This window comes from Streptopelia decaocto (assembly GCF_964273445.1).
Source record: "Streptopelia decaocto genome assembly, contig: HAP1_SCAFFOLD_353, whole genome shotgun sequence".
Classification (NCBI taxonomy): domain Eukaryota; kingdom Metazoa; phylum Chordata; class Aves; order Columbiformes; family Columbidae; genus Streptopelia; species Streptopelia decaocto.
In genome coordinates, this window is record NW_028114986.1 from 1 (window position 1) to 70,124 (window position 70,124).

Below are 70,124 nucleotides of genomic sequence, written 5' to 3' on the forward strand. Positions count from 1 at the left end.
TCTCCGGCCGGGCAGCTTCCTGGAGCTGCCGCCGCTACAACCGCTGCCGACAGCCCGGTGGCCCCGCTGTGCCAGCCCACCCTTACATGGGGCTTTTTCTTGTGCGTGGAGTGTCCGGTGGAGACTTTTCAGTGCTGTGTGTCACAGCTGGTTTATGTGCTGATTTTTCTCCCACCCTATTTTCTCATTAACTCACAAGAAGGTTGTTGCAAGAAGGATTTCTGGAAACGCTTCAACACCCATAGAAGTGGCTTGGAGCCAAAAAAGCACTGTCTCCTCAAACACGGTTTGCATTCTTAACACTACAGCACTCTTTAGAAAATCGGTATTTCCACTTCTACAGCCATTGCACATTCTGTGGCGGGTCAGAGTCCAGAAGCACCGAGCCTTCCTAAGCTCTGTCCTCTGCCTCGGAGGGTGACGCTCCCTCCAGAAACGCCCCCACCTCTCAGAGGAGGGACAGCTGCTGCTGTCCCGGGGCTGCAGGCTGGACTCTCAAACGAGCCGAGTTCCCAGGGCACTCCCAACAACTCGGCTCTCGGCTCCTGGAGTGAAATGCAACCTTTGCAACCACCTGATGCCGCTGCCCTGCTGGGCTGGGCACAGGAGCCCTTCGCCGTGACCAGGGCAGGGACATGCAACGCTGGGCTTGACTCGCTGCGGAGCTGCAGGGCTGGTGTGTCATCCTGCAGCAGGGGGGGATGAAGTGCCAGCGGGGGCAGTGACAGTGACTGTGCCAGTCAGCGCGCGCAGGCGACAGGAACAACCACGAAGCCACTAATGAAAGAAATGCAAAGAGTACAGCACGGGAAAGAGCACTGGATCAGCAGCCGGTGGATTGTCCCTTTGTTTTTTGTTGACTATCAGTGTTCTTTATGGAATTATTGATTTCTTTTTACTGATGTATGGCTGGTCATTTTAATACGTTTGGGGATATTTTGGATATTAGTTTTCCTTTCTTTTACAAGGGGAAAATGGTGTGGGACAAATTTTTATTCAGACATGGTATAGGACTAACACTGTTTTTGCCAGTGCCTAACCAGACTCTATTGAATGGAGCTTGGGACTTCGTAACAGGGCTGTAGGAAGAAGTACTGGAAGTAAGGCTGGACTGGCAACAAATCCACACTGTGTTTTGGCAAAAAAGGGACACGGTTAGGCTGATTACTCCCCTGTCTTGTAGACGACAGGGACTGATTTGGGGCCAGCACCCCAAAGGCTTCCTCCCAAGGGTGCTGGGCGGAGTTGGGGTGGGCGGGGCTGCACACGCCTGGCTCTGTCACCCCCGTGTCACAATGCCAGCACCCGGCAACGCAGCACTCACAATGCCCGGAGCAGGATCAAAAGGAGCAGCCGGGTCCCGTGTCCACTGCCAGAGCCGGCCCGGGGGCAGCCCCAACACATCCCACAGGAAGCACTTGAGGAGCTGGTGGAATCACAGGGCAGGGGCTGAGGGAGGAAGAGCTTGCATGAGGCTGCTGGAGGTTCTCGACTGCAAGGTGATCTGCTGGCAGGGCCACCTTCCAAGCTCAGCTCATGGATGGAAATCCTTTTGAGCTGGATAGCAGTGGAGAGACCAAGGGAATTTCTTCTGTGCTTGGAACACCCACTGGTGTCCCACCAGGCACAGGAAGGAGTCTTGCCCCCAAGGTCCGTCAGCTCAGAGGCATTTGGGCACTCTCGGAAGTCCAGGAGATGGCTCCAGCTCAAGGGAGGACAGGATAGGACAGGATAGGGCTTGGGCAGGTCCTGGGAGGCGTGAGCAGCCTGTGGGACAAGGAGCCAGGTCTGGCTCACATGCTCAGGGAACAGCCGATCGCCAGCACTGGGGTCAGGAAGGAATTTTTTCCCCCGGGGCAGATTGGCCCTGGTCCCCGGGGGTTTTTTGCCTTCCTCTGCAGCATTGAGCATGACCACTTTGCAGAGCTCCTCTGGGCCCTTTTGGCTCGGTTCCTGCCTGCTGCTCAAGCACCAGGAAGATGGCCTCTCGTGCCCTGCAGCTGGGGGGAGGAAGGCTTTTTTTCCCCCAGGTGGGACAGCAAGCGTCTCCAGGGGTTTTTTTGCCTTCCTCTGCAGCGCTGAGCACGGCCCCTTGCCACGGCTTCTTTGGGCCATTTGGGCTGGGTGCCTGCTGCTCCACGAGGTGGCCCTAAACTTAGTTAGAACAGCCTACCCAAACCAGCATAGAACAACTCACCGAAAACAACCTTAAAGAACCTAAACCAATCTGCCTTAAAATACTTCAATCAGCCACCAACAACCTAAGCAGAACCTTAAACAATCTACAACAAATTACCTAAACCAACCTACACCAAACAAAAGAAACCATCCTAAACCCCCTAAAACAAACCTACCCAAACCAAATGATCTAAAAAATCCTACCTAAAACAATCTAAAACTACAGAAACCGGCATTTCTCAGCCAACCTTAAGCAACCTGTAACCAAACAAGCTAAACACACCGAAACCAACCAATCTTAACCTAAAACAACCATTAAACAATCTCACACAACTTCAAAACAATCTGATCAAGGATAAAACTACCTAAAACAACCCACCTAAACCAACCTCAAAAATATGAAACCAAATGACATAACCTGACCAAAATGACCTAAAGCAAACAACCCAAAGCTAAACAGAACCACTGAAACCAGCCTACAATCACCAAGCTAAAAGCCATGCCGTGTCTCACTTGGATGTGTCTGCAGTCTTGGAAGCTTGACTACCCCAGGTTCTCCTGCTAATGGACCCTGAGCTTGTTTGCAGGTTCTCAAGCACAGCGCAGCTACCGTATCCCCTTGACCTAGCAGTGGTTCGCCTCTAGCGGGGAAGGTCGTCCTCTTGGAGCAAGGCAGGGAAACACGGGGAGCAGGGAAGGAGGAAGGGGACATCTGCTGAGACAGCAGAAACAGCCCAATCGAGCCTGGTGATTAGTTGCGGGACACAGGTCCCAGCGAGATTGCAGTCACATCCAAATCACCCAGACACAACCTAAAACCAACAAAACACAATGTCAATCTAACCAAACCACCTAAAGCACCCTCAACAACCAATCTAAACCACCCCAACCTGAAGGAACCCATCTTCAAAACATGCAACGGAAATAACACTGCCTAAAACAACCTACCAAAAAGTAACTAAAGCAACCTAAACCAAACCACCTGAACCAACCTCAACAGAAACCCTTCGAGCAACCTAAACTATGCAAACCAAACCTGCCTAAACCAACCTACCTGAAAACACAGACACCCACCAACCCACCTAAACTGCCTACTGAAAAGAAACAACCTAAAATAACCAACCAACCAACCAACCAACCAACTTCAAATCATCTAAACAAACCTAAACCAAAGTACTGAAAACGGCCTCAACGAAAACAGCTTCACATACGCCACCTACAACAACCAACGGAAGACACTTTCAACCAAAAATCACCTACATCAAGCAACCTGAACCCACCAGCCTCCAGCAAACAGCCTCTCACAACCACCCTCAAAGAACCTGCCTCCAACCAACCTCAAACGACCGCAACAAACTGAACCAAGCTACTAAAACCAGAAACCTAAACCAAACTAACACAACCAGTGCTAAAGAATCGGCAGAAAACAGCACCAACCAAAGAACCCAACAAAACCAAGAAAAATAAACCTCCGAGGCCAAACAACATAGATCAGCGGTAAGAAAATCACATCACACAACCTAAACCAACCCACCTGAACTAACCAACCCAAACCAAGCTAAACCATCAAACCTGAAACAAGCAATCTAAGACCGCCAACCTAAACCAAGCTTCACAAACCTTAACCTAAAACAACCAGCCTGCAGTGACCTATGAACACACAACCTACCAACAACGTCATACGCTGTCAAACAACCAGTCTCAAAAAGCCTACCAAAACCAACTCATAGAAACTGACCTAAACCAACCAAATGAAACCAACTTAAAAGAAACCAACAAAACCAAAACAACAACAACAATAGAAACAACATCAACAACAAAAACAGAACACCAAAGAAGGTAGAAAGAAACAGGCAAAACCCAAACAAGTCACAGACAAAGAAAGTAGATGTAGGAAACAGCATGCAGAGATGTTGCATGGGGACCCGGTGCTTTGGAGCAGCCACTGGTGTCCTGCCAGGAACAGGAAGGATTCGCAGCTGCCACTCGGCACCTCTCCCTGCGGGCAACACCAGCGCCTGGCAGGGACCAGAGCGCTTCTCGTGCACCCTGCCCAAGAAGCACAGCAGCCAAACAAGGTGCGCAAGGCAAAACATCTGCTTGTCATCGCTACATGTGATGCTTTGCAAAAGACCCCACAGTACCACATACCTCTTCTTTTGTGCACCGTCAGTCCCGCGCCTCATTCTCAAGGTTCTCCCTCTTCAGGAACCAGGGAAAGCTTGGCCTCTATTCCTGCTGCTGCTCTCTGCAGCTCTGGGACTTGCCTTTGCCAGCCTGCAAGGGCTGTTGTTTCAAGCTAAACTGAAGAATGCATCAGCCTGCTCCTGGCTACACATGGGCTTGTGTTAAGGATTGTGAGCGTTGGCTCTGAAAAAGAGTTAGAAACAGAAATGACATGAAATAACAACACATGAAAAAACATAAAATGAAGTATATTAAAAAAATAATAAAATAAAATAAAATAAAATAAAATAAAATAAAATAAAATAAAATAAAATAAAATAAAATAGAAACACTTGTACCCATTGCGTTTTGTGTCCTGGAAAGTGGTTTTTAGGGAAGAGTGAAGGAAGGGGGAGGGAAGGGGGAACGGCAGGGGGGAAGGGAAGAGAAGGCAGAAGAGAAAAGAAAGCCCTGACAGAGCCCTGAGGGCTCCATACCTGAAATTCTGCGGGTTTCACTGAAAGTGAACTCATTTTCTTCATGGAGTTAGAAACCTTTCTTTTTCACGGATCGCACAGTCATTATTTGGAATTAGTTTGAGAACACAAGATAACACCCCAGCACAGAGCTAATGTTTTTCATTGCTCTGGTCTGAGAGCCAAGGACATTCTGACTGCTCTGCCCACAGATGTGACGTATCGAGGAAGGGGGGCAGAGATGGGACAGAGCTGGACTGACATCCAGGCTGATGGATAAGAGTATTTCATCCCATTAGCGTCACGGTAATTACTGAAGGAGGGAGGGGATCTTTCTCACTCTCTCAGGCGTGCAGTGCAATCTCGATAAACTGGCCACATGCGTCAAGAAAGCTACCTGGCAACCAAACAGATCCATTGCACTCTTGTGCTCAGCACATCAAGATTTGCCCTCTAAGTCTCGGCAATTTCTTGAATATCACCAATAATCAACACAGGTTTCAAACAGCAACATGGCATGACAAAATAATACATACTTCTCTTTAAGTCCACTCCTTTTTTTCATCTTTGCCTAGACCTTCGGGAAATGTCAAACCAAACTAACTACTGAGCAGTTCAACACACAACCCACGCAAAATAAAGGCTACCGATTAGGAACCCGATGACAAGTATCAGTCGTGCAACTGCTACTCTATGGCACGGCTGCCCTGAACCCATCACCCCCTAGAGATGAAGTCCAAGGGAGACCCCACTCAGCTGGCAAATATTCCAAAAACGCAAACACGTTTTGCTCACAGATCTTACAGCAAGTTTTCCCTCAGCAAACAAAAGATTAAACAGCAACAACAAGCAGAAATAATACTCACAAGTCTGGAACTCACAAGAGGGTTGTTGCAAGAAGGATTTCTGGAAACGCTTCAACACCCATAGAAGTGGCTTGGAGCCAAAAAAGCACTGTCTCTTCAAACACGTTTTGCATTCCTAACACCACGGCACTAAAGAAATATCAGAATCCCTTAGCAGAGTAGAATTCTGCAATCCAACTCTCAGGTTTGTCGTGCTGGTAAAGCATATTGTCCAAAGATCTGCAGCTGTTGCTCTTTCCTTAAGACAAAAGGCCAAGGAGTCCGTTCCGCCAGAGGCAAACCAAATCCAAGCACTGACAGGACTGCAGAGCAAAATGGCCCCGCAATGGGGCCTCGTGGCCCTGGGGCCGCCATGCCGGCCACCGCAGCGTCCGTTGGGGCCGCCACGAGCCCCTGTGATGGCAGTTGGAGCCCAGCTGTGCCAGCCGCGACGTGGCTCCGAGTGAAGAGGCCGCAGACAACAGCGCCGGAGAGACCAGAAGAAGGAAGAGGAGGCTCAGGGACCCCCCGGGATGGCTCCGCCGCCCAAACAACGGCGGCTGCCTGTCCGGAGCAGCAACACCGCCCACAGGCAGGAGGAGCCAATGGAGGTTGACCCACCCCGGGAAGAGGCGGAGCCCATGGAGGTGGATCCGCCTCGGCAGGAGGAGGAGGAGGCGATGGAGGTGGATCCGCCTCAGGCGGGGCTGCAGGGGCCCTCCAGCAGCACGGCCGGACTGCCTGCGGCGCCGTGGTGCCCGAAGCGCCGCAGGACGGCCGGGGGCTCTCCCAGAGCCCCCAAACAGGCGCCTGGCCGCAAGCGGCGCCGCCCCCGCAGCCGCCGCTAGCCACCTCCGGGGATGGGCCGGACCAGCAGCCGCTCTGGAGCCACAGGTGAGCCCGGCTTCCCAGCCCGCACCCCCGGCCCTCATGCCGGGGCATCTCCTCTGCCCTGGGGCCTGGGGAAGAGGCGAGGAGACTCGCTGCCATCTTCTGCTCGGCAGCCCCAGAACACCGGGAGTCCTCGGGAGCCACCAGACAGCGGGGGACAGCGCCGCAGACCCGAGGACAGCGCTGGAGGCGTTTGGGCACTCTCCCGAGGCCGGGAGAGGGCTCCAGTTCAAGGTAGGCTAGGCTAGGCTAGGATAGGGTAGGGTAGGATAGGGGAGGGCTTGGGCAGGTCCTGGGAGGCGTGAGCAGCCTGTGGGACAAGGAGCCAGGTCTGGCTCACATGCTCAGGGAACAGCCGATCGCCAGCACTGGGGTCAGGAAGGAATTTTCCCCCGGGGCAGATTGGCCCTGGTCCCCGGGGGTTTTTTGCCTTCCTCTGCAGCATGGAGCATGACCACTTTGCAGAGCTCCTCTGGGCCCTTTTGGCTCGGTTCCTGCCTGCTGCTCAAGCACCAGGAAGATGGGCTCTCGTGCCCTGCAGCTGGGGGGAGGAAGGCTTTTTTTCCCCCAGGTGGGACAGCAAGCGTCTCCGGGGGTTTTTTGCCTTCCTCTGCAGCGCTGAGCACGGCCCCTTGCCACGGCTTCTTTGGGCCATTTGGGCTGGGTGCCTGCTGCTCCACGAGGCGGCCCTACACTTAGCTAGAACAGCGTAGAACTAAGCTAAGGAAGGCTAAAGAAGTGCAACCAACTAACCAGCCTTCAAGAAGAGAAAATAAAATTAAAATAAACACTTGTATCCCTTGTGTTTTGTGTCCTTGAAAGTGTTTTGGAGACGGGAGGGGGGGAGAAGGGGAGAGGCGGGAGGGGGGGAGAAGGGGAGAGGCGGGAGGGGGGGAGAAGGGGAGAGGCGGGAGGGGGGGAGAAGGGGAGAGGCGGCAGGGGGGGAGAAGGGGAGAGGCGGCAGGGGGGGAGAAGGGGAGAGGCGGCAGGGGGGGAGAAGGGGAGAGGCGGCAGGGGGGGAGAAGGGGAGAGGCGGCAGGGGGGGAGAAGGGGAGAGGCGGCAGGGGGGGAGAAGGGGAGAGGCGGCAGGGGGGGAGAAGGGGAGAGGCGGCAGGGGGGGAGAAGGGGAGAGGCGGCAGGGGGGGAGAAGGGGAGAGGCGGCAGGGGGGGAGAAGGGGAGAGGCGGCAGGGGGGGAGAAGGGGAGAGGCGGCAGGGGGGGAGAAGGGGAGAGGCGGCAGGGGGGGAGAAGGGGAGAGGCGGCAGGGGGGGAGAAGGGGAGAGGCGGCAGGGGGGGAGAAGGGGAGAGGCGGCAGGGGGGGAGAAGGGGAGAGGCGGCAGGGGGGGAGAAGGGGAGAGGCGGCAGGGGGGGAGAAGGGCAGAGGCGGGAGGGGGGGAGAAGGGCAGAGGCGGGAGGGGGGGAGAAGGGCAGAGGCGGGAGGGGGGGAGAAGGGGAGAGGCGGGAGGGGGGGAGAAGGGCACGGCTGCCCTGAACCCATCACCCCCTAGAGATGAAGTCCAAGGGAGACACCACTCAGCTGGCAAATATTCCAAAACCACGTTTTGCTCACAGATCTTACAGCAAGTTTTGCCCCAGCAAACAAAAGATTAAACATCAACAACAAGCAGAAATAATACTCACAAGTCTGAAACATCTTCTACGGGATTTTCCCGTACCGGCCGACACCGCCGGACCCGGCGGGCACACCCGCTGCCCCCGCTCCAGCTGCCCGCCAAGCGGCGGCGCCGGCCGCGCCACCCACGCGTGCCCACGAGCGGCCTCGCCGTCCCCGCCCGCCCGCCGGGCACAAGACGGACCCCAGCGCAGCCCCGCCCGGGCACCGGGACAGCGCGGAAGCGTCGCGGCGCCGGTTACCGAGCGGCGGCGGCAGCAGCAGCAGCAGCAGCTGAGAGGGGCTGCTGCTCGCCTTGGCCGCCATGCTGGACACAGACCCGACCAATCGCTACCGCCTCCCGCAAAGACCGGCCCAGCAGCCCCGACGAGCGGATGGCAGAGCCGTCGCTCCTCGGCCCCGCCCCGTGTTCCGGCAAAGGCGGGAACGAGCGGGAGTCCCGCGGTTTGGCTGCTCCCGAGAGAGACTTGGAGGGAAAACTCTTCCCGCCCCCTGTCCCTTCTTCTCCGGCCGGGCAGCTTCCTGGAGCTGCCGCCGCTACAACCGCTGCCGACAGCCCGGTGGCCCCGCTGTGCCAGCCCACCCTTACGTGGGGCTTTTTCTTGTGCGTGGAGTGTCCGGTGGAGACTTTTCAGTGCTGTGTGTCACAGCTGGTTTATGTGCTGATTTTTCTCCCACCCTATTTTCTCATTAACTCACAAGAAGGTTGTTGCAAGAAGGATTTCTGGAAACGCTTCAACACCCATAGAAGTGGCTTGGAGCCAAAAAAGCACTGTCTCCTCAAACACGGTTTGCATTCTTAACACTACAGCACTCTTTAGAAAATCGGTATTTCCACTTCTACAGCCATTGCACATTCTGTGGCGGGTCAGAGTCCAGAAGCACCGAGCCTTCCTAAGCTCTGTCCTCTGCCTCGGAGGGTGACGCTCCCTCCAGAAACGCCCCCACCTCTCAGAGGAGGGACAGCTGCTGCTGTCCCGGGGCTGCAGGCTGGACTCTCAAACGAGCCGAGTTCCCAGGGCACTCCCAACAACTCGGCTCTCGGCTCCTGGAGTGAAATGCAACCTTTGCAACCACCTGATGCCGCTGCCCTGCTGGGCTGGGCACAGGAGCCCTTCGCCGTGAGCAGGGCAGGGACATGCAACGCTGGGCTTGACTCGCTGCGGAGCTGCAGGGCTGGTGTGTCATCCTGCAGCAGGGGGGGATGAAGTGCCAGCGGGGGCAGTGACAGTGACTGTGCCAGTCAGCGCGCGCAGGCGACAGGAACAACCACGAAGCCACTAATGAAAGAAATGCAAAGAGTACAGCACGGGAAAGAGCACTGGATCAGCACCCGGTGGATTGTCCCTTTGTTTTTTGTTGACTATCAGTGTTCTTTATGGAATTATTGATTTCTTTTTACTGATGTATGGCTGGTCATTTTAATACGTTTGGGGATATTTTGGATATTAGTTTTCCTTTCTTTTACAAGGGGAAAATGGTGTGGGACAAATTTTTATTCAGACATGGTATAGGACTAACACTGTTTTTGCCAGTGCCTAACCAGACTCTATTGAATGGAGCTTGGGACTTCGTAACAGGGCTGTAGGAAGAAGTACTGGAAGTAAGGCTGGACTGGCAACAAATCCACACTGTGTTTTGGCAAAAAAGGGACACGGTTAGGCTGATTACTCCCCTGTCTTGTAGACGACAGGGACTGATTTGGGGCCAGCACCCCAAAGGCTTCCTCCCAAGGGTGCTGGGCGGAGTTGGGGTGGGCGGGGCTGCACACGCCTGGCTCTGTCACCCCCGTGTCACAATGCCAGCACCCGGCAACGCAGCACTCACAATGCCCGGAGCAGGATCAAAAGGAGCAGCCGGGTCCCGTGTCCACTGCCAGAGCCGGCCCGGGGGCAGCCCCAACACATCCCACAGGAAGCACTTGAGGAGCTGGTGGAATCACAGGGCAGGGGCTGAGGGAGGAAGAGCTTGCATGAGGCTGCTGGAGGTTCTCGACTGCAAGGTGATCTGCTGGCAGGGCCACCTTCCAAGCTCAGCTCATGGATGGAAATCCTTTTGAGCTGGATAGCAGTGGAGAGACCAAGGGAATTTCTTCTGTGCTTGGAACACCCACTGGTGTCCCACCAGGCACAGGAAGGAGTCTTGCCCCCAAGGTCCGTCAGCTCAGAGGCATTTGGGCACTCTCGGAAGTCCAGGAGATGGCTCCAGCTCAAGGGAGGACAGGATAGGGCTTGGGCAGGTCCTGGGAGGCGTGAGCAGCCTGTGGGACAAGGAGCCAGGTCTGGCTCACATGCTCAGGGAACAGCCGATCGCCAGCACTGGGGTCAGGAAGGAATTTTTTCCCCCGGGGCAGATTGGCCCTGGTCCCCGGGGGTTTTTTGCCTTCCTCTGCAGCATGGAGCATGACCACTTTGCAGAGCTCCTCTGGGCCCTTTTGGCTCGGTTCCTGCCTGCTGCTCAAGCACCAGGAAGATGGCCTCTCGTGCCCTGCAGCTGGGGGGAGGAAGGCTTTTTTTTCTCCCCGCCAGGTGGGACAGCAAGCGTCTCCAGGGGTTTTTTTGCCTTCCTCTGCAGCGCTGAGCACGGCCCCTTGCCACGGCTTCTTTGGGCCATTTGGGCTGGGTGCCTGCTGCTCCACGAGATGGCCCTAAACTTAGTGAGAACAGCCTACCCAAACCAGCATAGAACAACTCACCGAAAACAACCTTAAAGAACCTAAACCAATCTGCCTTAAAATACTTCAATCAGCCACCAACAACCTAAGCAGAACCTTAAACAATCTACAACAAATTACCTAAACCAACCTACACCAAACAAAAGAAACCATCCTAAACCCCCTAAAACAAACCTACCCAAACCAAATGATCTAAAAAATCCTACCTAAAACAATCTAAAACTACAGAAACCGGCATTTCTCAGCCAACCTTAAGCAACCTGTAACCAAACAAGCTAAACACACCGAAACCAACCAATCTTAACCTAAAACAACCATTAAACAATCTCACACAACTTCAAAACAATCTGATCAAGGATAAAACTACCTAAAACAACCCACCTAAACCAACCTCAAAAATATGAAACCAAATGACATAACCTGACCAAAATGACCTAAAGCAAACAACCCAAAGCTAAACAGAACCACTGAAACCAGCCTACAATCACCAAGCTAAAAGCCATGCCGTGTCTCACTTGGATGTGTCTGCAGTCTTGGAAGCTTGACTACCCCAGGTTCTCCTGCTAATGGACCCTGAGCTTGTTTGCAGGTTCTCAAGCACAGCGCAGCTACCGTATCCCCTTGACCTAGCAGTGGTTCGCCTCTAGCGGGGAAGGTCGTCCTCTTGGAGCAAGGCAGGGAAACACGGGGAGCAGGGAAGGAGGAAGGGGACATCTGCTGAGACAGCAGAAACAGCCCAATCGAGCCTGGTGATTAGTTGCGGGACACAGGTCCCAGCGAGATTGCAGTCACATCCAAATCACCCAGACACAACCTAAAACCAACAAAACACAATGTCAATCTAACGAAACCACCTAAAGCACCCTCAGCAACCAATCTAAACCACCCCAACCTGAAGGAACCCATCTTCAAAACATGCAACGGAAATAACACTGCCTAAAACAACCTACCAAAAAGTAACTAAAGCAACCTAAACCAAACCACCTGAACCAACCTCAACAGAAACCCTTCAAGCAACCTAAACTATGCAAACCAAACCTGCCTAAACCAACCTACCTGAAAACACAGACACCCACCAACCCACCTAAACTGCCTACTGAAAAGAAACAACCTAAAATAACCAACCAACCAACCAACTTCAAATCATCTAAACAAACCTAAACCAAAGTACTGAAAACGGCCTCAACGAAAACAGCTTCACATACGCCACCTACAACAACCAACGGAAGACACTTTCAACCAAAAATCACCTACATCAAGCAACCTGAACCCACCAGCCTCCAGCAAACAGCCTCTCACAACCACCCTCAAAGAACCTGCCTCCAACCAACCTCAAACGACCGCAACAAACTGAACCAAGCTACTAAAACCAGAAACCTAAACCAAACTAACACAACCAGTGCTAAAGAATCGGCAGAAAACAGCACCAACCAAAGAACCCAACAAAACCAAGAAAAATAAACCTCCGAAGCCAAACAACATAGATCAGCGGTAAGAAAATCACATCACACAACCTAAACCAACCCACCTGAACTAACCAACCCAAACCAAGCTAAACCATCAAACCTGAAACAAGCAATCTAAGACCGCCAACCTAAACCAAGCTTCACAAACCTTAACCTAAAACAACCAGCCTGCAGTGACCTATGAACACACAACCTACCAACAACGTCATACGCTGTCAAACAACCAGTCTCAAAAAGCCTACCAAAACCAACTCATAGAAACTGACCTAAACCAACCAAATGAAACCAACTTAAAAGAAACCAACAAAACCAAAACAACAACAACAATAGAAACAACATCAACAACAAAAACAGAACACCAAAGAAGGTAGAAAGAAACAGGCAAAACCCAAACAAGTTCCAGACAAAGAAAGTAGATGTAGGAAACAGCATGCAGAGATGTTGCATGGGGACCCGGTGCTTTGGAGCAGCCACTGGTGTCCTGCCAGGAACAGGAAGGATTCGCAGCTGCCACTCGGCACCTCTCCCTGCGGGCAACACCAGCGCCTGGCAGGGACCAGAGCGCTTCTCGTGCACCCTGCCCAAGAAGCACAGCAGCCAAACAAGGTGCGCAAGGCAAAACATCTGCTTGTCATCGCTACATGTGATGCTTTGCAAAAGACCCCACAGTACCACATACCTCTTCTTCTTCTTTTGTGCACCGTCAGTCCCGCGCCTCATTCTCAAGGTTCTCCCTCTTCAGGAACCAGGGAAAGCTTGGCCTCTATTCCTGCTGCTGCTCTCTGCAGCTCTGGGACTTGCCTTTGCCAGCCTGCAAGGGCTGTTGTTTCAAGCTAAACTGAAGAATGCATCAGCCTGCTCCTGGCTACACATGGGCTTGTGTTAAGGATTGTGAGCGTTGGCTCTGAAAAAGAGTGAGAAACAGAAATGACATGAAATAACAACACATGAAAAAACATAAAATGAAGTATATTAAAAAAAAAAAAAAAAAAAAAAAATTAAAATAAAATAAAATAAAATAAAATAAAATAAAATAAAATAAAATAAAATAAAATAAAATAGAAACACTTGTACCCATTGCGTTTTGTGTCCTGGAAAGTGGTTTTGAGGGAAGAGTGAGGGAAGAGTGAAGGAAGGGGGAGGGAAGGGGGAACGGCAGGGGGGAAGGGAAGAGAAGGCAGAAGAGAAAAGAAAGCCCTGACAGAGCCCTGAGGGCTCCATACCTGAAATTGTGCGGGTTTCACTGAAAGTGAACTCATTTTCTTCATGGAGTTAGAAACCTTTCTTTTTCACGGATCGCACAGTCATTATTTGGAATTAGTTTGAGAACACAAGATAACACCCCAGCACAGAGCTAATGTTTTTCATTGCTCTGGTCTGAGAGCCAAGGACATTCTGACTGCTCTGCCCACAGATGTGACGTATCGAGGAAGGGGGGCAGAGATGGGACAGAGCTGGACTGACATCCAGGCTGATGGATAAGAGTATTTCATCCCATTAGCGTCACGGTAATTACTGAAGGAGGGAGGGGATCTTTCTCACTCTCTCAGGCGTGCAGTGCAATCTCGATAAACTGGCCACATGCGTCAAGAAAGCTACCTGGCAACCAAACAGATCCATTGCACTCTTGTGCTCAGCACATCAAGATTTGCCCTCTAAGTCTCGGCAATTTCTTGAATATCACCAATAATCAACACAGGTTTCAAACAGCAACATGGCATGACAAAATAATACATACTTCTCTTTAAGTCCACTCCTTTTTTTCATCTTTGCCTAGACCTTCGGGAAATGTCAAACCAAACTAACTACTGAGCAGTTCAACACACAACCCACGCAAAATAAAGGCTACCGATTAGGAACCCGATGACAAGTATCAGTCGTGCAACTGCTACTCTATGGCACGGCTGCCCTGAACCCATCACCCCCTAGAGATGAAGTCCAAGGGAGACCCCACTCAGCTGGCAAATATTCCAAAAACGCAAACACGTTTTGCTCACAGATCTTACAGCAAGTTTTCCCTCAGCAAACAAAAGATTAAACAGCAACAACAAGCAGAAATAATACTCACAAGTCTGGAACTCACAAGAGGGTTGTTGCAAGAAGGATTTCTGGAAACGCTTCAACACCCATAGAAGTGGCTTGGAGCCAAAAAAGCACTGTCTCTTCAAACACGTTTTGCATTCCTAACACCACGGCACTAAAGAAATATCAGAATCCCTTAGCAGAGTAGAATTCTGCAATCCAACTCTCAGGTTTGTCGTGCTGGTAAAGCATATTGTCCAAAGATCTGCAGCTGTTGCTCTTTCCTTAAGACAAAAGGCCAAGGAGTCCGTTCCGCCAGAGGCAAACCAAATCCAAGCACTGACAGGACTGCAGAGCAAAATGGCCCCGCAATGGGGCCTCGTGGCCCTGGGGCCGCCATGCCGGCCACCGCAGCGGCCGTTGGGGCCGCCACGAGCCCCTGTGATGGCAGTTGGAGCCCAGCTGTGCCAGCCGCGACGTGGCTCCGAGTGAAGAGGCCGCAGACAACAGCGCCGGAGAGACCAGAAGAAGGAAGAGGAGGCTCAGGGACCCCCCGGGATGGCTCCGCCGCCCAAACAACGGCGGCTGCCTGTCCGGAGCAGCAACACCGCCCACAGGCAGGAGGAGCCAATGGAGGTTGACCCACCCCGGGAAGAGGCGGAGCCCATGGAGGTGGATCCGCCTCGGCAGGAGGAGGAGGAGGCGATGGAGGTGGATCCGCCTCAGGCGGGGCTGCAGGGGCCCTCCAGCAGCACGGCCGGACTGCCTGCGGCGCCGTGGTGCCCGAAGCGCCGCAGGACGGCCGGGGGCTCTCCCAGAGCCCCCAAACAGGCGCCTGGCCGCAAGCGGCGCCGCCCCCGCAGCCGCCGCTAGCCACCTCCGGGGATGGGCCGGACCAGCAGCCGCTCTGGAGCCACAGGTGAGCCCGGCTTCCCAGCCCGCACCCCCGGCCCTCATGCCGGGGCATCTCCTCTGCCCTGGGGCCTGGGGAAGAGGCGAGGAGACTCGCTGCCATCTTCTGCTCGGCAGCCCCAGAACACCGGGAGTCCTCGGGAGCCACCAGACAGCGGGGGACAGCGCCGCAGACCCGAGGACAGCGCTGGAGGCGTTTGGGCACTCTCCCGAGGCCGGGAGAGGGCTCCAGTTCAAGGTAGGCTAGGCTAGGCTAGGATAGGGTAGGGTAGGATAGGGGAGGGCTTGGGCAGGTCCTGGGAGGCGTGAGCAGCCTGTGGGACAAGGAGCCAGGTCTGGCTCACATGCTCAGGGAACAGCCGATCGCCAGCACTGGGGTCAGGAAGGAATTTTCCCCCGGGGCAGATTGGCCCTGGTCCCCGGGGGTTTTTTGCCTTCCTCTGCAGCATGGAGCATGACCACTTTGCAGAGCTCCTCTGGGCCCTTTTGGCTCGGTTCCTGCCTGCTGCTCAAGCACCAGGAAGATGGGCTCTCGTGCCCTGCAGCTGGGGGGAGGAAGGCTTTTTTTCCCCCAGGTGGGACAGCAAGCGTCTCCGGGGGTTTTTTGCCTTCCTCTGCAGCGCTGAGCACGGCCCCTTGCCACGGCTTCTTTGGGCCATTTGGGCTGGGTGCCTGCTGCTCCACGAGGCGGCCCTACACTTAGCTAGAACAGCGTAGAACTAAGCTAAGGAAGGCTAAAGAAGTGCAACCAACTAACCAGCCTTCAAGAAGAGAAAATAAAATTAAAATAAACACTTGTATCCCTTGTGTTTTGTGTCCTTGAAAGTGTTTTGGAGACGGCAGGGGGGGAGAAGGGGAGAGGCGGCAGGGGGGGAGAAGGGGAGAGGCGGCAGGGGGGGAGAAGGGGAGAGGCGGCAGGGGGGGAGAAGGGGAGAGGCGGCAGGGGGGGAGAAGGGGAGAGGCGGCAGGGGGGGAGAAGGGGAGAGGCGGCAGGGGGGGAGAAGGGGAGAGGCGGCAGGGGGGGAGAAGGGGAGAGGCGGCAGGGGGGGAGAAGGGGAGAGGCGGCAGGGGGGGAGAAGGGGAGAGGCGGCAGGGGGGGAGAAGGGGAGAGGCGGCAGGGGGGGAGAAGGGGAGAGGCGGCAGGGGGGGAGAAGGGGAGAGGCGGCAGGGGGGGAGAAGGGGAGAGGCGGCAGGGGGGGAGAAGGGGAGAGGCGGCAGGGGGGGAGAAGGGGAGAGGCGGCAGGGGGGGAGAAGGGGAGAGGCGGCAGGGGGGGAGAAGGGGAGAGGCGGCAGGGGGGGAGAAGGGGAGAGGCGGCAGGGGGGGAGAAGGGGAGAGGCGGCAGGGGGGGAGAAGGGGAGAGGCGGCAGGGGGGGAGAAGGGGAGAGGCGGCAGGGGGGGAGAAGGGGAGAGGCGGCAGGGGGGGAGAAGGGGAGAGGCGGCAGGGGGGGAGAAGGGGAGAGGCGGCAGGGGGGGAGAAGGGGAGAGGCGGCAGGGGGGGAGAAGGGGAGAGGCGGCAGGGGGGGAGAAGGGGAGAGGCGGCAGGGGGGGAGAAGGGGAGAGGCGGCAGGGGGGGAGAAGGGGAGAGGCGGCAGGGGGGGAGAAGGGGAGAGGCGGCAGGGGGGGAGAAGGGGAGAGGCGGCAGGGGGGGAGAAGGGGAGAGGCGGCAGGGGGGGAGAAGGGGAGAGGCGGCAGGGGGGGAGAAGGGGAGAGGCGGCAGGGGGGGAGAAGGGCAGAGGCGGGAGGGGGGGAGAAGGGCAGAGGCGGGAGGGGGGGAGAAGGGCACGGCTGCCCTGAACCCATCACCCCCTAGAGATGAAGTCCAAGGGAGACACCACTCAGCTGGCAAATATTCCAAAACCACGTTTTGCTCACAGATCTTACAGCAAGTTTTGCCCCAGCAAACAAAAGATTAAACATCAACAACAAGCAGAAATAATACTCACAAGTCTGAAACATCTTCTACGGGATTTTCCCGTACCGGCCGACACCGCCGGACCCGGCGGGCACACCCGCTGCCCCCGCTCCAGCTGCCCGCCAAGCGGCGGCGCCGGCCGCGCCACCCACGCGTGCCCACGAGCGGCCTCGCCCTCCCCGCCCGCCCGCCGGGCACAAGACGGACCCCAGCGCAGCCCCGCCCGGGCACCGGGACAGCGCGGAAGCGTCGCGGCGCCGGTTACCGAGCGGCAGCAGCAGCAGCTGAGAGGGGCTGCTGCTCGCCTTGGCCGCCATGCTGGACACAGACCCGACCAATCGCTACCGCCTCCCGCAAAGACCGGCCCAGCAGCCCCGACGAGCGGATGGCAGAGCCGTCGCTCCTCGGCCCCGCCCCGTGTTCCGGCAAAGGCGGGAACGAGCGGGAGTCCCGCGGTTTGGCTGCTCCCGAGAGAGACTTGGAGGGAAAACTCTTCCCGCCCCCTGTCCCTTCTTCTCCGGCCGGGCAGCTTCCTGGAGCTGCCGCCGCTACAACCGCTGCCGACAGCCCGGTGGCCCCGCTGTGCCAGCCCACCCTTACATGGGGCTTTTTCTTGTGCGTGGAGTGTCCGGTGGAGACTTTTCAGTGCTGTGTGTCACAGCTGCTTTATGTGCTGATTTTTCTCCCACCCTATTTTCTCATTAACTCACAAGAAGGTTGTTGCAAGAAGGATTTCTGGAAACGCTTCAACACCCATAGAAGTGGCTTGGAGCCAAAAAAGCACTGTCTCCTCAAACACGGTTTGCATTCTTAACACTACAGCACTCTTTAGAAAATCGGTATTTCCACTTCTACAGCCATTGCACATTCTGTGGCGGGTCAGAGTCCAGAAGCACCGAGCCTTCCTAAGCTCTGTCCTCTGCCTCGGAGGGTGACGCTCCCTCCAGAAACGCCCCCACCTCTCAGAGGAGGGACAGCTGCTGCTGTCCCGGGGCTGCAGGCTGGACTCTCAAACGAGCCGAGTTCCCAGGGCACTCCCAACAACTCGGCTCTCGGCTCCTGGAGTGAAATGCAACCTTTGCAACCACCTGATGCCGCTGCCCTGCTGGGCTGGGCACAGGAGCCCTTCGCCGTGAGCAGGGCAGGGACATGCAACGCTGGGCTTGACTCGCTGCGGAGCTGCAGGGCTGGTGTGTCATCCTGCAGCAGGGGGGGATGAAGTGCCAGCGGGGGCAGTGACAGTGACTGTGCCAGTCAGCGCGCGCAGGCGACAGGAACAACCACGAAGCCACTAATGAAAGAAATGCAAAGAGTACAGCACGGGAAAGAGCACTGGATCAGCACCCGGTGGATTGTCCCTTTGGTTTTTGTTGACTATCAGTGTTCTTTATGGAATTATTGATTTCTTGTATGGCTGGTCATTTTAATACGTTTGGGGATATTTTGGATATTAGTTTTCCTTTCTTTTACAAGGGGAAAATGGTGTGGGACAAATTTTTATTCAGACATGGTATAGGACTAACACTGTTTTTGCCAGTGCCTAACCAGACTCTATTGAATGGAGCTTGGGACTTCGTAACAGGGCTGTAGGAAGAAGTACTGGAAGTAAGGCTGGACTGGCAACAAATCCACACTGTGTTTTGGCAAAAAAGGGACACGGTTAGGCTGATTACTCCCCTGTCTTGTAGACGACAGGGACTGATTTGGGGCCAGCACCCCAAAGGCTTCCTCCCAAGGGTGCTGGGCGGAGTTGGGGTGGGCGGGGCTGCACACGCCTGGCTCTGTCACCCCCGTGTCACAATGCCAGCACCCGGCAACGCAGCACTCACAATGCCCGGAGCAGGATCAAAAGGAGCAGCCGGGTCCCGTGTCCACTGCCAGAGCCGGCCCGGGGGCAGCCCCAACACATCCCACAGGAAGCACTTGAGGAGCTGGTGGAATCACAGGGCAGGGGCTGAGGGAGGAAGAGCTTGCATGAGGCTGCTGGAGGTTCTCGACTGCAAGGTGATCTGCTGGCAGGGCCACCTTCCAAGCTCAGCTCATGGATGGAAATCCTTTTGAGCTGGATAGCAGTGGAGAGACCAAGGGAATTTCTTCTGTGCTTGGAACACCCACTGGTGTCCCACCAGGCACAGGAAGGAGTCTTGCCCCCAAGGTCCGTCAGCTCAGAGGCATTTGGGCACTCTCGGAAGTCCAGGAGATGGCTCCAGCTCAAGGGAGGACAGGATAGGGCTTGGGCAGGTCCTGGGAGGCGTGAGCAGCCTGTGGGACAAGGAGCCAGGTCTGGCTCACATGCTCAGGGAACAGCCGATCGCCAGCACTGGGGTCAGGAAGGAATTTTTTCCCCCGGGGCAGATTGGCCCTGGTCCCCGGGGGTTTTTTGCCTTCCTCTGCAGCATGGAGCATGACCACTTTGCAGAGCTCCTCTGGGCCCTTTTGGCTCGGTTCCTGCCTGCTGCTCAAGCACCAGGAAGATGGCCTCTCGTGCCCTGCAGCTGGGGGGAGGAAGGCTTTTTTTTCTCCCCGCCAGGTGGGACAGCAAGCGTCTCCAGGGGTTTTTTTGCCTTCCTCTGCAGCGCTGAGCACGGCCCCTTGCCACGGCTTCTTTGGGCCATTTGGGCTGGGTGCCTGCTGCTCCACGAGATGGCCCTAAACTTAGTGAGAACAGCCTACCCAAACCAGCATAGAACAACTCACCGAAAACAACCTTAAAGAACCTAAACCAATCTGCCTTAAAATACTTCAATCAGCCACCAACAACCTAAGCAGAACCTTAAACAATCTACAACAAATTACCTAAACCAACCTACACCAAACAAAAGAAACCATCCTAAACCCCCTAAAACAAACCTACCCAAACCAAATGATCTAAAAAATCCTACCTAAAACAATCTAAAACTACAGAAACCGGCATTTCTCAGCCAACCTTAAGCAACCTGTAACCAAACAAGCTAAACACACCGAAACCAACCAATCTTAACCTAAAACAACCATTAAACAATCTCACACAACTTCAAAACAATCTGATCAAGGATAAAACTACCTAAAACAACCCATCTAAACCAACCTCAAAAATATGAAACCAAATGACATAACCTGACCAAAATGACCTAAAGCAAACAACCCAAAGCTAAACAGAACCACTGAAACCAGCCTACAATCACCAAGCTAAAAGCCATGCCGTGTCTCACTTGGATGTGTCTGCAGTCTTGGAAGCTTGACTACCCCAGGTTCTCCTGCTAATGGACCCTGAGCTTGTTTGCAGGTTCTCAAGCACAGCGCAGCTACCGTATCCCCTTGACCTAGCAGTGGTTCGCCTCTAGCGGGGAAGGTCGTCCTCTTGGAGCAAGGCAGGGAAACACGGGGAGCAGGGAAGGAGGAAGGGGACATCTGCTGAGACAGCAGAAACAGCCCAATCGAGCCTGGTGATTAGTTGCGGGACACAGGTCCCAGCGAGATTGCAGTCACATCCAAATCACCCAGACACAACCTAAAACCAACAAAACACAATGTCAATCTAACCAAACCACCTAAAGCACCCTCAACAACCAATCTAAACCACCCCAACCTGAAGGAACCCATCTTCAAAACATGCAACGGAAATAACACTGCCTAAAACAACCTACCAAAAAGTAACTAAAGCAACCTAAACCAAACCACCTGAACCAACCTCAACAGAAACCCTTCAAGCAACCTAAACTATGCAAACCAAACCTGCCTAAACCAACCTACCTGAAAACACAGACACCCACCAACCCACCTAAACTGCCTACTGAAAAGAAACAACCTAAAATAACCAACCAACCAACCAACCAACTTCAAATCATCTAAACAAACCTAAACCAAAGTACTGAAAACGGCCTCAACAAAAACAGCTTCACATACGCCACCTACAACAACCAACGGAAGACACTTTCAACCAAAAATCACCTACATCAAGCAACCTGAACCCACCAGCCTCCAGCAAACAGCCTCTCACCACCACCCTCAAAGAACCTGCCTCCAACCAACCTCAAACGACCGCAACAAACTGAACCAAGCTACTAAAACCAGAAACCTAAACCAAACTAACACAACCAGTGCTAAAGAATCGGCAGAAAACAGCACCAACCAAAGAACCCAACAAAACCAAGAAAAATAAACCTCCGAAGCCAAACAACATAGATCAGCGGTAAGAAAATCACATCACACAACCTAAACCAACCCACCTGAACTAACCAACCCAAACCAAGCTAAACCATCAAACCTGAAACAAGCAATCTAAGACCGCCAACCTAAACCAAGCTTCACAAACCTTAACCTAAAACAACCAGCCTGCAGTGACCTATGAACACACAACCTACCAACAACGTCACACGCTGTCAAACAACCAGTCTCAAAAAGCCTACCAAAACCAACTCATAGAAACTGACCTAAACCAACCAAATGAAACCAACTTAAAAGAAACCAACAAAACCAAAACAACAACAACAATAGAAACAACATCAACAACAAAAACAGAACACCAAAGAAGGTAGAAAGAAACAGGCAAAACCCAAACAAGTTACAGACAAAGAAAGTAGATGTAGGAAACAGCATGCAGAGATGTTGCATGGGGACCCGGTGCTTTGGAGCAGCCACTGGTGTCCTGCCAGGAACAGGAAGGATTCGCAGCTGCCACTCGGCACCTCTCCCTGCGGGCAACACCAGCGCCTGGCAGGGACCAGAGCGCTTCTCGTGCACCCTGCCCAAGAAGCACAGCAGCCAAACAAGGTGCGCAAGGCAAAACATCTGCTTGTCATCGCTACATGTGATGCTTTGCAAAAGACCCCACAGTACCACATACCTCTTCTTCTTCTTTTGTGCACCGTCAGTCCCGCGCCTCATTCTCAAGGTTCTCCCTCTTCAGGAACCAGGGAAAGCTTGGCCTCTATTCCTGCTGCTGCTCTCTGCAGCTCTGGGACTTGCCTTTGCCAGCCTGCAAGGGCTGTTGTTTCAAGCTAAACGGAAGAATGCATCAGCCTGCTCCTGGCTACACGTGGGCTTGTGTTAAGGATTGTGAGCGTTGGCTCTGAAAAAGAGTGAGAAACAGAAATGACATGAAATAACAACACATGAAAAAACATAAAATGAAGTATATTAAAAATAAAATAAAATAAAATAAAATAAAATAAAATAAAATAAAATAAAATAAAATAAAATAAAATAAAATAAAATAGAAACACTTGTACCCATTGCGTTTTGTGTCCTGGAAAGTGGTTTTGAGGGAAGAGTGAGGGAAGAGTGAAGGAAGGGGGAGGGAAGGGGGAACGGCAGGGGGGAAGGGAAGAGAAGGCAGAAGAGAAAAGAAAGCCCTGACAGAGCCCTGAGGGCTCCATACCTGAAATTGTGCGGGTTTCACTGAAAGTGAACTCATTTTCTTCATGGAGTTAGAAACCTTTCTTTTTCACGGATCGCACAGTCATTATTTGGAATTAGTTTGAGAACACAAGATAACACCCCAGCACAGAGCTAATGTTTTTCATTGCTCTGGTCTGAGAGCCAAGGACATTCTGACTGCTCTGCCCACAGATGTGACGTATCGAGGAAGGGGGGCAGAGATGGGACAGAGCTGGACTGACATCCAGGCTGATGGATAAGAGTATTTCATCCCATTAGCGTCACGGTAATTACTGAAGGAGGGAGGGGATCTTTCTCACTCTCTCAGGCGTGCAGTGCAATCTCGATAAACTGGCCACATGCGTCAAGAAAGCTACCTGGCAACCAAACAGATCCATTGCACTCTTGTGCTCAGCACATCAAGATTTGCCCTCTAAGTCTCGGCAATTTCTTGAATATCACCAATAATCAACACAGGTTTCAAACAGCAACATGGCATGACAAAATAATACATACTTCTCTTTAAGTCCACTCCTTTTTTTCATCTTTGCCTAGACCTTCGGGAAATGTCAAACCAAACTAACTACTGAGCAGTTCAACACACAACCCACGCAAAATAAAGGCTACCGATTAGGAACCCGATGACAAGTATCAGTCGTGCAACTGCTACTCTATGGCACGGCTGCCCTGAACCCATCACCCCCTAGAGATGAAGTCCAAGGGAGACCCCACTCAGCTGGCAAATATTCCAAAAACGCAAACACGTTTTGCTCACAGATCTTACAGCAAGTTTTCCCTCAGCAAACAAAAGATTAAACAGCAACAACAAGCAGAAATAATACTCACAAGTCTGGAACTCACAAGAGGGTTGTTGCAAGAAGGATTTCTGGAAACGCTTCAACACCCATAGAAGTGGCTTGGAGCCAAAAAAGCACTGTCTCTTCAAACACGTTTTGCATTCCTAACACCACGGCACTAAAGAAATATCAGAATCCCTTAGCAGAGTAGAATTCTGCAATCCAACTCTCAGGTTTGTCGTGCTGGTAAAACATATTGTCCAAAGATCTGCAGCTGTTGCTCTTTCCTTAAGACAAAAGGCCAAGGAGTCCGTTCCGCCAGAGGCAAACCAAATCCAAGCACTGACAGGACTGCAGAGCAAAATGGCCCCGCAATGGGGCCTCGTGGCCCTGGGGCCGCCATGCCGGCCACCGCAGCGGCCGTTGGGGCCGCCACGAGCCCCTGTGATGGCAGTTGGAGCCCAGCTGTGCCAGCCGCGACGTGGCTCCGAGTGAAGAGGCCGCAGACAACAGCGCCGGAGAGACCAGAAGAAGGAAGAGGAGGCTCAGGGACCCCCCGGGATGGCTCCGCCGCCCAAACAACGGCGGCTGCCTGTCCGGAGCAGCAACACCGCCCACAGGCAGGAGGAGCCAATGGAGGTTGACCCACCCCGGGAAGAGGCGGAGCCCATGGAGGTGGATCCGCCTCGGCAGGAGGAGGAGGAGGAGGCGATGGAGGTGGATCCGCCTCAGGCGGGGCTGCAGGGGCCCTCCAGCAGCACGGCCGGACTGCCTGCGGCGCCGTGGTGCCCGAAGCGCCGCAGGACGGCCGGGGGCTCTCCCAGAGCCCCCAAACAGGCGCCTGGCCGCAAGCGGCGCCGCCCCCGCAGCCGCCGCTAGCCACCTCCGGGGATGGGCCGGACCAGCAGCCGCTCTGGAGCCACAGGTGAGCCCGGCTTCCCAGCCCGCACCCCCGGCCCTCATGCCGGGGCATCTCCTCTGCCCTGGGGCCTGGGGAAGAGGCGAGGAGACTCGCTGCCATCTTCTGCTCGGCAGCCCCAGAACACCGGGAGTCCTCGGGAGCCACCAGACAGCGGGGGACAGCGCCGCAGACCCGAGGACAGCGCTGGAGGCGTTTGGGCACTCTCCCGAGGCCGGGAGAGGGCTCCAGTTCAAGGTAGGCTAGGCTAGGATAGGATAGGGTAGGGTAGGATAGGGGAGGGCTTGGGCAGGTCCTGGGAGGCGTGAGCAGCCTGTGGGACAAGGAGCCAGGTCTGGCTCACATGCTCAGGGAACAGCCGATCGCCAGCACTGGGGTCAGGAAGGAATTTTCCCCCGGGGCAGATTGGCCCTGGTCCCCGGGGGTTTTTTGCCTTCCTCTGCAGCATGGAGCATGACCACTTTGCAGAGCTCCTCTGGGCCCTTTTGGCTCGGTTCCTGCCTGCTGCTCAAGCACCAGGAAGATGGGCTCTCGTGCCCTGCAGCTGGGGGGAGGAAGGCTTTTTTTCCCCCAGGTGGGACAGCAAGCGTCTCCGGGGGTTTTTTGCCTTCCTCTGCAGCGCTGAGCACGGCCCCTTGCCACGGCTTCTTTGGGCCATTTGGGCTGGGTGCCTGCTGCTCCACGAGGCGGCCCTACACTTAGCTAGAACAGCGTAGAACTAAGCTAAGGAAGGCTAAAGAAGTGCAACCAACTAACCAGCCTTCAAGAAGAGAAAATAAAATTAAAATAAACACTTGTATCCCTTGTGTTTTGTGTCCTTGAAAGTGTTTTGGAGGCGGGAGGGGGGGAGAAGGGGAGAGGCGGGAGGGGGGGAGAAGGGGAGAGGCGGGAGGGGGGGAGAAGGGGAGAGGCGGGAGGGGGGGAGAAGGGGAGAGGCGGGAGGGGGGGAGAAGGGGAGAGGCGGGAGGGGGGGAGAAGGGGAGAGGCGGGAGGGGGGGAGAAGGGGAGAGGCGGGAGGGGGGGAGAAGGGGAGAGGCGGGAGGGGGGGAGAAGGGGAGAGGCGGGAGGGGGGGAGAAGGGGAGAGGCGGGAGGGGGGGAGAAGGGGAGAGGCGGGAGGGGGGGAGAAGGGGAGAGGCGGGAGGGGGGGAGAGGGGCACGGCTGCCCTGAACCCATCACCCCCTAGAGATGAAGTCCAAGGGAGACACCACTCAGCTGGCAAATATTCCAAAACCACGTTTTGCTCACAGATCTTACAGCAAGTTTTGCCCCAGCAAACAAAAGATTAAACATCAACAACAAGCAGAAATAATACTCACAAGTCTGAAACATCTTCTACGGGATTTTCCCGTACCGGCCGACACCGCCGGACCCGGCGGGCACACCCGCTGCCCCCGCTCCAGCTGCCCGCCAAGCGGCGGCGCCGGCCGCGCCACCCACGCGTGCCCACGAGCGGCCTCGCCCTCCCCGCCCGCCCGCCGGGCACAAGACGGAGCCCAGCGCAGCCCCGCCCGGGCACCGGGACAGCGCGGAAGCGTCGCGGCGCCGGTTACCGAGCGGCGGCAGCAGCAGCAGCAGCTGAGAGGGGCTGCTGCTCGCCTTGGCCGCCATGCTGGACACAGACCCGACCAATCGCTACCGCCTCCCGCAAAGACCGGCCCAGCAGCCCCGACGAGCGGATGGCAGAGCCGTCGCTCCTCGGCCCCGCCCCGTGTTCCGGCAAAGGCGGGAACGAGCGGGAGTCCCGCGGTTTGGCTGCTCCCGAGAGAGACTTGGAGGGAAAACTCTTCCCGCCCCCTGTCCCTTCTTCTCCGGCCGGGCAGCTTCCTGGAGCTGCCGCCGCTACAACCGCTGCCGACAGCCCGGTGGCCCCGCTGTGCCAGCCCACCCTTCCATGGGGCTTTTTCTTGTGCGTGGAGTGTCCGGTGGAGACTTTTCAGTGCTGTGTGTCACAGCTGGTTTATGTGCTGATTTTTCTCCCACCCTATTTTCTCATTAACTCACAAGAAGGTTGTTGCAAGAAGGATTTCTGGAAACGCTTCAACACCCATAGAAGTGGCTTGGAGCCAAAAAAGCACTGTCTCCTCAAACACGGTTTGCATTCTTAACACTACAGCACTCTTTAGAAAATCGGTATTTCCACTTCTACAGCCATTGCACATTCTGTGGCGGGTCAGAGTCCAGAAGCACCGAGCCTTCCGAAGCTCTGTCCTCTGCCTCGGAGGGTGACGCTCCCTCCAGAAACGCCCCCACCTCTCAGAGGAGGGACAGCTGCTGCTGTCCCGGGGCTGCAGGCTGGACTCTCAAACGAGCCGAGTTCCCAGGGCACTCCCAACAACTCGGCTCTCGGCTCCTGGAGTGAAATGCAACCTTTGCAACCACCTGATGCCGCTGCCCTGCTGGGCTGGGCACAGGAGCCCTTCGCCGTGAGCAGGGCAGGGACATGCAACGCTGGGCTTGACTCGCTGCGGAGCTGCAGGGCTGGTGTGTCATCCTGCAGCAGGGGGGGATGAAGTGCCAGCGGGGGCAGTGACAGTGACTGTGCCAGTCAGCGCGCGCAGGCGACAGGAACAACCACGAAGCCACTAATGAAAGAAATGCAAAGAGTACAGCACGGGAAAGAGCACTGGATCAGCACCCGGTGGATTGTCCCTTTGTTTTTTGTTGACTATCAGTGTTCTTTATGGAATTATTGATTTCTTTTTACTGATGTATGGCTGGTCATTTTAATACGTTTGGGGATATTTTGGATATTAGTTTTCCTTTCTTTTACAAGGGGAAAATGGTGTGGGACAAATTTTTATTCAGACATGGTATAGGACTAACACTGTTTTTGCCAGTGCCTAACCAGACTCTATTGAATGGAGCTTGGGACTTCGTAACAGGGCTGTAGGAAGAAGTACTGGAAGTAAGGCTGGACTGGCAACAAATCCACACTGTGTTTTGGCAAAAAAGGGACACGGTTAGGCTGATTACTCCCCTGTCTTGTAGACGACAGGGACTGATTTGGGGCCAGCACCCCAAAGGCTTCCTCCCAAGGGTGCTGGGCGGAGTTGGGGTGGGCGGGGCTGCACACGCCTGGCTCTGTCACCCCCGTGTCACAATGCCAGCACCCGGCAACGCAGCACTCACAATGCCCGGAGCAGGATCAAAAGGAGCAGCCGGGTCCCGTGTCCACTGCCAGAGCCGGCCCGGGGGCAGCCCCAACACATCCCACAGGAAGCACTTGAGGAGCTGGTGGAATCACAGGGCAGGGGCTGAGGGAGGAAGAGCTTGCATGAGGCTGCTGGAGGTTCTCGACTGCAAGGTGATCTGCTGGCAGGGCCACCTTCCAAGCTCAGCTCATGGATGGAAATCCTTTTGAGCTGGATAGCAGTGGAGAGACCAAGGGAATTTCTTCTGTGCTTGGAACACCCACTGGTGTCCCACCAGGCACAGGAAGGAGTCTTGCCCCCAAGGTCCGTCAGCTCAGAGGCATTTGGGCACTCTCGGAAGTCCAGGAGATGGCTCCAGCTCAAGGGAGGACAGGATAGGACAGGATAGGGCTTGGGCAGGTCCGGGGAGGCGTGAGCAGCCTGTGGGACAAGGAGCCAGGTCTGGCTCACATGCTCAGGGAACAGCCGATCGCCAGCACTGGGGTCAGGAAGGAATTTTTTCCCCCGGGGCAGATTGGCCCTGGTCCCCGGGGGTTTTTTGCCTTCCTCTGCAGCATTGAGCATGACCACTTTGCAGAGCTCCTCTGGGCCCTTTTGGCTCGGTTCCTGCCTGCTGCTCAAGCACCAGGAAGATGGCCTCTCGTGCCCTGCAGCTGGGGGGAGGAAGGCTTTTTTTTCTCCCCGCCAGGTGGGACAGCAAGCGTCTCCGGGGGTTTTTTTGCCTTCCTCTGCAGCGCTGAGCACGGCCCCTTGCCACGGCTTCTTTGGGCCATTTGGGCTGGGTGCCTGCTGTTCCATGAGGTGGCCCTAAACTTAGTGAGAACAGCCTACCCAAACCAGCATAGAACAACTCACCGAAAACAACCTTAAAGAACCTAAACCAATCTGCCTTAAAATACTTCAATCAGCCACCAACAACCTAAGCAGAACCTTAAACAATCTACAACAAATTACCTAAACCAACCTACACCAAACAAAAGAAACCATCCTAAACCCCCTAAAACAAACCTACCCAAACCAAATGATCTAAAAAATCCTACCTAAAACAATCTAAAACTACAGAAACCGGCATTTCTCAGCCAACCTTAAGCAACCTGTAACCAAACAAGCTAAACACACCGAAACGAACCAATCTTAACCTAAAACGACCATTAAACAATCTCACACAACTTCAAAACAATCTGATCAAGGATAAAACTACCTAAAACAACCCATCTAAACCAACCTCAAAAATATGAAACCAAATGACATAACCTGACCAAAATGACCTAAAGCAAACAACCCAAAGCTAAACAGAACCACTGAAACCAGCCTACAATCACCAAGCTAAAAGCCATGCCGTGTCTCACTTGGATGTGTCTGCAGTCTTGGAAGCTTGACTACCCCAGGTTCTCCTGCTAATGGACCCTGAGCTTGTTTGCAGGTTCTCAAGCACAGCGCAGCTACCGTATCCCCTTGACCTAGCAGTGGTTCGCCTCTAGCGGGGAAGGTCGTCCTCTTGGAGCAAGGCAGGGAAACACGGGGAGCAGGGAAGGAGGAAGGGGACATCTGCTGAGACAGCAGAAACAGCCCAATCGAGCCTGGTGATTAGTTGCGGGACACAGGTCCCAGCGAGATTGCAGTCACATCCAAATCACCCAGACACAACCTAAAACCAACAAAACACAATGTCAATCTAACCAAACCACCTAAAGCACCCTCAACAACCAATCTAAACCACCCCAACCTGAAGGAACCCATCTTCAAAACATGCAACGGAAATAACACTGCCTAAAACAACCTACCAAAAAGTAACTAAAGCAACCTAAACCAAACCACCTGAACCAACCTCAACAGAAACCCTTCAAGCAACCTAAACTATGCAAACCAAACCTGCCTAAACCAACCTACCTGAAAACACAGACACCCACCAACCCACCTAAACTGCCTACTGAAAAGAAACAACCTAAAATAACCAACCAACCAACCAACCAACTTCAAATCATCTAAACAAACCTAAACCAAAGTACTGAAAACGGCCTCAACGAAAACAGCTTCACATACGCCACCTACAACAACCAACGGAAGACACTTTCAACCAAAAATCACCTACATCAAGCAACCTGAACCCACCAGCCTCCAGCAAACAGCTTCTCACAACCACCCTCAAAGAACCTGCCTCCAACCAACCTCAAACGACCGCAACAAACTGAACCAAGCTACTAAAACCAGAAACCTAAACCAAACTAACACAACCAGTGCTAAAGAATCGGCAGAAAACAGCACCAACCAAAGAACCCAACAAAACCAAGAAAAATAAACCTCCGAGGCCAAACAACATAGATCAGCGGTAAGAAAATCACATCACACAACCTAAACCAACCCACCTGAACTAACCAACCCAAACCAAGCTAAACCATCAAACCTGAAACAAGCAATCTAAGACCGCCAACCTAAACCAAGCTTCACAAACCTTAACCTAAAACAACCAGCCTGCAGTGACCTATGAACACACAACCTACCAACAACGTCATACGCTGTCAAACAACCAGTCTCAAAAAGCCTACCAAAACCAACTCATAGAAACTGACCTAAACCAACCAAATGAAACCAACTTAAAAGAAACCAACAAAACCAAAACAACAACAACAATAGAAACAACATCAACAACAAAAACAGAACACCAAAGAAGGTAGAAAGAAACAGGCAAAACCCAAACAAGTTACAGACAAAGAAAGTAGATGTAGGAAACAGCATGCAGAGATGTTGCATGGGGACCCGGTGCTTTGGAGCAGCCACTGGTGTCCTGCCAGGAACAGGAAGGATTCGCAGCTGCCACTCGGCACCTCTCCCTGCGGGCAACACCAGCGCCTGGCAGGGACCAGAGCGCTTCTCGTGCACCCTGCCCAAGAAGCACAGCAGCCAAACAAGGTGCGCAAGGCAAAACATCTGCTTGTCATCGCTACATGTGATGCTTTGCAAAAGACCCCACAGTACCACATACCTCTTCTTTTGTGCACCGTCAGTCCCGCGCCTCATTCTCAAGGTTCTCCCTCTTCAGGAACCAGGGAAAGCTTGGCCTCTATTCCTGCTGCTGCTCTCTGCAGCTCTGGGACTTGCCTTTGCCAGCCTGCAAGGGCTGTTGTTTCAAGCTAAACTGAAGAATGCATCAGCCTGCTCCTGGCTACACATGGGCTTGTGTTAAGGATTGTGAGCGTTGGCTCTGAAAAAGAGTGAGAAACAGAAATGACATGAAATAACAACACATGAAAAAACATAAAATGAAGTATATTAAAAAAATAATAAAATAAAATAAAATAAAATAAAATAAAATAAAATAAAATAAAATAGAAACACTTGTACCCATTGCGTTTTGTGTCCTGGAAAGTGGTTTTTAGGGAAGAGTGAGGGAAGAGTGAAGGAAGGGGGAGGGAAGGGGGAACGGCAGGGGGGAAGGGAAGAGAAGGCAGAAGAGAAAAGAAAGCCCTGACAGAGCCCTGAGGGCTCCATACCTGAAATTGTGCGGGTTTCACTGAAAGTGAACTCATTTTCTTCATGGAGTTAGAAACCTTTCTTTTTCACGGATCGCACAGTCATTATTTGGAATTAGTTTGAGAACACAAGATAACACCCCAGCACAGAGCTAATGTTTTTCATTGCTCTGGTCTGAGAGCCAAGGACATTCTGACTGCTCTGCCCACAGATGTGACGTATCGAGGAAGGGGGGCAGAGATGGGACAGAGCTGGACTGACATCCAGGCTGATGGATAAGAGTATTTCATCCCATTAGCGTCACGGTAATTACTGAAGGAGGGAGGGGATCTTTCTCACTCTCTCAGGCGTGCAGTGCAATCTCGATAAACTGGCCACATGCGTCAAGAAAGCTACCTGGCAACCAAACAGATCCATTGCACTCTTGTGCTCAGCACATCAAGATTTGCCCTCTAAGTCTCGGCAATTTCTTGAATATCACCAATAATCAACACAGGTTTCAAACAGCAACATGGCATGACAAAATAATACATACTTCTCTTTAAGTCCACTCCTTTTTTTCATCTTTGCCTAGACCTTCGGGAAATGTCAAACCAAACTAACTACTGAGCAGTTCAACACACAACCCACGCAAAATAAAGGCTACCGATTAGGAACCCGATGACAAGTATCAGTCGTGCAACTGCTACTCTAGGGCACGGCTGCCCTGAACCCATCACCCCCTAGAGATGAAGTCCAAGGGAGACCCCACTCAGCTGGCAAATATTCCAAAAACGCAAACACGTTTTGCTCACAGATCTTACAGCAAGTTTTCCCTCAGCAAACAAAAGATTAAACAGCAACAACAAGCAGAAATAATACTCACAAGTCTGGAACTCACAAGAGGGTTGTTGCAAGAAGGATTTCTGGAAACGCTTCAACACCCATAGAAGTGGCTTGGAGCCAAAAAAGCACTGTCTCTTCAAACACGTTTTGCATTCCTAACACCACGGCACTAAAGAAATATCAGAATCCCTTAGCAGAGTAGAATTCTGCAATCCAACTCTCAGGTTTGTCGTGCTGGTAAAACATATTGTCCAAAGATCTGCAGCTGTTGCTCTTTCCTTAAGACAAAAGGCCAAGGAGTCCGTTCCGCCAGAGGCAAACCAAATCCAAGCACTGACAGGACTGCAGAGCAAAATGGCCCCGCAATGGGGCCTCGTGGCCCTGGGGCCGCCATGCCGGCCACCGCAGCGGCCGTTGGGGCCGCCACGAGCCCCTGTGATGGCAGTTGGAGCCCAGCTGTGCCAGCCGCGACGTGGCTCCGAGTGAAGAGGCCGCAGACAACAGCGCCGGAGAGACCAGAAGAAGGAAGAGGAGGCTCAGGGACCCCCCGGGATGGCTCCGCCGCCCAAACAACGGCGGCTGCCTGTCCGGAGCAGCAACACCGCCCACAGGCAGGAGGAGCCAATGGAGGTTGACCCACCCCGGGAAGAGGCGGAGCCCATGGAGGTGGATCCGCCTCGGCAGGAGGAGGAGGAGGCGATGGAGGTGGATCCGCCTCAGGCGGGGCTGCAGGGGCCCTCCAGCAGCACGGCCGGACTGCCTGCGGCGCCGTGGTGCCCGAAGCGCCGCAGGACGGCCGGGGGCTCTCCCAGAGCCCCCAAACAGGCGCCTGGCCGCAAGCGGCGCCGCCCCCGCAGCCGCCGCTAGCCACCTCCGGGGATGGGCCGGACCAGCAGCCGCTCTGGAGCCACAGGTGAGCCCGGCTTCCCAGCCCGCACCCCCGGCCCTCATGCCGGGGCATCTCCTCTGCCCTGGGGCCTGGGGAAGAGGCGAGGAGACTCGCTGCCATCTTCTGCTCGGCAGCCCCAGAACACCGGGAGTCCTCGGGAGCCACCAGACAGCGGGGGACAGCGCCGCAGACCCGAGGACAGCGCTGGAGGCGTTTGGGCACTCTCCCGAGGCCGGGAGAGGGCTCCAGTTCAAGGTAGGCTAGGCTAGGATAGGATAGGGTAGGGTAGGATAGGGGAGGGCTTGGGCAGGTCCTGGGAGGCGTGAGCAGCCTGTGGGACAAGGAGCCAGGTCTGGCTCACATGCTCAGGGAACAGCCGATCGCCAGCACTGGGGTCAGGAAGGAATTTTCCCCCGGGGCAGATTGGCCCTGGTCCCCGGGGGTTTTTTGCCTTCCTCTGCAGCATGGAGCATGACCACTTTGCAGAGCTCCTCTGGGCCCTTTTGGCTCGGTTCCTGCCTGCTGCTCAAGCACCAGGAAGATGGGCTCTCGTGCCCTGCAGCTGGGGGGAGGAAGGCTTTTTTTCCCCCAGGTGGGACAGCAAGCGTCTCCGGGGGTTTTTTGCCTTCCTCTGCAGCGCTGAGCACGGCCCCTTGCCACGGCTTCTTTGGGCCATTTGGGCTGGGTGCCTGCTGCTCCACGAGGCGGCCCTACACTTAGCTAGAACAGCGTAGAACTAAGCTAAGGAAGGCTAAAGAAGTGCAACCAACTAACCAGCCTTCAAGAAGAGAAAATAAAATTAAAATAAACACTTGTATCCCTTGTGTTTTGTGTCCTTGAAAGTGTTTTGGAGGCGGGAGGGGGGGAGAAGGGGAGAGGCGGGAGGGGGGGAGAAGGGGAGAGGCGGGAGGGGGGGAGAAGGGGAGAGGCGGGAGGGGGGGAGAAGGGGAGAGGCGGGAGGGGGGGAGAAGGGGAGAGGCGGGAGGGGGGGAGAAGGGGAGAGGCGGGAGGGGGGGAGAAGGGGAGAGGCGGGAGGGGGGGAGAAGGGGAGAGGCGGGAGGGGGGGAGAAGGGGAGAGGCGGGAGGGGGGGAGAAGGGGAGAGGCGGGAGGGGGGGAGAAGGGGAGAGGCGGGAGGGGGGGAGAAGGGGAGAGGCGGGAGGGGGGGAGAGGGGCACGGCTGCCCTGAACCCATCACCCCCTAGAGATGAAGTCCAAGGGAGACACCACTCAGCTGGCAAATATTCCAAAACCACGTTTTGCTCACAGATCTTACAGCAAGTTTTGCCCCAGCAAACAAAAGATTAAACATCAACAACAAGCAGAAATAATACTCACAAGTCTGAAACATCTTCTACGGGATTTTCCCGTACCGGCCGACACCGCCGGACCCGGCGGGCACACCCGCTGCCCCCGCTCCAGCTGCCCGCCAAGCGGCGGCGCCGGCCGCGCCACCCACGCGTGCCCACGAGCGGCCTCGCCCTCCCCGCCCGCCCGCCGGGCACAAGACGGAGCCCAGCGCAGCCCCGCCCGGGCACCGGGACAGCGCGGAAGCGTCGCGGCGCCGGTTACCGAGCGGCGGCAGCAGCAGCAGCAGCTGAGAGGGGCTGCTGCTCGCCTTGGCCGCCATGCTGGACACAGACCCGACCAATCGCTACCGCCTCCCGCAAAGACCGGCCCAGCAGCCCCGACGAGCGGATGGCAGAGCCGTCGCTCCTCGGCCCCGCCCCGTGTTCCGGCAAAGGCGGGAACGAGCGGGAGTCCCGCGGTTTGGCTGCTCCCGAGAGAGACTTGGAGGGAAAACTCTTCCCGCCCCCTGTCCCTTCTTCTCCGGCCGGGCAGCTTCCTGGAGCTGCCGCCGCTACAACCGCTGCCGACAGCCCGGTGGCCCCGCTGTGCCAGCCCACCCTTCCATGGGGCTTTTTCTTGTGCGTGGAGTGTCCGGTGGAGACTTTTCAGTGCTGTGTGTCACAGCTGGTTTATGTGCTGATTTTTCTCCCACCCTATTTTCTCATTAACTCACAAGAAGGTTGTTGCAAGAAGGATTTCTGGAAACGCTTCAACACCCATAGAAGTGGCTTGGAGCCAAAAAAGCACTGTCTCCTCAAACACGGTTTGCATTCTTAACACTACAGCACTCTTTAGAAAATCGGTATTTCCACTTCTACAGCCATTGCACATTCTGTGGCGGGTCAGAGTCCAGAAGCACCGAGCCTTCCGAAGCTCTGTCCTCTGCCTCGGAGGGTGACGCTCCCTCCAGAAACGCCCCCACCTCTCAGAGGAGGGACAGCTGCTGCTGTCCCGGGGCTGCAGGCTGGACTCTCAAACGAGCCGAGTTCCCAGGGCACTCCCAACAACTCGGCTCTCGGCTCCTGGAGTGAAATGCAACCTTTGCAACCACCTGATGCCGCTGCCCTGCTGGGCTGGGCACAGGAGCCCTTCGCCGTGAGCAGGGCAGGGACATGCAACGCTGGGCTTGACTCGCTGCGGAGCTGCAGGGCTGGTGTGTCATCCTGCAGCAGGGGGGGATGAAGTGCCAGCGGGGGCAGTGACAGTGACTGTGCCAGTCAGCGCGCGCAGGCGACAGGAACAACCACGAAGCCACTAATGAAAGAAATGCAAAGAGTACAGCACGGGAAAGAGCACTGGATCAGCACCCGGTGGATTGTCCCTTTGTTTTTTGTTGACTATCAGTGTTCTTTATGGAATTATTGATTTCTTTTTACTGATGTATGGCTGGTCATTTTAATACGTTTGGGGATATTTTGGATATTAGTTTTCCTTTCTTTTACAAGGGGAAAATGGTGTGGGACAAATTTTTATTCAGACATGGTATAGGACTAACACTGTTTTTGCCAGTGCCTAACCAGACTCTATTGAATGGAGCTTGGGACTTCGTAACAGGGCTGTAGGAAGAAGTACTGGAAGTAAGGCTGGACTGGCAACAAATCCACACTGTGTTTTGGCAAAAAAGGGACACGGTTAGGCTGATTACTCCCCTGTCTTGTAGACGACAGGGACTGATTTGGGGCCAGCACCCCAAAGGCTTCCTCCCAAGGGTGCTGGGCGGAGTTGGGGTGGGCGGGGCTGCACACGCCTGGCTCTGTCACCCCCGTGTCACAATGCCAGCACCCGGCAACGCAGCACTCACAATGCCCGGAGCAGGATCAAAAGGAGCAGCCGGGTCCCGTGTCCACTGCCAGAGCCGGCCCGGGGGCAGCCCCAACACATCCCACAGGAAGCACTTGAGGAGCTGGTGGAATCACAGGGCAGGGGCTGAGGGAGGAAGAGCTTGCATGAGGCTGCTGGAGGTTCTCGACTGCAAGGTGATCTGCTGGCAGGGCCACCTTCCAAGCTCAGCTCATGGATGGAAATCCTTTTGAGCTGGATAGCAGTGGAGAGACCAAGGGAATTTCTTCTGTGCTTGGAACACCCACTGGTGTCCCACCAGGCACAGGAAGGAGTCTTGCCCCCAAGGTCCGTCAGCTCAGAGGCATTTGGGCACTCTCGGAAGTCCAGGAGATGGCTCCAGCTCAAGGGAGGACAGGATAGGACAGGATAGGGCTTGGGCAGGTCCGGGGAGGCGTGAGCAGCCTGTGGGACAAGGAGCCAGGTCTGGCTCACATGCTCAGGGAACAGCCGATCGCCAGCACTGGGGTCAGGAAGGAATTTTTTCCCCCGGGGCAGATTGGCCCTGGTCCCCGGGGGTTTTTTGCCTTCCTCTGCAGCATTGAGCATGACCACTTTGCAGAGCTCCTCTGGGCCCTTTTGGCTCGGTTCCTGCCTGCTGCTCAAGCACCAGGAAGATGGCCTCTCGTGCCCTGCAGCTGGGGGGAGGAAGGCTTTTTTTTCTCCCCGCCAGGTGGGACAGCAAGCGTCTCCGGGGGTTTTTTTGCCTTCCTCTGCAGCGCTGAGCACGGCCCCTTGCCACGGCTTCTTTGGGCCATTTGGGCTGGGTGCCTGCTGTTCCATGAGGTGGCCCTAAACTTAGTGAGAACAGCCTACCCAAACCAGCATAGAACAACTCACCGAAAACAACCTTAAAGAACCTAAACCAATCTGCCTTAAAATACTTCAATCAGCCACCAACAACCTAAGCAGAACCTTAAACAATCTACAACAAATTACCTAAACCAACCTACACCAAACAAAAGAAACCATCCTAAACCCCCTAAAACAAACCTACCCAAACCAAATGATCTAAAAAATCCTACCTAAAACAATCTAAAACTACAGAAACCGGCATTTCTCAGCCAACCTTAAGCAACCTGTAACCAAACAAGCTAAACACACCGAAACGAACCAATCTTAACCTAAAACGACCATTAAACAATCTCACACAACTTCAAAACAATCTGATCAAGGATAAAACTACCTAAAACAACCCATCTAAACCAACCTCAAAAATATGAAACCAAATGACATAACCTGACCAAAATGACCTAAAGCAAACAACCCAAAGCTAAACAGAACCACTGAAACCAGCCTACAATCACCAAGCTAAAAGCCATGCCGTGTCTCACTTGGATGTGTCTGCAGTCTTGGAAGCTTGACTACCCCAGGTTCTCCTGCTAATGGACCCTGAGCTTGTTTGCAGGTTCTCAAGCACAGCGCAGCTACCGTATCCCCTTGACCTAGCAGTGGTTCGCCTCTAGCGGGGAAGGTCGTCCTCTTGGAGCAAGGCAGGGAAACACGGGGAGCAGGGAAGGAGGAAGGGGACATCTGCTGAGACAGCAGAAACAGCCCAATCGAGCCTGGTGATTAGTTGCGGGACACAGGTCCCAGCGAGATTGCAGTCACATCCAAATCACCCAGACACAACCTAAAACCAACAAAACACAATGTCAATCTAACCAAACCACCTAAAGCACCCTCAACAACCAATCTAAACCACCCCAACCTGAAGGAACCCATCTTCAAAACATGCAACGGAAATAACACTGCCTAAAACAACCTACCAAAAAGTAACTAAAGCAACCTAAACCAAACCACCTGAACCAACCTCAACAGAAACCCTTCAAGCAACCTAAACTATGCAAACCAAACCTGCCTAAACCAACCTACCTGAAAACACAGACACCCACCAACCCACCTAAACTGCCTACTGAAAAGAAACAACCTAAAATAACCAACCAACCAACCAACCAACTTCAAATCATCTAAACAAACCTAAACCAAAGTACTGAAAACGGCCTCAACGAAAACAGCTTCACATACGCCACCTACAACAACCAACGGAAGACACTTTCAACCAAAAATCACCTACATCAAGCAACCTGAACCCACCAGCCTCCAGCAAACAGCCTCTCACAACCACCCTCAAAGAACCTGCCTCCAACCAACCTCAAACGACCGCAACAAACTGAACCAAGCTACTAAAACCAGAAACCTAAACCAAACTAACACGACCAGTGCTAAAGAATCGGCAGAAAACAGCACCAACCAAAGAACCCAACAAAACCAAGAAAAATAAACCTCCGAGGCCAAACAACATAGATCAGCGGTAAGAAAATCACATCACACAACCTAAACCAACCCACCTGAACTAACCAACCCAAACCAAGCTAAACCATCAAACCTGAAACAAGCAATCTAAGACCGCCAACCTAAACCAAGCTTCACAAACCTTAACCTAAAACAACCAGCCTGCAGTGACCTATGAACACACAACCTACCAACAACGTCACACGCTGTCAAACAACCAGTCTCAAAAAGCCTACCAAAACCAGCTCATAGAAACTGACCTAAACCAACCAAATGAAACCAACTTAAAAGAAACCAACAAAACCAAAACAACAACAACAATAGAAACAACATCAACAACAAAAACAGAACACCAAAGAAGGTAGAAACAAACAGGCAAAACCCAAACAAGTCACAGACAAAGAAAGTAGATGTAGGAAACAGCATGCAGAGATGTTGCATGGGGACCCGGTGCTTTGGAGCAGCCACTGGTGTCCTGCCAGGAACAGGAAGGATTCGCAGCTGCCACTCGGCACCTCTCCCTGCGGGCAACACCAGCGCCTGGCAGGGACCAGAGCGCTTCTCGTGCACCCTGCCCAAGAAGCACAGCAGCCAAACAAGGTGCGCAAGGCAAAACATCTGCTTGTCATCGCTACATGTGATGCTTTGCAAAAGACCCCACAGTACCACATACCTCTTCTTTTGTGCACCGTCAGTCCCGCGCCTCATTCTCAAGGTTCTCCCTCTTCAGGAACCAGGGAAAGCTTGGCCTCTATTCCTGCTGCTGCTCTCTGCAGCTCTGGGACTTGCCTTTGCCAGCCTGCAAGGGCTGTTGTTTCAAGCTAAACTGAAGAATGCATCAGCCTGCTCCTGGCTACACATGGGCTTGTGTTAAGGATTGTGAGCGTTGGCTCTGAAAAAGAGTGAGAAACAGAAATGACATGAAATAACAACACATGAAAAAACATAAAATGAAGTATATTAAAAAAATAATAAAATAAAATAAAATAAAATAAAATAAAATAAAATAAAATAAAATAAAATAGAAACACTTGTACCCATTGCGTTTTGTGTCCTGGAAAGTGGTTTTTAGGGAAGAGTGAGGGAAGAGTGAAGGAAGGGGGAGGGAAGGGGGAACGGCAGGGGGGAAGGGAAGAGAAGGCAGAAGAGAAAAGAAAGCCCTGACAGAGCCCTGAGGGCTCCATACCTGAAATTGTGCGGGTTTCACTGAAAGTGAACTCATTTTCTTCATGGAGTTAGAAACCTTTCTTTTTCACGGATCGCACAGTCATTATTTGGAATTAGTTTGAGAACACAAGATAACACCCCAGCACAGAGCTAATGTTTTTCATTGCTCTGGTCTGAGAGCCAAGGACATTCTGACTGCTCTGCCCACAGATGTGACGTATCGAGGAAGGGGGGCAGAGATGGGACAGAGCTGGACTGACATCCAGGCTGATGGATAAGAGTATTTCATCCCATTAGCGTCACGGTAATTACTGAAGGAGGGAGGGGATCTTTCTCACTCTCTCAGGCGTGCAGTGCAATCTCGATAAACTGGCCACATGCGTCAAGAAAGCTACCTGGCAACCAAACAGATCCATTGCACTCTTGTGCTCAGCACATCAAGATTTGCCCTCTAAGTCTCGGCAATTTCTTGAATATCACCAATAATCAACACAGGTTTCAAACAGCAACATGGCATGACAAAATAATACATACTTCTCTTTAAGTCCACTCCTTTTTTTCATCTTTGCCTAGACCTTCGGGAAATGTCAAACCAAACTAACTACTGAGCAGTTCAACACACAACCCACGCAAAATAAAGGCTACCGATTAGGAACCCGATGACAAGTATCAGTCGTGCAACTGCTACTCTAGGGCACGGCTGCCCTGAACCCATCACCCCCTAGAGATGAAGTCCAAGGGAGACCCCACTCAGCTGGCAAATATTCCAAAAACGCAAACACGTTTTGCTCACAGATCTTACAGCAAGTTTTCCCTCAGCAAACAAAAGATTAAACAGCAACAACAAGCAGAAATAATACTCACAAGTCTGGAACTCACAAGAGGGTTGTTGCAAGAAGGATTTCTGGAAACGCTTCAACACCCATAGAAGTGGCTTGGAGCCAAAAAAGCACTGTCTCTTCAAACACGTTTTGCATTCCTAACACCACGGCACTAAAGAAATATCAGAATCCCTTAGCAGAGTAGAATTCTGCAATCCAACTCTCAGGTTTGTCGTGCTGGTAAAACATATTGTCCAAAGATCTGCAGCTGTTGCTCTTTCCTTAAGACAAAAGGCCAAGGAGTCCGTTCCGCCAGAGGCAAACCAAATCCAAGCACTGACAGGACTGCAGAGCAAAATGGCCCCGCAATGGGGCCTCGTGGCCCTGGGGCCGCCATGCCGGCCACCGCAGCGGCCGTTGGGGCCGCCACGAGCCCCTGTGATGGCAGTTGGAGCCCAGCTGTGCCAGCCGCGACGTGGCTCCGAGTGAAGAGGCCGCAGACAACAGCGCCGGAGAGACCAGAAGAAGGAAGAGGAGGCTCAGGGACCCCCCGGGATGGCTCCGCCGCCCAAACAACGGCGGCTGCCTGTCCGGAGCAGCAACACCGCCCACAGGCAGGAGGAGCCAATGGAGGTTGACCCACCCCGGGAAGAGGCGGAGCCCATGGAGGTGGATCCGCCTCGGCAGGAGGAGGAGGAGGCGATGGAGGTGGATCCGCCTCAGGCGGGGCTGCAGGGGCCCTCCAGCAGCACGGCCGGACTGCCTGCGGCGCCGTGGTGCCCGAAGCGCCGCAGGACGGCCGGGGGCTCTCCCAGAGCCCCCAAACAGGCGCCTGGCCGCAAGCGGCGCCGCCCCCGCAGCCGCCGCTAGCCACCTCCGGGGATGGGCCGGACCAGCAGCCGCTCTGGAGCCACAGGTGAGCCCGGCTTCCCAGCCCGCACCCCCGGCCCTCATGCCGGGGCATCTCCTCTGCCCTGGGGCCTGGGGAAGAGGCGAGGAGACTCGCTGCCATCTTCTGCTCGGCAGCCCCAGAACACCGGGAGTCCTCGGGAGCCACCAGACAGCGGGGGACAGCGCCGCAGACCCGAGGACAGCGCTGGAGGCGTTTGGGCACTCTCCCGAGGCCGGGAGAGGGCTCCAGTTCAAGGTAGGCTAGGCTAGGATAGGATAGGGTAGGGTAGGATAGGGGAGGGCTTGGGCAGGTCCTGGGAGGCGTGAGCAGCCTGTGGGACAAGGAGCCAGGTCTGGCTCACATGCTCAGGGAACAGCCGATCGCCAGCACTGGGGTCAGGAAGGAATTTTCCCCCGGGGCAGATTGGCCCTGGTCCCCGGGGGTTTTTTGCCTTCCTCTGCAGCATGGAGCATGACCACTTTGCAGAGCTCCTCTGGGCCCTTTTGGCTCGGTTCCTGCCTGCTGCTCAAGCACCAGGAAGATGGGCTCTCGTGCCCTGCAGCTGGGGGGAGGAAGGCTTTTTTTCCCCCAGGTGGGACAGCAAGCGTCTCCGGGGGTTTTTTGCCTTCCTCTGCAGCGCTGAGCACGGCCCCTTGCCACGGCTTCTTTGGGCCATTTGGGCTGGGTGCCTGCTGCTCCACGAGGCGGCCCTACACTTAGCTAGAACAGCGTAGAACTAAGCTAAGGAAGGCTAAAGAAGTGCAACCAACTAACCAGCCTTCAAGAAGAGAAAATAAAATTAAAATAAACACTTGTATCCCTTGTGTTTTGTGTCCTTGAAAGTGTTTTGGAGGCGGGAGGGGGGGAGAAGGGGAGAGGCGGGAGGGGGGGAGAAGGGGAGAGGCGGGAGGGGGGGAGAAGGGGAGAGGCGGGAGGGGGGGAGAAGGGGAGAGGCGGGAGGGGGGGAGAAGGGGAGAGGCGGGAGGGGGGGAGAAGGGGAGAGGCGGGAGGGGGGGAGAAGGGGAGAGGCGGGAGGGGGGGAGAAGGGGAGAGGCGGGAGGGGGGGAGAAGGGGAGAGGCGGGAGGGGGGGAGAAGGGGAGAGGCGGGAGGGGGGGAGAAGGGGAGAGGCGGGAGGGGGGGAGAAGGGGAGAGGCGGGAGGGGGGGAGAAGGGGAGAGGCGGGAGGGGGGGAGAAGGGGAGAGGCGGGAGGGGGGGAGAAGGGGAGAGGCGGGAGGGGGGGAGAAGGGGAGAGGCGGGAGGGGGGGAGAAGGGGAGAGGCGGGAGGGGGGGAGAAGGGGAGAGGCGGGAGGGGGGGAGAAGGGGAGAGGCGGGAGGGGGGGAGAAGGGGAGAGGCGGGAGGGGGGGAGAGGCGGGAGGGGGGGAGAGGCGGGAGGGGGGGAGAGGCGGGAGGGGGGGAGAAGGGCACGGCTGCCCTGAACCCATCACCCCCTAGAGATGAAGTCCAAGGGAGACACCACTCAGCTGGCAAATATTCCAAAACCACGTTTTGCTCACAGATCTTACAGCAAGTTTTGCCCCAGCAAACAAAAGATTAAACATCAACAACAAGCAGAAATAATACTCACAAGTCTGAAACATCTTCTACGGGATTTTCCCGTACCGGCCGACACCGCCGGACCCGGCGGGCACACCCGCTGCCCCCGCTCCAGCTGCCCGCCAAGCGGCGGCGCCGGCCGCGCCACCCACGCGTGCCCACGAGCGGCCTCGCCCTCCCCGCCCGCCCGCCGGGCACAAGACGGACCCCAGCGCAGCCCCGCCCGGGCACCGGGACAGCGCGGAAGCGTCGCGGCGCCGGTTACCGAGCGGCAGCAGCAGCAGCAGCAGCTGAGAGGGGCTGCTGCTCGCCTTGGCCGCCATGCTGGACACAGACCCGACCAATCGCTACCGCCTCCCGCAAAGACCGGCCCAGCAGCCCCGACGAGCGGATGGCAGAGCCGTCGCTCCTCGGCCCCGCCCCGTGTTCCGGCAAAGGCGGGAACGAGCGGGAGTCCCGCGGTTTGGCTGCTCCCGAGAGAGACTTGGAGGGAAAACTCTTCCCGCCCCCTGTCCCTTCTTCTCCGGCCGGGCAGCTTCCTGGAGCTGCCGCCGCTACAACCGCTGCCGACAGCCCGGTGGCCCCGCTGTGCCAGCCCACCCTTCCATGGGGCTTTTTCTTGTGCGTGGAGTGTCCGGTGGAGACTTTTCAGTGCTGTGTGTCACAGCTGGTTTATGTGCTGATTTTTCTCCCACCCTATTTTCTCATTAACTCACAAGAAGGTTGTTGCAAGAAGGATTTCTGGAAACGCTTCAACACCCATAGAAGTGGCTTGGAGCCAAAAAAGCACTGTCTCCTCAAACACGGTTTGCATTCTTAACACTACAGCACTCTTTAGAAAATCGGTATTTCCACTTCTACAGCCATTGCACATTCTGTGGCGGGTCAGAGTCCAGAAGCACCGAGCCTTCCTAAGCTCTGTCCTCTGCCTCGGAGGGTGACGCTCCCTCCAGAAACGCCCCCACCTCTCAGAGGAGGGACAGCTGCTGCTGTCCCGGGGCTGCAGGCTGGACTCTCAAACGAGCCGAGTTCCCAGGGCACTCCCAACAACTCGGCTCTCGGCTCCTGGAGTGAAATGCAACCTTTGCAACCACCTGATGCCGCTGCCCTGCTGGGCTGGGCACAGGAGCCCTTCGCCGTGAGCAGGGCAGGGACATGCAACGCTGGGCTTGACTCGCTGCGGAGCTGCAGGGCTGGTGTGTCATCCTGCAGCAGGGGGGGATGAAGTGCCAGCGGGGGCAGTGACAGTGACTGTGCCAGTCAGCGCGCGCAGGCGACAGGAACAACCACGAAGCCACTAATGAAAGAAATGCAAAGAGTACAGCACGGGAAAGAGCACTGGATCAGCACCCGGTGGATTGTCCCTTTGTTTTTTGTTGACTATCAGTGTTCTTTATGGAATTATTGATTTCTTTTTACTGATGTATGGCTGGTCATTTTAATACGTTTGGGGATATTTTGGATATTAGTTTTCCTTTCTTTTACAAGGGGAAAATGGTGTGGGACAAATTTTTATTCAGACATGGTATAGGACTAACACTGTTTTTGCCAGTGCCTAACCAGACTCTATTGAATGGAGCTTGGGACTTCGTAACAGGGCTGTAGGAAGAAGTACTGGAAGTAAGGCTGGACTGGCAACAAATCCACACTGTGTTTTGGCAAAAAAGGGACACGGTTAGGCTGATTACTCCCCTGTCTTGTAGACGACAGGGACTGATTTGGGGCCAGCACCCCAAAGGCTTCCTCCCAAGGGTGCTGGGCGGAGTTGGGGTGGGCGGGGCTGCACACGCCTGGCTCTGTCACCCCCGTGTCACAATGCCAGCACCCGGCAACGCAGCACTCACAATGCCCGGAGCAGGATCAAAAGGAGCAGCCGGGTCCCGTGTCCACTGCCAGAGCCGGCCCGGGGGCAGCCCCAACACATCCCACAGGAAGCACTTGAGGAGCTGGTGGAATCACAGGGCAGGGGCTGAGGGAGGAAGAGCTTGCATGAGGCTGCTGGAGGTTCTCGACTGCAAGGTGATCTGCTGGCAGGGCCACCTTCCAAGCTCAGCTCATGGATGGAAATCCTTTTGAGCTGGATAGCAGTGGAGAGACCAAGGGAATTTCTTCTGTGCTTGGAACACCCACTGGTGTCCCACCAGGCACAGGAAGGAGTCTTGCCCCCAAGGTCCGTCAGCTCAGAGGCATTTGGGCACTCTCGGAAGTCCAGGAGATGGCTCCAGCTCAAGGGAGGACAGGATAGGGCTTGGGCAGGTCCTGGGAGGCGTGAGCAGCCTGTGGGACAAGGAGCCAGGTCTGGCTCACATGCTCAGGGAACAGCCGATCGCCAGCACTGGGGTCAGGAAGGAATTTTTTCCCCCGGGGCAGATTGGCCCTGGTCCCCGGGGGTTTTTTGCCTTCCTCTGCAGCATGGAGCATGACCACTTTGCAGAGCTCCTCTGGGCCCTTTTGGCTCGGTTCCTGCCTGCTGCTCAAGCACCAGGAAGATGGCCTCTCGTGCCCTGCAGCTGGGGGGAGGAAGGCTTTTTTTTCTCCCCGCCAGGTGGGACAGCAAGCGTCTCCAGGGGTTTTTTTGCCTTCCTCTGCAGCGCTGAGCACGGCCCCTTGCCACGGCTTCTTTGGGCCATTTGGGCTGGGTGCCTGCTGCTCCACGAGATGGCCCTAAACTTAGTGAGAACAGCCTACCCAAACCAGCATAGAACAACTCACCGAAAACAACCTTAAAGAACCTAAACCAATCTGCCTTAAAATACTTCAATCAGCCACCAACAACCTAAGCAGAACCTTAAACAATCTACAACAAATTACCTAAACCAACCTACACCAAACAAAAGAAACCATCCTAAACCCCCTAAAACAAACCTACCCAAACCAAATGATCTAAAAAATCCTACCTAAAACAATCTAAAACTACAGAAACCGGCATTTCTCAGCCAACCTTAAGCAACCTGTAACCAAACAAGCTAAACACACCGAAACCAACCAATCTTAACCTAAAACAACCATTAAACAATCTCACACAACTTCAAAACAATCTGATCAAGGATAAAACTACCTAAAACAACCCATCTAAACCAACCTCAAAAATATGAAACCAAATGACATAACCTGACCAAAATGACCTAAAGCAAACAACCCAAAGCTAAACAGAACCACTGAAACCAGCCTACAATCACCAAGCTAAAAGCCATGCCGTGTCTCACTTGGATGTGTCTGCAGTCTTGGAAGCTTGACTACCCCAGGTTCTCCTGCTAATGGACCCTGAGCTTGTTTGCAGGTTCTCAAGCACAGCGCAGCTACCGTATCCCCTTGACCTAGCAGTGGTTCGCCTCTAGCGGGGAAGGTCGTCCTCTTGGAGCAAGGCAGGGAAACACGGGGAGCAGGGAAGGAGGAAGGGGACATCTGCTGAGACAGCAGAAACAGCCCAATCGAGCCTGGTGATTAGTTGCGGGACACAGGTCCCAGCGAGATTGCAGTCACATCCAAATCACCCAGACACAACCTAAAACCAACAAAACACAATGTCAATCTAACGAAACCACCTAAAGCACCCTCAGCAACCAATCTAAACCACCCCAACCTGAAGGAACCCATCTTCAAAACATGCAACGGAAATAACACTGCCTAAAACAACCTACCAAAAAGTAACTAAAGCAACCTAAACCAAACCACCTGAACCAACCTCAACAGAAACCCTTCAAGCAACCTAAACTATGCAAACCAAACCTGCCTAAACCAACCTACCTGAAAACACAGACACCCACCAACCCACCTAAACTGCCTACTGAAAAGAAACAACCTAAAATAACCAACCAACCAACCAACTTCAAATCATCTAAACAAACCTAAACCAAAGTACTGAAAACGGCCTCAACGAAAACAGCTTCACATACGCCACCTACAACAACCAACGGAAGACACTTTCAACCAAAAATCACCTACATCAAGCAACCTGAACCCACCAGCCTCCAGCAAACAGCCTCTCACAACCACCCTCAAAGAACCTGCCTCCAACCAACCTCAAACGACCGCAACAAACTGAACCAAGCTACTAAAACCAGAAACCTAAACCAAACTAACACAACCAGTGCTAAAGAATCGGCAGAAAACAGCACCAACCAAAGAACCCAACAAAACCAAGAAAAATAAACCTCCGAGGCCAAACAACATAGATCAGCGGTAAGAAAATCACATCACACAACCGAAACCAACCCACCTGAACTAACCAACCCAAACCAAGCTAAACCATCCAACCTGAAACAAGCAATCTAAGACCGCCAACCTAAACCAAGCTTCACAAACCTTAACCTAAAACAACCAGCCTGCAGTGACCTATGAACACACAACCTACCAACAACGTCATACGCTGTCAAACAACCAGTCTCAAAAAGCCTACCAAAACCAACTCATAGAAACTGACCTAAACCAACCAAATGAAACCAACTTAAAAGAAACCAACAAAACCAAAACAACAACAACAATAGAAACAACATCAACAACAAAAACAGAACACCAAAGAAGGTAGAAAGAAACAGGCAAAACCCAAACAAGTTACAGACAAAGAAAGTAGATGTAGGAAACAGCATGCAGAGATGTTGCATGGGGACCCGGTGCTTTGGAGCAGCCACTGGTGTCCTGCCAGGAACAGGAAGGATTCGCAGCTGCCACTCGGCACCTCTCCCTGCGGGCAACACCAGCGCCTGGCAGGGACCAGAGCGCTTCTCGTGCACCCTGCCCAAGAAGCACAGCAGCCAAACAAGGTGCGCAAGGCAAAACATCTGCTTGTCATCGCTACATGTGATGCTTTGCAAAAGACCCCACAGTACCACATACCTCTTCTTTTGTGCACCGTCAGTCCCGCGCCTCATTCTCAAGGTTCTCCCTCTTCAGGAACCAGGGAAAGCTTGGCCTCTATTCCTGCTGCTGCTCTCTGCAGCTCTGGGACTTGCCTTTGCCAGCCTGCAAGGGCTGTTGTTTCAAGCTAAACTGAAGAATGCATCAGCCTGCTCCTGGCTACACATGGGCTTGTGTTAAGGATTGTGAGCGTTGGCTCTGAAAAAGAGTGAGAAACAGAAATGACATGAAATAACAACACATGAAAAAACATAAAATGAAGTATATTAAAAAAATAATAAAATAAAATAAAATAAAATAAAATAAAATAAAATAAAATAAAATAAAATAAAATAAAATAAAATAAAATAAAATAGAAACACTTGTACCCATTGCGTTTTGTGTCCTGGAAAGTGGTTTTTAGGGAAGAGTGAGGGAAGAGTGAAGGAAGGGGGAGGGAAGGGGGAACGGCAGGGGGGAAGGGAAGAGAAGGCAGAAGAGAAAAGAAAGCCCTGACAGAGCCCTGAGGGCTCCATACCTGAAATTGTGCGGGTTTCACTGAAAGTGAACTCATTTTCTTCATGGAGTTAGAAACCTTTCTTTTTCACGGATCGCACAGTCATTATTTGGAATTAGTTTGAGAACACAAGATAACACCCCAGCACAGAGCTAATGTTTTTCATTGCTCTGGTCTGAGAGCCAAGGACATTCTGACTGCTCTGCCCACAGATGTGACGTATCGAGGAAGGGGGGCAGAGATGGGACAGAGCTGGACTGACATCCAGGCTGATGGATAAGAGTATTTCATCCCATTAGCGTCACGGTAATTACTGAAGGAGGGAGGGGATCTTTCTCACTCTCTCAGGCGTGCAGTGCAATCTCGATAAACTGGCCACATGCGTCAAGAAAGCTACCTGGCAACCAAACAGATCCATTGCACTCTTGTGCTCAGCACATCAAGATTTGCCCTCTAAGTCTCGGCAATTTCTTGAATATCACCAATAATCAACACAGGTTTCAAACAGCAACATGGCATGACAAAATAATACATACTTCTCTTTAAGTCCACTCCTTTTTTTCATCTTTGCCTAGACCTTCGGGAAATGTCAAACCAAACTAACTACTGAGCAGTTCAACACACAACCCACGCAAAATAAAGGCTACCGATTAGGAACCCGATGACAAGTATCAGTCGTGCAACTGCTACTCTAGGGCACGGCTGCCCTGAACCCATCACCCCCTAGAGATGAAGTCCAAGGGAGACCCCACTCAGCTGGCAAATATTCCAAAAACGCAAACACGTTTTGCTCACAGATCTTACAGCAAGTTTTCCCTCAGCAAACAAAAGATTAAACAGCAACAACAAGCAGAAATAATACTCACAAGTCTGGAACTCACAAGAGGGTTGTTGCAAGAAGGATTTCTGGAAACGCTTCAACACCCATAGAAGTGGCTTGGAGCCAAAAAAGCACTGTCTCTTCAAACACGTTTTGCATTCCTAACACCACGGCACTAAAGAAATATCAGAATCCCTTAGCAGAGTAGAATTCTGCAATCCAACTCTCAGGTTTGTCGTGCTGGTAAAACATATTGTCCAAAGATCTGCAGCTGTTGCTCTTTCCTTAAGACAAAAGGCCAAGGAGTCCGTTCCGCCAGAGGCAAACCAAATCCAAGCACTGACAGGACTGCAGAGCAAAATGGCCCCGCAATGGGGCCTCGTGGCCCTGGGGCCGCCATGCCGGCCACCGCAGCGTCCGTTGGGGCCGCCACGAGCCCCTGTGATGGCAGTTGGAGCCCAGCTGTGCCAGCCGCGACGTGGCTCCGAGTGAAGAGGCCGCAGACAACAGCGCCGGAGAGACCAGAAGAAGGAAGAGGAGGCTCAGGGACCCCCCGGGATGGCTCCGCCGCCCAAACAACGGCGGCTGCCTGTCCGGAGCAGCAACACCGCCCACAGGCAGGAGGAGCCAATGGAGGTTGACCCACCCCGGGAAGAGGCGGAGCCCATGGAGGTGGATCCGCCTCGGCAGGAGGAGGAGGAGGCGATGGAGGTGGATCCGCCTCAGGCGGGGCTGCAGGGGCCCTCCAGCAGCACGGCCGGACTGCCTGCGGCGCCGTGGTGCCCGAAGCGCCGCAGGACGGCCGGGGGCTCTCCCAGAGCCCCCAAACAGGCGCCTGGCCGCAAGCGGCGCCGCCCCCGCAGCCGCCGCTAGCCACCTCCGGGGATGGGCCGGACCAGCAGCCGCTCTGGAGCCACAGGTGAGCCCGGCTTCCCAGCCCGCACCCCCGGCCCTCATGCCGGGGCATCTCCTCTGCCCTGGGGCCTGGGGAAGAGGCGAGGAGACTCGCTGCCATCTTCTGCTCGGCAGCCCCAGAACACCGGGAGTCCTCGGGAGCCACCAGACAGCGGGGGACAGCGCCGCAGACCCGAGGACAGCGCTGGAGGCGTTTGGGCACTCTCCCGAGGCCGGGAGAGGGCTCCAGTTCAAGGTAGGCTAGGCTAGGATAGGATAGGGTAGGGTAGGATAGGGGAGGGCTTGGGCAGGTCCTGGGAGGCGTGAGCAGCCTGTGGGACAAGGAGCCAGGTCTGGCTCACATGCTCAGGGAACAGCCGATCGCCAGCACTGGGGTCAGGAAGGAATTTTCCCCCGGGGCAGATTGGCCCTGGTCCCCGGGGGTTTTTTGCCTTCCTCTGCAGCATGGAGCATGACCACTTTGCAGAGCTCCTCTGGGCCCTTTTGGCTCGGTTCCTGCCTGCTGCTCAAGCACCAGGAAGATGGGCTCTCGTGCCCTGCAGCTGGGGGGAGGAAGGCTTTTTTTCCCCCAGGTGGGACAGCAAGCGTCTCCGGGGGTTTTTTGCCTTCCTCTGCAGCGCTGAGCACGGCCCCTTGCCACGGCTTCTTTGGGCCATTTGGGCTGGGTGCCTGCTGCTCCACGAGGCGGCCCTACACTTAGCTAGAACAGCGTAGAACTAAGCTAAGGAAGGCTAAAGAAGTGCAACCAACTAACCAGCCTTCAAGAAGAGAAAATAAAATTAAAATAAACACTTGTATCCCTTGTGTTTTGTGTCCTTGAAAGTGTTTTGGAGGCGGGAGGGGGGGAGAAGGGGAGAGGCGGGAGGGGGGGAGAAGGGGAGAGGCGGGAGGGGGGGAGAAGGGGAGAGGCGGGAGGGGGGGAGAAGGGGAGAGGCGGGAGGGGGGGAGAAGGGGAGAGGCGGGAGGGGGGGAGAAGGGGAGAGGCGGGAGGGGGGGAGAAGGGGAGAGGCGGGAGGGGGGGAGAAGGGGAGAGGCGGGAGGGGGGGAGAAGGGCACGGCTGCCCTGAACCCATCACCCCCTAGAGATGAAGTCCAAGGGAGACACCACTCAGCTGGCAAATATTCCAAAACCACGTTTTGCTCACAGATCTTACAGCAAGTTTTGCCCCAGCAAACAAAAGATTAAACATCAACAACAAGCAGAAATAATACTCACAAGTCTGAAACATCTTCTACGGGATTTTCCCGTACCGGCCGACACCGCCGGACCCGGCGGGCACACCCGCTGCCCCCGCTCCAGCTGCCCGCCAAGCGGCGGCGCCGGCCGCGCCACCCACGCGTGCCCACGAGCGGCCTCGCCCTCCCCGCCCGCCCGCCGGGCACAAGACGGAGCCCAGCGCAGCCCCGCCCGGGCACCGGGACAGCGCGGAAGCGTCGCGGCGCCGGTTACCGAGCGGCAGCAGCAGCAGCAGCAGCTGAGAGGGGCTGCTGCTCGCCTTGGCCGCCATGCTGGACACAGACCCGACCAATCGCTACCGCCTCCCGCAAAGACCGGCCCAGCAGCCCCGACGAGCGGATGGCAGAGCCGTCGCTCCTCGGCCCCGCCCCGTGTTCCGGCAAAGGCGGGAACGAGCGGGAGTCCCGCGGTTTGGCTGCTCCCGAGAGAGACTTGGAGGGAAAACTCTTCCCGCCCCCTGTCCCTTCTTCTCCGGCCGGGCAGCTTCCTGGAGCTGCCGCCGCTACAACCGCTGCCGACAGCCCGGTGGCCCCGCTGTGCCAGCCCACCCTTACATGGGGCTTTTTCTTGTGCGTGGAGTGTCCGGTGGAGACTTTTCAGTGCTGTGTGTCACAGCTGGTTTATGTGCTGATTTTTCTCCCACCCTATTTTCTCATTAACTCACAAGAAGGTTGTTGCAAGAAGGATTTCTGGAAACGCTTCAACACCCATAGAAGTGGCTTGGAGCCAAAAAAGCACTGTCTCCTCAAACACGGTTTGCATTCTTAACACTACAGCACTCTTTAGAAAATCGGTATTTCCACTTCTACAGCCATTGCACATTCTGTGGCGGGTCAGAGTCCAGAAGCACCGAGCCTTCCTAAGCTCTGTCCTCTGCCTCGGAGGGTGACGCTCCCTCCAGAAACGCCCCCACCTCTCAGAGGAGGGACAGCTGCTGCTGTCCCGGGGCTGCAGGCTGGACTCTCAAACGAGCCGAGTTCCCAGGGCACTCCCAACAACTCGGCTCTCGGCTCCTGGAGTGAAATGCAACCTTTGCAACCACCTGATGCCGCTGCCCTGCTGGGCTGGGCACAGGAGCCCTTCGCCGTGAGCAGGGCAGGGACATGCAACGCTGGGCTTGACTCGCTGCGGAGCTGCAGGGCTGGTGTGTCATCCTGCAGCAGGGGGGGATGAAGTGCCAGCGGGGGCAGTGACAGTGACTGTGCCAGTCAGCGCGCGCAGGCGACAGGAACAACCACGAAGCCACTAATGAAAGAAATGCAAAGAGTACAGCACGGGAAAGAGCACTGGATCAGCACCCGGTGGATTGTCCCTTTGTTTTTTGTTGACTATCAGTGTTCTTTATGGAATTATTGATTTCTTTTTACTGATGTATGGCTGGTCATTTTAATACGTTTGGGGATATTTTGGATATTAGTTTTCCTTTCTTTTACAAGGGGAAAATGGTGTGGGACAAATTTTTATTCAGACATGGTATAGGACTAACACTGTTTTTGCCAGTGCCTAACCAGACTCTATTGAATGGAGCTTGGGACTTCGTAACAGGGCTGTAGGAAGAAGTACTGGAAGTAAGGCTGGACTGGCAACAAATCCACACTGTGTTTTGGCAAAAAAGGGACACGGTTAGGCTGATTACTCCCCTGTCTTGTAGACGACAGGGACTGATTTGGGGCCAGCACCCCAAAGGCTTCCTCCCAAGGGTGCTGGGCGGAGTTGGGGTGGGCGGGGCTGCACACGCCTGGCTCTGTCACCCCCGTGTCACAATGCCAGCACCCGGCAACGCAGCACTCACAATGCCCGGAGCAGGATCAAAAGGAGCAGCCGGGTCCCGTGTCCACTGCCAGAGCCGGCCCGGGGGCAGCCCCAACACATCCCACAGGAAGCACTTGAGGAGCTGGTGGAATCACAGGGCAGGGGCTGAGGGAGGAAGAGCTTGCATGAGGCTGCTGGAGGTTCTCGACTGCAAGGTGATCTGCTGGCAGGGCCACCTTCCAAGCTCAGCTCATGGATGGAAATCCTTTTGAGCTGGATAGCAGTGGAGAGACCAAGGGAATTTCTTCTGTGCTTGGAACACCCACTGGTGTCCCACCAGGCACAGGAAGGAGTCTTGCCCCCAAGGTCCGTCAGCTCAGAGGCATTTGGGCACTCTCGGAAGTCCAGGAGATGGCTCCAGCTCAAGGGAGGACAGGATAGGGCTTGGGCAGGTCCTGGGAGGCGTGAGCAGCCTGTGGGACAAGGAGCCAGGTCTGGCTCACATGCTCAGGGAACAGCCGATCGCCAGCACTGGGGTCAGGAAGGAATTTTTTCCCCCGGGGCAGATTGGCCCTGGTCCCCGGGGGTTTTTTGCCTTCCTCTGCAGCATGGAGCATGACCACTTTGCAGAGCTCCTCTGGGCCCTTTTGGCTCGGTTCCTGCCTGCTGCTCAAGCACCAGGAAGATGGCCTCTCGTGCCCTGCAGCTGGGGGGAGGAAGGCTTTTTTTTCTCCCCGCCAGGTGGGACAGCAAGCGTCTCCAGGGGTTTTTTTGCCTTCCTCTGCAGCGCTGAGCACGGCCCCTTGCCACGGCTTCTTTGGGCCATTTGGGCTGGGTGCCTGCTGCTCCACGAGGTGGCCCTAAACTTAGTTAGAACAGCCTACCCAAACCAGCATAGAACAACTCACCGAAAACAACCTTAAAGAACCTAAACCAATCTGCCTTAAAATACTTCAATCAGCCACCAACAACCTAAGCAGAACCTTAAACAATCTACAACAAATTACCTAAACCAACCTACACCAAACAAAAGAAACCATCCTAAACCCCCTAAAACAAACCTACCCAAACCAAATGATCTAAAAAATCCTACCTAAAACAATCTAAAACTACAGAAACCGGCATTTCTCAGCCAACCTTAAGCAACCTGTAACCAAACAAGCTAAACACACCGAAACCAACCAATCTTAACCTAAAACAACCATTAAACAATCTCACACAACTTCAAAACAATCTGATCAAGGATAAAACTACCTAAAACAACCCATCTAAACCAACCTCAAAAATATGAAACCAAATGACATAACCTGACCAAAATGACCTAAAGCAAACAACCCAAAGCTAAACAGAACCACTGAAACCAGCCTACAATCACCAAGCTAAAAGCCATGCCGTGTCTCACTTGGATGTGTCTGCAGTCTTGGAAGCTTGACTACCCCAGGTTCTCCTGCTAATGGACCCTGAGCTTGTTTGCAGGTTCTCAAGCACAGCGCAGCTACCGTATCCCCTTGACCTAGCAGTGGTTCGCCTCTAGCGGGGAAGGTCGTCCTCTTGGAGCAAGGCAGGGAAACACGGGGAGCAGGGAAGGAGGAAGGGGACATCTGCTGAGACAGCAGAAACAGCCCAATCGAGCCTGGTGATTAGTTGCGGGACACAGGTCCCAGCGAGATTGCAGTCACATCCAAATCACCCAGACACAACCTAAAACCAACAAAACACAATGTCAATCTAACCAAACCACCTAAAGCACCCTCAACAACCAATCTAAACCACCCCAACCTGAAGGAACCCATCTTCAAAACATGCAACGGAAATAACACTGCCTAAAACAACCTACCAAAAAGTAACTAAAGCAACCTAAACCAAACCACCTGAACCAACCTCAACAGAAACCCTTCAAGCAACCTAAACTATGCAAACCAAACCTGCCTAAACCAACCTACCTGAAAACACAGACACCCACCAACCCACCTAAACTGCCTACTGAAAAGAAACAACCTAAAATAACCAACCAACCAACCAACCAACTTCAAATCATCTAAACAAACCTAAACCAAAGTACTGAAAACGGCCTCAACGAAAACAGCTTCACATACGCCACCTACAACAACCAACGGAAGACACTTTCAACCAAAAATCACCTACATCAAGCAACCTGAACCCACCAGCCTCCAGCAAACAGCCTCTCACAACCACCCTCAAAGAAACTGCCTCCAACCAACCTCAAACGACCGCAACAAACTGAACCAAGCTACTAAAACCAGAAACCTAAACCAAACTAACACGACCAGTGCTAAAGAATCGGCAGAAAACAGCACCAACCAAAGAACCCAACAAAACCAAGAAAAATAAACCTCCGAGGCCAAACAACATAGATCAGCGGTAAGAAAATCACATCACACAACCTAAACCAACCCACCTGAACTAACCAACCCAAACCAAGCTAAACCATCAAACCTGAAACAAGCAATCTAAGACCGCCAACCTAAACCAAGCTTCACAAACCTTAACCTAAAACAACCAGCCTGCAGTGACCTATGAACACACAACCTACCAACAACGTCATACGCTGTCAAACAACCAGTCTCAAAAAGCCTACCAAAACCAACTCATAGAAACTGACCTAAACCAACCAAATGAAACCAACTTAAAAGAAACCAACAAAACCAAAACAACAACAACAATAGAAACAACATCAACAACAAAAACAGAACACCAAAGAAGGTAGAAAGAAACAGGCAAAACCCAAACAAGTTACAGACAAAGAAAGTAGATGTAGGAAACAGCATGCAGAGATGTTGCATGGGGACCCGGTGCTTTGGAGCAGCCACTGGTGTCCTGCCAGGAACAGGAAGGATTCGCAGCTGCCACTCGGCACCTCTCCCTGCGGGCAACACCAGCGCCTGGCAGGGACCAGAGCGCTTCTCGTGCACCCTGCCCAAGAAGCACAGCAGCCAAACAAGGTGCGCAAGGCAAAACATCTGCTTGTCATCGCTACATGTGATGCTTTGCAAAAGACCCCACAGTACCACATACCTCTTCTTTTGTGCACCGTCAGTCCCGCGCCTCATTCTCAAGGTTCTCCCTCTTCAGGAACCAGGGAAAGCTTGGCCTCTATTCCTGCTGCTGCTCTCTGCAGCTCTGGGACTTGCCTTTGCCAGCCTGCAAGGGCTGTTGTTTCAAGCTAAACTGAAGAATGCATCAGCCTGCTCCTGGCTACACATGGGCTTGTGTTAAGGATTGTGAGCGTTGGCTCTGAAAAAGAGTGAGAAACAGAAATGACATGAAATAACAACACATGAAAAAACATAAAATGAAGTATATTAAAAAAATAATAAAATAAAATAAAATAAAATAAAATAAAATAAAATAAAATAAAATAAAATAAAATAAAATAAAATAGAAACACTTGTACCCATTGCGTTTTGTGTCCTGGAAAGTGGTTTTTAGGGAAGAGTGAGGGAAGAGTGAAGGAAGGGGGAGGGAAGGGGGAACGGCAGGGGGGAAGGGAAGAGAAGGCAGAAGAGAAAAGAAAGCCCTGACAGAGCCCTGAGGGCTCCATACCTGAAATTGTGCGGGTTTCACTGAAAGTGAACTCATTTTCTTCATGGAGTTAGAAACCTTTCTTTTTCACGGATCGCACAGTCATTATTTGGAATTAGTTTGAGAACACAAGATAACACCCCAGCACAGAGCTAATGTTTTTCATTGCTCTGGTCTGAGAGCCAAGGACATTCTGACTGCTCTGCCCACAGATGTGACGTATCGAGGAAGGGGGGCAGAGATGGGACAGAGCTGGACTGACATCCAGGCTGATGGATAAGAGTATTTCATCCCATTAGCGTCACGGTAATTACTGAAGGAGGGAGGGGATCTTTCTCACTCTCTCAGGCGTGCAGTGCAATCTCGATAAACTGGCCACATGCGTCAAGAAAGCTACCTGGCAACCAAACAGATCCATTGCACTCTTGTGCTCAGCACATCAAGATTTGCCCTCTAAGTCTCGGCAATTTCTTGAATATCACCAATAATCAACACAGGTTTCAAACAGCAACATGGCATGACAAAATAATACATACTTCTCTTTAAGTCCACTCCTTTTTTTCATCTTTGCCTAGACCTTCGGGAAATGTCAAACCAAACTAACTACTGAGCAGTTCAACACACAACCCACGCAAAATAAAGGCTACCGATTAGGAACCCGATGACAAGTATCAGTCGTGCAACTGCTACTCTAGGGCACGGCTGCCCTGAACCCATCACCCCCTAGAGATGAAGTCCAAGGGAGACCCCACTCAGCTGGCAAATATTCCAAAAACGCAAACACGTTTTGCTCACAGATCTTACAGCAAGTTTTCCCTCAGCAAACAAAAGATTAAACAGCAACAACAAGCAGAAATAATACTCACAAGTCTGGAACTCACAAGAGGGTTGTTGCAAGAAGGATTTCTGGAAACGCTTCAACACCCATAGAAGTGGCTTGGAGCCAAAAAAGCACTGTCTCTTCAAACACGTTTTGCATTCCTAACACCACGGCACTAAAGAAATATCAGAATCCCTTAGCAGAGTAGAATTCTGCAATCCAACTCTCAGGTTTGTCGTGCTGGTAAAACATATTGTCCAAAGATCTGCAGCTGTTGCTCTTTCCTTAAGACAAAAGGCCAAGGAGTCCGTTCCGCCAGAGGCAAACCAAATCCAAGCACTGACAGGACTGCAGAGCAAAATGGCCCCGCAATGGGGCCTCGTGGCCCTGGGGCCGCCATGCCGGCCACCGCAGCGGCCGTTGGGGCCGCCACGACCCCCTGTGATGGCAGTTGGAGCCCAGCTGTGCCAGCCGCGACGTGGCTCCGAGTGAAGAGGCCGCAGACAACAGCGCCGGAGAGACCAGAAGAAGGAAGAGGAGGCTCAGGGACCCCCCGGGATGGCTCCGCCGCCCAAACAACGGCGGCTGCCTGTCCGGAGCAGCAACACCGCCCACAGGCAGGAGGAGCCAATGGAGGTTGACCCACCCCGGGAAGAGGCGGAGCCCATGGAGGTGGATCCGCCTCGGCAGGAGGAGGAGGAGGCGATGGAGGTGGATCCGCCTCAGGCGGGGCTGCAGGGGCCCTCCAGCAGCACGGCCGGACTGCCTGCGGCGCCGTGGTGCCCGAAGCGCCGCAGGACGGCCGGGGGCTCTCCCAGAGCCCCCAAACAGGCGCCTGGCCGCAAGCGGCGCCGCCCCCGCAGCCGCCGCTAGCCACCTCCGGGGATGGGCCGGACCAGCAGCCGCTCTGGAGCCACAGGTGAGCCCGGCTTCCCAGCCCGCACCCCCGGCCCTCATGCCGGGGCATCTCCTCTGCCCTGGGGCCTGGGGAAGAGGCGAGGAGACTCGCTGCCATCTTCTGCTCGGCAGCCCCAGAACACCGGGAGTCCTCGGGAGCCACCAGACAGCGGGGGACAGCGCCGCAGACCCGAGGACAGCGCTGGAGGCGTTTGGGCACTCTCCCGAGGCCGGGAGAGGGCTCCAGTTCAAGGTAGGCTAGGCTAGGATAGGATAGGGTAGGGTAGGATAGGGGAGGGCTTGGGCAGGTCCTGGGAGGCGTGAGCAGCCTGTGGGACAAGGAGCCAGGTCTGGCTCACATGCTCAGGGAACAGCCGATCGCCAGCACTGGGGTCAGGAAGGAATTTTCCCCCGGGGCAGATTGGCCCTGGTCCCCGGGGGTTTTTTGCCTTCCTCTGCAGCATGGAGCATGACCACTTTGCAGAGCTCCTCTGGGCCCTTTTGGCTCGGTTCCTGCCTGCTGCTCAAGCACCAGGAAGATGGGCTCTCGTGCCCTGCAGCTGGGGGGAGGAAGGCTTTTTTTCCCCCAGGTGGGACAGCAAGCGTCTCCGGGGGTTTTTTGCCTTCCTCTGCAGCGCTGAGCACGGCCCCTTGCCACGGCTTCTTTGGGCCATTTGGGCTGGGTGCCTGCTGCTCCACGAGGCGGCCCTACACTTAGCTAGAACAGCGTAGAACTAAGCTAAGGAAGGCTAAAGAAGTGCAACCAACTAACCAGCCTTCAAGAAGAGAAAATAAAATTAAAATAAACACTTGTATCCCTTGTGTTTTGTGTCCTTGAAAGTGTTTTGGAGGCGGGAGGGGGGGAGAAGGGGAGAGGCGGGAGGGGGGGAGAAGGGGAGAGGCGGGAGGGGGGGAGAAGGGGAGAGGCGGGAGGGGGGGAGAAGGGGAGAGGCGGGAGGGGGGGAGAAGGGGAGAGGCGGGAGGGGGGGAGAAGGGGAGAGGCGGGAGGGGGGGAGAAGGGGAGAGGCGGGAGGGGGGGAGAAGGGGAGAGGCGGGAGGGGGGGAGAAGGGGAGAGGCGGGAGGGGGGGAGAAGGGCACGGCTGCCCTGAACCCATCACCCCCTAGAGATGAAGTCCAAGGGAGACACCACTCAGCTGGCAAATATTCCAAAACCACGTTTTGCTCACAGATCTTACAGCAAGTTTTGCCCCAGCAAACAAAAGATTAAACATCAACAACAAGCAGAAATAATACTCACAAGTCTGAAACATCTTCTACGGGATTTTCCCGTACCGGCCGACACCGCCGGACCCGGCGGGCACACCCGCTGCCCCCGCTCCAGCTGCCCGCCAAGCGGCGGCGCCGGCCGCGCCACCCACGCGTGCCCACGAGCGGCCTCGCCCTCCCCGCCCGCCCGCCGGGCACAAGACGGAGCCCAGCGCAGCCCCGCCCGGGCACCGGGACAGCGCGGAAGCGTCGCGGCGCCGGTTACCGAGCGGCGGCAGCAGCAGCAGCAGCTGAGAGGGGCTGCTGCTCGCCTTGGCCGCCATGCTGGACACAGACCCGACCAATCGCTACCGCCTCCCGCAAAGACCGGCCCAGCAGCCCCGACGAGCGGATGGCAGAGCCGTCGCTCCTCGGCCCCGCCCCGTGTTCCGGCAAAGGCGGGAACGAGCGGGAGTCCCGCGGTTTGGCTGCTCCCGAGAGAGACTTGGAGGGAAAACTCTTCCCGCCCCCTGTCCCTTCTTCTCCGGCCGGGCAGCTTCCTGGAGCTGCCGCCGCTACAACCGCTGCCGACAGCCCGGTGGCCCCGCTGTGCCAGCCCACCCTTACATGGGGCTTTTTCTTGTGCGTGGAGTGTCCGGTGGAGACTTTTCAGTGCTGTGTGTCACAGCTGGTTTATGTGCTGATTTTTCTCCCACCCTATTTTCTCATTAACTCACAAGAAGGTTGTTGCAAGAAGGATTTCTGGAAACGCTTCAACACCCATAGAAGTGGCTTGGAGCCAAAAAAGCACTGTCTCCTCAAACACGGTTTGCATTCTTAACACTACAGCACTCTTTAGAAAATCGGTATTTCCACTTCTACAGCCATTGCACATTCTGTGGCGGGTCAGAGTCCAGAAGCACCGAGCCTTCCTAAGCTCTGTCCTCTGCCTCGGAGGGTGACGCTCCCTCCAGAAACGCCCCCACCTCTCAGAGGAGGGACAGCTGCTGCTGTCCCGGGGCTGCAGGCTGGACTCTCAAACGAGCCGAGTTCCCAGGGCACTCCCAACAACTCGGCTCTCGGCTCCTGGAGTGAAATGCAACCTTTGCAACCACCTGATGCCGCTGCCCTGCTGGGCTGGGCACAGGAGCCCTTCGCCGTGAGCAGGGCAGGGACATGCAACGCTGGGCTTGACTCGCTGCGGAGCTGCAGGGCTGGTGTGTCATCCTGCAGCAGGGGGGGATGAAGTGCCAGCGGGGGCAGTGACAGTGACTGTGCCAGTCAGCGCGCGCAGGCGACAGGAACAACCACGAAGCCACTAATGAAAGAAATGCAAAGAGTACAGCACGGGAAAGAGCACTGGATCAGCACCCGGTGGATTGTCCCTTTGTTTTTTGTTGACTATCAGTGTTCTTTATGGAATTATTGATTTCTTTTTACTGATGTATGGCTGGTCATTTTAATACGTTTGGGGATATTTTGGATATTAGTTTTCCTTTCTTTTACAAGGGGAAAATGGTGTGGGACAAATTTTTATTCAGACATGGTATAGGACTAACACTGTTTTTGCCAGTGCCTAACCAGACTCTATTGAATGGAGCTTGGGACTTCGTAACAGGGCTGTAGGAAGAAGTACTGGAAGTAAGGCTGGACTGGCAACAAATCCACACTGTGTTTTGGCAAAAAAGGGACACGGTTAGGCTGATTACTCCCCTGTCTTGTAGACGACAGGGACTGATTTGGGGCCAGCACCCCAAAGGCTTCCTCCCAAGGGTGCTGGGCGGAGTTGGGGTGGGCGGGGCTGCACACGCCTGGCTCTGTCACCCCCGTGTCACAATGCCAGCACCCGGCAACGCAGCACTCACAATGCCCGGAGCAGGATCAAAAGGAGCAGCCGGGTCCCGTGTCCACTGCCAGAGCCGGCCCGGGGGCAGCCCCAACACATCCCACAGGAAGCACTTGAGGAGCTGGTGGAATCACAGGGCAGGGGCTGAGGGAGGAAGAGCTTGCATGAGGCTGCTGGAGGTTCTCGACTGCAAGGTGATCTGCTGGCAGGGCCACCTTCCAAGCTCAGCTCATGGATGGAAATCCTTTTGAGCTGGATAGCAGTGGAGAGACCAAGGGAATTTCTTCTGTGCTTGGAACACCCACTGGTGTCCCACCAGGCACAGGAAGGAGTCTTGCCCCCAAGGTCCGTCAGCTCAGAGGCATTTGGGCACTCTCGGAAGTCCAGGAGACGGCTCCAGCTCAAGGGAGGACAGGATAGGACAGGATAGGGCTTGGGCAGGTCCTGGGAGGCGTGAGCAGCCTGTGGGACAAGGAGCCAGGTCTGGCTCACATGCTCAGGGAACAGCCGATCGCCAGCACTGGGGTCAGGAAGGAATTTTTTCCCCCGGGGCAGATTGGCCCTGGTCCCCGGGGGTTTTTTGCCTTCCTCTGCAGCATGGAGCATGACCACTTTGCAGAGCTCCTCTGGGCCCTTTTGGCTCGGTTCCTGCCTGCTGCTCAAGCACCAGGAAGATGGCCTCTCGTGCCCTGCAGCTGGGGGGAGGAAGGCTTTTTTTTCTCCCCGCCAGGTGGGACAGCAAGCGTCTCCGGGGGTTTTTTTGCCTTCCTCTGCAGCGCTGAGCACGGCCCCTTGCCACGGCTTCTTTGGGCCATTTGGGCTGGGTGCCTGCTGCTCCACGAGGTGGCCCTAAACTTAGTTAGAACAGCCTACCCAAACCAGCATAGAACAACTCACCGAAAACAACCTTAAAGAACCTAAACCAATCTGCCTTAAAATACTTCAATCAGCCACCAACAACCTAAGCAGAACCTTAAACAATCTACAACAAATTACCTAAACCAACCTACACCAAACAAAAGAAACCATCCTAAACCCCCTAAAACAAACCTACCCAAACCAAATGATCTAAAAAATCCTACCTAAAACAATCTAAAACTACAGAAACCGGCATTTCTCAGCCAACCTTAAGCAACCTGTAACCAAACAAGCTAAACACACCGAAACCAACCAATCTTAACCTAAAACAACCATTAAACAATCTCACACAACTTCAAAACAATCTGATCAAGGATAAAACTACCTAAAACAACCCATCTAAACCAACCTCAAAAATATGAAACCAAATGACATAACCTGACCAAAATGACCTAAAGCAAACAACCCAAAGCTAAACAGAACCACTGAAACCAGCCTACAATCACCAAGCTAAAAGCCATGCCGTGTCTCACTTGGATGTGTCTGCAGTCTTGGAAGCTTGACTACCCCAGGTTCTCCTGCTAATGGACCCTGAGCTTGTTTGCAGGTTCTCAAGCACAGCGCAGCTACCGTATCCCCTTGACCTAGCAGTGGTTCGCCTCTAGCGGGGAAGGTCGTCCTCTTGGAGCAAGGCAGGGAAACACGGGGAGCAGGGAAGGAGGAAGGGGACATCTGCTGAGACAGCAGAAACAGCCCAATCGAGCCTGGTGATTAGTTGCGGGACACAGGTCCCAGCGAGATTGCAGTCACATCCAAATCACCCAGACACAACCTAAAACCAACAAAACACAATGTCAATCTAACCAAACCACCTAAAGCACCCTCAACAACCAATCTAAACCACCCCAACCTGAAGGAACCCATCTTCAAAACATGCAACGGAAATAACACTGCCTAAAACAACCTACCAAAAAGTAACTAAAGCAACCTAAACCAAACCACCTGAACCAACCTCAACAGAAACCCTTCAAGCAACCTAAACTATGCAAACCAAACCTGCCTAAACCAACCTACCTGAAAACACAGACACCCACCAACCCACCTAAACTGCCTACTGAAAAGAAACAACCTAAAATAACCAACCAACCAACCAACCAACTTCAAATCATCTAAACAAACCTAAACCAAAGTACTGAAAACGGCCTCAACGAAAACAGCTTCACATACGCCACCTACAACAACCAACGGAAGACACTTTCAACCAAAAATCACCTACATCAAGCAACCTGAACCCACCAGCCTCCAGCAAACAGCCTCTCACAACCACCCTCAAAGAACCTGCCTCCAACCAACCTCAAACGACCGCAACAAACTGAACCAAGCTACTAAAACCAGAAACCTAAACCAAACTAACACGACCAGTGCTAAAGAATCGGCAGAAAACAGCACCAACCAAAGAACCCAACAAAACCAAGAAAAATAAACCTCCGAGGCCAAACAACATAGATCAGCGGTAAGAAAATCACATCACACAACCTAAACCAACCCACCTGAACTAACCAACCCAAACCAAGCTAAACCATCAAACCTGAAACAAGCAATCTAAGACCGCCAACCTAAACCAAGCTTCACAAACCTTAACCTAAAACAACCAGCCTGCAGTGACCTATGAACACACAACCTACCAACAACGTCATACGCTGTCAAACAACCAGTCTCAAAAAGCCTACCAAAACCAACTCATAGAAACTGACCTAAACCAACCAAATGAAACCAACTTAAAAGAAACCAACAAAACCAAAACAACAACAACAATAGAAACAACATCAACAACAAAAACAGAACACCAAAGAAGGTAGAAAGAAACAGGCAAAACCCAAACAAGTTACAGACAAAGAAAGTAGATGTAGGAAACAGCATGCAGAGATGTTGCATGGGGACCCGGTGCTTTGGAGCAGCCACTGGTGTCCTGCCAGGAACAGGAAGGATTCGCAGCTGCCACTCGGCACCTCTCCCTGCGGGCAACACCAGCGCCTGGCAGGGACCAGAGCGCTTCTCGTGCACCCTGCCCAAGAAGCACAGCAGCCAAACAAGGTGCGCAAGGCAAAACATCTGCTTGTCATCGCTACATGTGATGCTTTGCAAAAGACCCCACAGTACCACATACCTCTTCTTTTGTGCACCGTCAGTCCCGCGCCTCATTCTCAAGGTTCTCCCTCTTCAGGAACCAGGGAAAGCTTGGCCTCTATTCCTGCTGCTGCTCTCTGCAGCTCTGGGACTTGCCTTTGCCAGCCTGCAAGGGCTGTTGTTTCAAGCTAAACTGAAGAATGCATCAGCCTGCTCCTGGCTACACATGGGCTTGTGTTAAGGATTGTGAGCGTTGGCTCTGAAAAAGAGTGAGAAACAGAAATGACATGAAATAACAACACATGAAAAAACATAAAATGAAGTATATTAAAAAAATAATAAAATAAAATAAAATAAAATAAAATAAAATAAAATAAAATAAAATAAAATAAAATAAAATAGAAACACTTGTACCCATTGCGTTTTGTGTCCTGGAAAGTGGTTTTGAGGGAAGAGTGAGGGAAGAGTGAAGGAAGGGGGAGGGAAGGGGGAACGGCAGGGGGGAAGGGAAGAGAAGGCAGAAGAGAAAAGAAAGCCCTGACAGAGCCCTGAGGGCTCCATACCTGAAATTGTGCGGGTTTCACTGAAAGTGAACTCATTTTCTTCATGGAGTTAGAAACCTTTCTTTTTCACGGATCGCACAGTCATTATTTGGAATTAGTTTGAGAACACAAGATAACACCCCAGCACAGAGCTAATGTTTTTCATTGCTCTGGTCTGAGAGCCAAGGACATTCTGACTGCTCTGCCCACAGATGTGACGTATCGAGGAAGGGGGGCAGAGATGGGACAGAGCTGGACTGACATCCAGGCTGATGGATAAGAGTATTTCATCCCATTAGCGTCACGGTAATTACTGAAGGAGGGAGGGGATCTTTCTCACTCTCTCAGGCGTGCAGTGCAATCTCGATAAACTGGCCACATGCGTCAAGAAAGCTACCTGGCAACCAAACAGATCCATTGCACTCTTGTGCTCAGCACATCAAGATTTGCCCTCTAAGTCTCGGCAATTTCTTGAATATCACCAATAATCAACACAGGTTTCAAACAGCAACATGGCATGACAAAATAATACATACTTCTCTTTAAGTCCACTCCTTTTTTTCATCTTTGCCTAGACCTTCGGGAAATGTCAAACCAAACTAACTACTGAGCAGTTCAACACACAACCCACGCAAAATAAAGGCTACCGATTAGGAACCCGATGACAAGTATCAGTCGTGCAACTGCTACTCTAGGGCACGGCTGCCCTGAACCCATCACCCCCTAGAGATGAAGTCCAAGGGAGACCCCACTCAGCTGGCAAATATTCCAAAAACGCAAACACGTTTTGCTCACAGATCTTACAGCAAGTTTTCCCTCAGCAAACAAAAGATTAAACAGCAACAACAAGCAGAAATAATACTCACAAGTCTGGAACTCACAAGAGGGTTGTTGCAAGAAGGATTTCTGGAAACGCTTCAACACCCATAGAAGTGGCTTGGAGCCAAAAAAGCACTGTCTCTTCAAACACGTTTTGCATTCCTAACACCACGGCACTAAAGAAATATCAGAATCCCTTAGCAGAGTAGAATTCTGCAATCCAACTCTCAGGTTTGTCGTGCTGGTAAAACATATTGTCCAAAGATCTGCAGCTGTTGCTCTTTCCTTAAGACAAAAGGCCAAGGAGTCCGTTCCGCCAGAGGCAAACCAAATCCAAGCACTGACAGGACTGCAGAGCAAAATGGCCCCGCAATGGGGCCTCGTGGCCCTGGGGCCGCCATGCCGGCCACCGCAGCGGCCGTTGGGGCCGCCACGAGCCCCTGTGATGGCAGTTGGAGCCCAGCTGTGCCAGCCGCGACGTGGCTCCGAGTGAAGAGGCCGCAGACAACAGCGCCGGAGAGACCAGAAGAAGGAAGAGGAGGCTCAGGGACCCCCCGGGATGGCTCCGCCGCCCAAACAACGGCGGCTGCCTGTCCGGAGCAGCAACACCGCCCACAGGCAGGAGGAGCCCATGGAGGTTGACCCACCCCGGGAAGAGGCGGAGCCCATGGAGGTGGATCCGCCTCGGCAGGAGGTGGAGGAGGCGATGGAGGTGGATCCGCCTCAGGCGGGGCTGCAGGGGCCCTCCAGCAGCACGGCCGGACTGCCTGCGGCGCCGTGGTGCCCGAAGCGCCGCAGGACGGCCGGGGGCTCTCCCAGAGCCCCCAAACAGGCGCCTGGCCGCAAGCGGCGCCGCCCCCGCAGCCGCCGCTAGCCACCTCCGGGGATGGGCCGGACCAGCAGCCGCTCTGGAGCCACAGGTGAGCCCGGCTTCCCAGCCCGCACCCCCGGCCCTCATGCCGGGGCATCTCCTCTGCCCTGGGGCCTGGGGAAGAGGCGAGGAGACTCGCTGCCATCTTCTGCTCGGCAGCCCCAGAACACCGGGAGTCCTCGGGAGCCACCAGACAGCGGGGGACAGCGCCGCAGACCCGAGGACAGCGCTGGAGGCGTTTGGGCACTCTCCCGAGGCCGGGAGAGGGCTCCAGTTCAAGGTAGGCTAGGCTAGGATAGGATAGGGTAGGGTAGGATAGGGGAGGGCTTGGGCAGGTCCTGGGAGGCGTGAGCAGCCTGTGGGACAAGGAGCCAGGTCTGGCTCACATGCTCAGGGAACAGCCGATCGCCAGCACTGGGGTCAGGAAGGAATTTTCCCCCGGGGCAGATTGGCCCTGGTCCCCGGGGGTTTTTTGCCTTCCTCTGCAGCATGGAGCATGACCACTTTGCAGAGCTCCTCTGGGCCCTTTTGGCTCGGTTCCTGCCTGCTGCTCAAGCACCAGGAAGATGGGCTCTCGTGCCCTGCAGCTGGGGGGAGGAAGGCTTTTTTTCCCCCAGGTGGGACAGCAAGCGTCTCCGGGGGTTTTTTGCCTTCCTCTGCAGCGCTGAGCACGGCCCCTTGCCACGGCTTCTTTGGGCCATTTGGGCTGGGTGCCTGCTGCTCCACGAGGCGGCCCTACACTTAGCTAGAACAGCGTAGAACTAAGCTAAGGAAGGCTAAAGAAGTGCAACCAACTAACCAGCCTTCAAGAAGAGAAAATAAAATTAAAATAAACACTTGTATCCCTTGTGTTTTGTGTCCTTGAAAGTGTTTTGGAGGCGGGAGGGGGGGAGAAGGGGAGAGGCGGGAGGGGGGGAGAAGGGGAGAGGCGGGAGGGGGGGAGAAGGGGAGGGGGGGAGAAGGGGAGGGGGGGAGAAGGGGAGGGGGGGAGAAGGGGAGGGGGGGAGAAGGGGAGGGGGGGAGAAGGGGAGGGGGGGAGAAGGGGAGGGGGGGAGAAGGGGAGGGGGGGAGAAGGGGAGGGGGGGAGAAGGGGAGGGGGGGGAGAAGGGGAGGGGGGGAGAAGGGGAGGGGGGGGAGAAGGGGAGGGGGGGAGAAGGGGAGGGGGGGAGAGGCGGGAGGGGGGGAGAGGCGGGAGGGGGGGAGAGGCGGGAGGGGGGGAGAGGCGGGAGGGGGGGAGAGGCGGGAGGGGGGGAGAGGCGGGAGGGGGGGAGAGGCGGGAGGGGGGGAGAAGGGGAGAGGCGGGAGGGGGGGAGAGGCGGGAGGGGGGGAGAGGCGGGAGGGGGGGAGAAGGGGAGAGGCGGGAGGGGGGGAGAAGGGGAGAGGCGGGAGGGGGGGAGAAGGGGAGAGGCGGGAGGGGGGGAGAAGGGGAGAGGCGGGAGGGGGGGAGAAGGGGAGAGGCGGGAGGGGGGGAGAAGGGGAGAGGCGGGAGGGGGGGAGAAGGGGAGAGGCGGGAGGGGGGGAGAAGGGGAGAGGCGGGAGGGGGGGAGAAGGGGAGAGGCGGGAGGGGGGGAGAAGGGGAGAGGCGGGAGGGGGGGAGAAGGGCACGGCTGCCCTGAACCCATCACCCCCTAGAGATGAAGTCCAAGGGAGACCCCACTCAGCTGGCAAATATTCCAAAACCACGTTTTGCTCACAGATCTTACAGCAAGTTTTGCCCCAGCAAACAAAAGATTAAACATCAACAACAAGCAGAAATAATACTCACAAGTCTGAAACATCTTCTACGGGATTTTCCCGTACCGGCCGACACCGCCGGACCCGGCGGGCACACCCGCTGCCCCCGCTCCAGCTGCCCGCCAAGCGGCGGCGCCGGCCGCGCCACCCACGCGTGCCCACGAGCGGCCTCGCCCTCCCCGCCCGCCCGCCGGGCACAAGACGGACCCCAGCGCAGCCCCGCCCGGGCACCGGGACAGCGCGGAAGCGTCGCGGCGCCGGTTACCGAGCGGCAGCAGCAGCAGCAGCAGCTGAGAGGGGCTGCTGCTCGCCTTGGCCGCCATGCTGGACACAGACCCGACCAATCGCTACCGCCTCCCGCAAAGACCGGCCCAGCAGCCCCGACGAGCGGATGGCAGAGCCGTCGCTCCTCGGCCCCGCCCCGTGTTCCGGCAAAGGCGGGAACGAGCGGGAGTCCCGCGGTTTGGCTGCTCCCGAGAGAGACTTGGAGGGAAAACTCTTCCCGCCCCCTGTCCCTTCTTCTCCGGCCGGGCAGCTTCCTGGAGCTGCCGCCGCTACAACCGCTGCCGACAGCCCGGTGGCCCCGCTGTGCCAGCCCACCCTTACGTGGGGCTTTTTCTTGTGCGTGGAGTGTCCGGTGGAGACTTTTCAGTGCTGTGTGTCACAGCTGGTTTATGTGCTGATTTTTCTCCCACCCTATTTTCTCATTAACTCACAAGAAGGTTGTTGCAAGAAGGATTTCTGGAAACGCTTCAACACCCATAGAAGTGGCTTGGAGCCAAAAAAGCACTGTCTCCTCAAACACGGTTTGCATTCTTAACACTACAGCACTCTTTAGAAAATCGGTATTTCCACTTCTACAGCCATTGCACATTCTGTGGCGGGTCAGAGTCCAGAAGCACCGAGCCTTCCTAAGCTCTGTCCTCTGCCTCGGAGGGTGACGCTCCCTCCAGAAACGCCCCCACCTCTCAGAGGAGGGACAGCTGCTGCTGTCCCGGGGCTGCAGGCTGGACTCTCAAACGAGCCGAGTTCCCAGGGCACTCCCAACAACTCGGCTCTCGGCTCCTGGAGTGAAATGCAACCTTTGCAACCACCTGATGCCGCTGCCCTGCTGGGCTGGGCACAGGAGCCCTTCGCCGTGAGCAGGGCAGGGACATGCAACGCTGGGCTTGACTCGCTGCGGAGCTGCAGGGCTGGTGTGTCATCCTGCAGCAGGGGGGGATGAAGTGCCAGCGGGGGCAGTGACAGTGACTGTGCCAGTCAGCGCGCGCAGGCGACAGGAACAACCACGAAGCCACTAATGAAAGAAATGCAAAGAGTACAGCACGGGAAAGAGCACTGGATCAGCACCCGGTGGATTGTCCCTTTGTTTTTTGTTGACTATCAGTGTTCTTTATGGAATTATTGATTTCTTTTTACTGATGTATGGCTGGTCATTTTAATACGTTTGGGGATATTTTGGATATTAGTTTTCCTTTCTTTTACAAGGGGAAAATGGTGTGGGACAAATTTTTATTCAGACATGGTATAGGACTAACACTGTTTTTGCCAGTGCCTAACCAGACTCTATTGAATGGAGCTTGGGACTTCGTAACAGGGCTGTAGGAAGAAGTACTGGAAGTAAGGCTGGACTGGCAACAAATCCACACTGTGTTTTGGCAAAAAAGGGACACGGTTAGGCTGATTACTCCCCTGTCTTGTAGACGACAGGGACTGATTTGGGGCCAGCACCCCAAAGGCTTCCTCCCAAGGGTGCTGGGCGGAGTTGGGGTGGGCGGGGCTGCACACGCCTGGCTCTGTCACCCCCGTGTCACAATGCCAGCACCCGGCAACGCAGCGCTCACAATGCCCGGAGCAGGATCAAAAGGAGCAGCCGGGTCCCGTGTCCACTGCCAGAGCCGGCCCGGGGGCAGCCCCAACACATCCCACAGGAAGCACTTGAGGAGCTGGTGGAATCACAGGGCAGGGGCTGAGGGAGGAAGAGCTTGCATGAGGCTGCTGGAGGTTCTCGACTGCAAGGTGATCTGCTGGCAGGGCCACCTTCCAAGCTCAGCTCATGGATGGAAATCCTTTTGAGCTGGATAGCAGTGGAGAGACCAAGGGAATTTCTTCTGTGCTTGGAACACCCACTGGTGTCCCACCAGGCACAGGAAGGAGTCTTGCCCCCAAGGTCCGTCAGCTCAGAGGCATTTGGGCACTCTCGGAAGTCCAGGAGATGGCTCCAGCTCAAGGGAGGACAGGATAGGGCTTGGGCAGGTCCTGGGAGGCGTGAGCAGC

At 54.5% G+C, this 70,124-nt stretch overlaps 9 long non-coding RNA genes across 9 annotated transcripts; 8 read left to right on the top strand and 1 right to left on the bottom strand.

Annotated features, from left to right (window-relative positions):
* Positions 1 to 4,347: 4,347 nt before the first annotated feature.
* LOC309452280 lies at positions 4,348 to 25,731 on the bottom strand. Its single transcript, XR_014186505.1, has 4 exons — positions 25,568 to 25,731; positions 22,001 to 22,225; positions 13,008 to 13,232; positions 4,348 to 4,548 (listed from the first exon to the last, which is right to left on the bottom strand). It is a non-coding gene; the product is annotated as an uncharacterized lncRNA (long non-coding RNA).
* Positions 6,323 to 7,352, top strand: LOC309452279. Its single transcript, XR_014186504.1, has 2 exons — positions 6,323 to 6,559; positions 6,670 to 7,352. It is a non-coding gene; the product is annotated as an uncharacterized lncRNA (long non-coding RNA).
* On the top strand, positions 15,033 to 16,062 carry LOC309452282. The gene is made up of 2 exons (XR_014186513.1): positions 15,033 to 15,269; positions 15,380 to 16,062. It is a non-coding gene; the product is annotated as an uncharacterized lncRNA (long non-coding RNA).
* Positions 24,033 to 25,048, top strand: LOC309452289. Its single transcript, XR_014186520.1, has 2 exons — positions 24,033 to 24,255; positions 24,366 to 25,048. It is a non-coding gene; the product is annotated as an uncharacterized lncRNA (long non-coding RNA).
* Positions 25,732 to 32,373: 6,642 nt separating the features above from the next.
* LOC309452287 lies at positions 32,374 to 33,405 on the top strand. The gene is made up of 2 exons (XR_014186518.1): positions 32,374 to 32,612; positions 32,723 to 33,405. It is a non-coding gene; the product is annotated as an uncharacterized lncRNA (long non-coding RNA).
* A 7,330-nt stretch (positions 33,406 to 40,735) lies between these two features.
* On the top strand, positions 40,736 to 41,767 carry LOC309452286. The gene is made up of 2 exons (XR_014186517.1): positions 40,736 to 40,974; positions 41,085 to 41,767. It is a non-coding gene; the product is annotated as an uncharacterized lncRNA (long non-coding RNA).
* A 7,592-nt stretch (positions 41,768 to 49,359) lies between these two features.
* LOC309452288 lies at positions 49,360 to 50,391 on the top strand. Its single transcript, XR_014186519.1, has 2 exons — positions 49,360 to 49,598; positions 49,709 to 50,391. It is a non-coding gene; the product is annotated as an uncharacterized lncRNA (long non-coding RNA).
* Positions 50,392 to 57,626: 7,235 nt separating this feature from the next.
* Positions 57,627 to 58,658, top strand: LOC309452283. Its single transcript, XR_014186514.1, has 2 exons — positions 57,627 to 57,865; positions 57,976 to 58,658. It is a non-coding gene; the product is annotated as an uncharacterized lncRNA (long non-coding RNA).
* A 7,286-nt stretch (positions 58,659 to 65,944) lies between these two features.
* Positions 65,945 to 66,955, top strand: LOC309452285. Its single transcript, XR_014186516.1, has 2 exons — positions 65,945 to 66,162; positions 66,273 to 66,955. It is a non-coding gene; the product is annotated as an uncharacterized lncRNA (long non-coding RNA).
* The last annotated feature ends 3,169 nt before the right edge of the window (positions 66,956 to 70,124 follow it).